Raw genomic sequence first — 72089 nt, 5'->3', positions numbered from 1 at the left:
TATAAGGTCCATTTTCCCCATCTTTCTCCTGCAAAGAAGCTAGGAAGTGTGTGGGCTTCAGTCCTTCTTTCACGTACATTACAATTTTGTCTCGGCAAATTTAGAAATCACATTTAAATGTTTACAGGTTCTTTCCTGTGGGATCTTCAGAAGGCATCTCTGAATTTTGTTAAACTGTGCCTTCAGCATAAGTATTGCAAATTTGTTCCAGTATATGGGAAGCGAGAGATATCACTCATCAGCTTAACAAGATTTAGAATTTCATTTCTCCTACTCTGTAGAAGACCATCAAAACCAGCAGCCTCGATGATCAACCTGTGTCCTGCTTCCAGGTCTATATATTGTTTCATGTTATGGTTCTGTAAGTCATTGCCTCCCGCAGCACAATGTAGAGACTTTCAATTGCAATCAAGATGCTGTTGTCTCAAATGTTCTTCTTACAAGTGTCAAAAGGGTACAACAGGTCACTAAAGAGTCAAAGCTGCAATGGTTCAAGCACCTATTGTGTGTGAAAAAGGTCAGCAATTTTTTGTTGACTGCATTAAGTCAGGAATGTTCAAAAGCTGCAGATTTAGGGTCAGCAGCTGGAACTTTAAAGCATGTGTCTGTGTAACTGTTTTAAGTTTGACCAGAATGGAGCTTTCAAAGGGAATATCCTAATCATCCCCATTTACAAATCAAATCCCCTTTGATTCACAGTGCAGAGCAGTCTCAGAGTGTCTGAACTCCCCTTCCACAGAAAATGTTTTGCCTGGAATGTTTTTAGAGATCTCGTAAGCTTCCATACTGATGTGATCAACTGTGCTCTGTCACAGCCTTTCCCACTCTTAAATGGTTTGTTCTCACTTGAGTTTCGCTACTTGTCTAAAGAGGGACTTCTCAATACACGGCAGGATGGACAACGTGTATATAGATGTTCTTTGCAAGACAACCTCTCTGTGTTTTATCTTTAAAACTCTAGAAAAGAAGGTACAATTTGAGGATCAAGTCGTATTTTGGAGTGTGGGTAATGATTAAAAAAAAATTAAAACAGTCAAAACCTAAGAAAAACAGGCTTAGGGCATGTTCTTTAGAAGACAAAGCCCACACCAAGGAATTCTGGGCTTGCCAGAGGACTGTGTCTGCTCCTTTCCTTTTTCCCAGAAGACGAATCCCATGCAAATTAGCTTTTGATGATGTATGACATTAGGGGAGAAAAGTATACAGTTAAGATTATAAAACCGTCTCTCTAAACTGATCTTTTGTTCTGCTGGCTAACTAACTCCCTACTTTTAGTACAACTATTTGGTTGCATACTCTGGAAGGAGAGGAATGTAGCTGAACTGGCTCAGTTCCATAATAAGGAGTTAACAGAAGTGGGATTGTATCTGGGTCCCAATCTGGGAGGGACAGAAGTGCTTTTGTTTCCTTGCAGTGGAATCCTGCAGGACAGTTAAACAGCAGGGAGAAAACTCAGCAGAGAAGTGGTAATATGACATAGGCTACAACCTGCGCAATGCACAAAGTTGTACATACATACCATGGAGATTATGGACACTCCCCAATTGTAGGCACCTAATTTAACCGCCTGATGTCACTTACAGCCAACAGGAAGAGCAAGATAGCTTTTTCCAAGGGGAAAGAAAAAGATATTCCTTGATCTAAACTGCCTCTGGAGCTGACTCCCCCTTGCTCACTTCCTGCACTAATCATAGAAGAAAAAGTGCAGAGAACAGCCAACTACCCTAAATACTGAGAAATTCACTGATGTAAGCATCCACCTGTGCACCTTTCCCAATCTCACAGGTACTGAGGGTTTCGCAGTCCAGGGGTCTGTTCTATACACTACTCAAGGTAATCATTCCTCTGCTGGCTTGTCAGATAAGCCAGTCCTCTGAAGTTTTATAGAACTGAGTTATTTTGAAGGTTAGGATCACCCCCAAAATGAAGAGACTGAAGGCTTTTAGGAATGCTGTTTTATTTCTCCTTTTTCTAAAAGAGACTGTACACAGTTTCTTGAGGAAAAACACTTTTATTTAGGAAAAGGTTTTGAACTCTTTGGTTGCAACAGCTTCCATCACAGACTGCATACAGTTTTAAGAGAATGGTACTTACAGCAGAATGATTAATTCAGAATTCAATTGAGATAACTTGGCTGTTTTGTAATTGCCTACGAACAAACTGATCTTCCTCATGTTTTTTGGGATTCAAAGGAAGTATTTACAGTGATTACAAAAAGTGATATGGTAGAATTACTGAAAGATTGAAATATTTGTGGAAGTTTTGCAATATTCGTTCAGCTGTGATGGAAAACTCACCTCCAAACTTTTCTAAGGTTGCAATTCACTGCACAGTATTAAATTAAGTAATTGCGTGTAATACTAGTGCATACAGGGAATTCCCAATAATCTGGATTTCAACTACTCCACAGTAAAGACTTAGTCACACTGAACCCAGATAATCATTCAAGAACTCAGATAAGCATTTCACAATGAAGAACCTAAATGTATGCTAGCAATGACACTAGCTTCAAAAAGACATTGCATTCTAGAGACTGAATAAAATACCTAGCGACTGTAGTCTTGTATAATGTCTGCTTATATATCAAGATGCCTCCTTAAAATAAGAGCTCTTTAGACTGATTATGCAACACATATAGTAATAAATGACTTTGCTGTACTTGCAGAAAAGAGCCTGAGCTACTGTTATGGCCTACTACATGCATTCACAAATTTCTTCTGAATTTCTTAAATATGTATTTATCGATTGTACCAAAACAAATTCTTCTAAGCTGAATCAGCTTCATACATTATGAAAAGTAGAAATGTCAAACATGCCACCAGTGCACTTCATCAAGTTATCTGTATCAGAGAAATGATCATCCCGTTGCTTCAGGCCAAGCTGTGCAGTAGACAGTGATGGGTTAGTATGACTACAGAGAAAGCCCAGTCCTAATTAACTGTACCTCATTCTCTGGAAAAAAAAAAAAAATCTAAACATTTTATTTTTTTCAAAGCAGGAGAATTTCATAGAAGCATCAGGAATAGAGTTGGAGAGATACGTCAAAACAGGCTGTGGCAGATCCAGCTCAGTTCCCTGGACTGCCCAAGTGAGGAGCCAAGACTTTAAAACCAAACCCAGCCTGCCCACGCACGCACGCACACACACACACATTACGTTATGTACTTAACGTTGCAGTATGCATCAGTCTCAAGTGATAACTACGTTATTACTAAATATATGTAATAGATATTGTACTAGTGTATTTGCCTGTATTTCCCAAGTGCAAGTTTGAAACCCAAATTGTGAAATTTGTAAGGAAAGTAAAAAGAGCATTTTACCTAACCGACTGATGCCTATGAGCAATCTCTGAAGTAAAATATTATTTTTCAGTATAAAAATTTTGTCAACTGCTTCCTTCTCAATGAGGCACACAGCCATGAAGTTCATCACGTATTGCCCTGTATTGAAACACGCAAGATTCACAAGCCACCTGGCCTGTATATCCCCCTTATCTACCCATGGTTCATCCACTACACTACCTACTGACACAAGAATTCATGCAGTGGTTCCATCGGGCACCCCTGCGACCCTGCTCCCATCCAGGGCTCAGTGGCAGCAGCCGCAGCAGAGCCCCCTCGCAGCCAGCGAGCGCGTGGTAGCCCCCGCTGCGCTTCCCCGGGGCCAGCCCGCCGGCTGCGAGGCAGTGCCGCTCCCCAGCTCCCAACAAACACCAGAGGCAACAACCTCCTTCCCAACCTATGAGCCTCGCATCTACCACTACCAGCCAGATTTACAATATTTTCCCTTCAGGGGACTTTTTAGCATTAGATGTGCCAGGAATTTCATTAAAATGCAACATTGACTTCACAGCTCAAGTCTCTGGCGGTTTTCCCCAGGAAAAACTGGCAGGGTCGATCCCCGTCTGCTCTTCCTGTTACACAACGTCATGGTGCTTCCTACACACACCACTGAGTTATGAGGATGCTTTAAACTTACATTATTCTTCCCACTTAAACAAGATGTTGGTTTTATTGCCTGCTAATAGTACAGAAGTATTTTGATGGTTCAGAGTGTGGCGGCTGACCCACAACTCACTTTGTGCTATTGGATTCAATGTAAATTGCCGGAGAGGACAAAAGCCTTGTGAATGTGAGCTTTGAATTGGAAGAAAAGGCTTCCTTCTGGGAAACGTTTAAGCTAGGAAAAAGCCTACTTGAATTTATTTTTTCTAATGAGTGTTTTGTTAATAAATATTTCCATTGTCAAGGCAACAGGAAAACTGGTGGGTCCCTTGGGGTCAGGCAGTGGGAGCGGGAGGGCTCCCCAGGAGCCGCAGCTGGGCAGGGCCTGGCAGCCAGGGCCTGCCTCACCCCACCCAGGAGCAGGGAAGGTGGTGGCAGCCCCAGTCCCGGCCATCAGGCACCTCCCTAGGGACAGGCCGAGGCTGGGCCGCAACATGGGCCTGTGGGTGGGCCCGGCTGGGGAGCTGGAGATCAGCTCTGCTGCGGCATCCCTGTGGCAGAGGCTGACGGGGGACCTGGGCTGTGGGCCGTGTTGGGGGAGCCCCAAGGGCCAAAATGGAGCCCTGGGCCGCAGGCAGGGCAGTGCGTGGATGTAAGTGCTCGCGGGAGGGAAAAAAGAGGAATCAGCCCTTCAAGACTACACAGCAACGCAAATACCTTTAGCAAGTTTACCCCAAAATTGCTGCCAGTTATGATTATCTGGCTGCCCAGAGTTTCCATTGTGTAAATATCAGATAACAGCAACTATGGACTTGCGGAATACAGAACTGTAACACATAACACATTGAAATTGGAAGCATTGGGCAGGAACCTGAATTTTGCATGGAAAAGAAACATATCCAGATTTGGAGTTGTATTATATGTGTACACTTAATTGATTCAACAGACTCTGTTTTTAAATGGACATAAGTCTTCCACACAGTGTTGACATTTGCTCTCCCAGGGTGCCTCTGAAAACATGCAGCTTCCCTGAACCCCCCTCCTAAAACAAAAAAAAGAAAAAAAGAAAAAAGGGACATGCTGATGGAGAGCTGAGCTTTTTTTTTTTTTTTTCTCTTTTCTGCTTATAAGCCAGATAGTAAATAGTTCAGAGCAAGTATTTTGTAGACTGGAAGAATATTTCATTACTGCCTAATCCAAACAGATTCATCAAGAACCTTTCAACTTACAGGTCAAACTTGTGAGTGAATGTAAGCTTTATTTGTTTCACTGAGATTTCGACTTCTCCCTTCCTACCTCCAGTGCAGTTACTATCTCACACAGCTTAAAATGGGAAACAAGAGGTCGTCTTCTGCTCCCCAGCACTAGTTTCTTCCCAAGCCCCACATCTTCCTTTGGGTTCCCCAGCATGATTCCTCTTCTTCCTATAGCGGTGGTTGTGCTGTTGAGGACGGGGCTACCCCACGCATCTCTGCTAGCCCTAGGGCAGGTGTACCTGACACTACCATTCCTCAGGCCTTCCTGCTGCTTTTGCCTGGGGAGATATGTAGGTCCCAGACAGTTCTCCATTCTCACTTTTCAGATCTGCAACTGTGAGAAAGATGAAATAAGAAAGAAGGAAGTAACAGCAGCTTAATTTCAACTTTTTTTTTTTTGTCTTGATAGCATGGGAACTGATTTTCACTAGGTTCTGGACCCTTTCAGTTCATTTCCCCGTTCTCCTCAGAGAAACAAAGACATTCCTTATTTCTTTTATTTCTTTCTTGTTCCTCTTTTTAAGGGGTTGGAGACAACAGAAGGTCCCTCCTGACTATCTGTTTTCCTCCTGGTATCAGGGAAGTGCAGAAAGCAGCCAACTAGTTCTTGGGACTTTTCAGTCCTGTCTGAGTAACAGTAGCACCCAGCCCATCAAAGCTTCGTTTGCAAGAGCATTACCCATCTATAAAATGTTCCGTGAACTTTCAGAAACATTTCCCAAGTCTTGAACAGACTTGAACCCTCAGGTTAAAAAAAAAAAAAAAAAGAGGGGTGGGGGTTATGGGGTTATGGGGCTTGAACAGAGTACATCAGCAACATTGTACCGTATACATTTGTAGCAAATGTGTCACTGTTTCAAATGACTAAAAATATTGAAGGGAGTTTCCCAATACTTTTTTTAAATGGACTAGAAAGCCTGCTGTGATGGAAGACAGTGTTTCCTCAGCTAAGACACATATTTTGCGGTCTCTCAGCTCTTAAGTTCTTAGTGTCTGTCGTTGACAAACCCCATGCAATGACATGAAAATTGAACTCTGCCATCAATTAAGATTCAGAATAGATAATCATATGCCCTGGTAAATATTATTAATATAAAGAAAATCTTAAAAATAATCATGTGCACTCAAAAGGAAAGCATAAACATCAATCCAGACATTTAGAGCTTGAAAGTTTGTCTACATAAAAATTATGATACTGATTTTAAGAAAAATGGAGTTATTAGTTTCAGGAAGGGTCAATTTAAAATTGAAATACTTTTCCTTCTCTTAAAACTTAGTGAACAATGTGACATAAAATATGATATGTTCTTTTATTGTCTTTCCCTGAAATAGAACGGTAAGAGAGAGGAAGACATTAGCATCTATATAAAATATAAACCATTGACTGTAAACTGAGAAACAGATTAAAAATGCGTAGACAGTAGGAATCAGAGACTACTCACTGTTAAGCTGAATACAGTATGTGATTCACAGAAATGGATGCAGATCTAGGGGGAAAAATAAATTTCGGATTTCTGTTCACCCAGTTGGAAAAGTGGAGCACAATATTCACATTTAGGATCCACATTTCTCTTTCACCTTTAGTAAAACCTGAAAACTTGATCCCATTTTACCATAGATCACAACTATCCAAAGCCAATACATGTGAAGGGGAAGATGGGATTCTGCAATTCCTTCCCTAGCAATGTCTTTGAATCAGTTTTGTTTACTCAATTTTTTACTGCAGAATTTCTTAGTCAAGAACAATCTCTATGTCAGTTATGCAGACCTTCACAGACCTAATCAGGTATTTTAAGCTAGCAAGGGGTATCCCCATTTGAAATTTATTTATCAGAGTTTTGCCATGTCTGCAGAAAACATGTTTCAAAACAGTGAGAATATCACACTGCCATCCACAAATCCGACCATTCATAACAGCAGCAAATCTTTAGCCAAATACATCTCCAAGTGTTTTCGGTTAACCAGGGCCATGCATCCCAACAACATATATATTCACAGCAAAAACACAGATATTTTTGCTTTAGAATTATTTTTACTGCTTAAATGTAAAAAGAAAATGTTCCATTATAAATACAAGCAGTTAGACACAGCATCTATTTGATCAAATAATTTTCTCTTTACTAACAATATAAAACAGTCATCCTCTTTAGTCAATACATCTTGTCTAGTCTAAAAACTTCCAAAAAATACAAATATTTCTGAGAAACAGGCACACAGAGTCTTTATTAGCAAGATTTATTTACAACAGAATGGAATCCGTGCAGATCAAACCTACAGTTCATCTTAAAGTATTTGGACAAACTATTGCCAAGATATTCCACATAATTGTCTCATTTATTTTAGTTCATTCTTCTAAGCTCAATACATGTGAAATAACCCATAACCTTACATTCCTAGCGACCACTGGAATGACTTCAAAAAATGTCATCAATATAAACCATATGGAATAAAAGACTAAGCATATCTCAATTCTGTATTAAAAGAGAAGAGGAAATGCACTTTCAAACATTTCTGCTTTGACATTCTGGCCTACCAGCCATTTAGCCTATAAATGAGCGGATTTAGTCTTTTATAGACTCTATTCTTTCTTTCAAAAATTGACTGATTCATCATTATTATTATCAAACCCACTCTGTTAATTTGCTATGAGTGTCTTTCTGCAGGGACACATCAACATTAAAAAAAAAAACAAAAAAAAAACCACCCCAGCCAAACAAGCAGACCATTAAAATCACCAAATCACATGTAGAAGTGTAACACTAATTTTAGTTGAATCAGTGTTGAGTTTGAGGGGAGGTGTGAGGGGGAAAGAAAGAGGAACTAATTAAATATGCTTCAAAATATTAGGTATTAGAAAACATAATCTTTTTAGTACTTGTTATAAAATAGTAAGCCACTTCTGAATGCTGTCTCTTAAAGGCAACAAAAATTTGGCTTCCATTGCCAAAGCCACTTGGGACACTTTGTAGTGATTTTAGGGACATGACAATGAAATGTAAAACCATAACCTAAAGATTCAATTATTTTTTCATTTTGCATGAAAAAGAGACTGAAGTGCTTTTATTCTCTATGTTAGGAGCAATTCCAATATAATAATAAATTCAATATAGATATCTTTCCAGAGTTGATTTGATATATCCCAGGTAAGATTTTCAGTGAGACTCCCAAAAAAGAGACTCAGTGAGCTCTTAAAAAAAACCCCAAACAAATCCAGATTTTATTAGAATAGACGACACATTTAACTTTTTAATTGACAAAAATCAAATGGGCAATGCAAGTTAGTTCACAACCCAAGTTTATTCTAGTTGTCTCTTGTCCATTGTAAGCCTGCTCGATTGGTTTCAATCAGCTCAGTAGCTTTCTTGGTTGCAGCAGACATTGCACAAGCTTTTTCCAAAGTGAAGGGATTTTTTTGTTTGGGTATTTTACTGTGCAGGTGTCTTTTGGGGTTTTTTTTTGGGGGTGTTTGTGTGTGTGTGTTTTAAATTGTTTTGGGTTTTTTGTTGTTCAATATTCTTACTATCAATTTTGTTGCTTGCTTCTAGAAGTGATTAGATTGAGACATGTTAATGATACGGTGTTAAGGATGCATTTGCTTCCTATATTCAAAGAACTTTCTGTAACCTCCTGTTCTCAGAGGTTATCTCAGAGATACATGGTGTGGAGTAAAGCAACTCTTCTGTAGTGCTTTGAATTCAGAATTCTACTGCAGTCCTTCCACTAGCTTAGCATCATGTTCAGGAAAACTTGCTTGTGTTGTCAGCTGTTCAAGTAGGTACAAAAGAACTTGTTTTTAATATGCAAATATTTTCTTGTTTTCTAAATGGTCTTTTTCCCCCTCTGACTCTCTTTATGTTCTTTGAATGTAAATGTGACTTTCTAAAATACAGGATGAAAGAAAACAGACAAGGAAAGTTCTTAGAATTGCATTTCACAGACCTTGCATATTTTGTTGCTGGTGGTGTTGTCTCTTTTAAAACTGAAGTTTGTCTTTACTTACAAGTCTCCTGAAATTGCTTCAGTTTCATTCATATTTCAGTTAATAAATTAAGCATCCCTGCTCTCTCCACCTATCTCTTATGACATTCTCCACATATAGCTTCTCAGAATATTCAATAGCAGTGCAAGCAATTTTGATGTCCTCTACCGTTTGCTAAATGTATTCAGTGTTCAAATTCATATTGAGGTTTTCTGTGTACAGTTGTGGTCAAATCTATGATAAATTATCTTTTCATCAGTGTTATTAAATGTAGCACTCAGACTATTTATCAATTAACATGCTGTAATCCTGGAGGAATTTGTATGAAACTGGATTACACTTGCATAAAGAATTCCTATAGTTTCTTCAGAATCTGGCAAATTACATGTAGGATTAATCTTCTTTCCTTTCCACTTCTTCCCCATCCCCCCAACAACTTTTTTCCTTTCCCCTCCTCTGTTGATATACTCATTATTTTCTGAATAAATGCCAACACCATAGCAGATTTTTCAAAGACTCTCATTGTAGCAGACATTTTGAGCTGTGGCTTTGACAGATTGCACATTTTGAAAGTGCGATACTGTAGCAAGCTTTTTAGTAAATTTGGCAGACTACATACTGTCTTGAAATCCACTGATGAAAAGTGAAAAATCTATTAGATGTAGGTTGGCAGGATACATGTGACCTGCTGACAGGCTGTGCACATATTTTATTCGATTCCAGGAGCAAGGAATCCAATTCTCAGGGGTTTATGAAGAATTGCAGTAAATGTCACTTACAGAATGAAAAAAAGACAGTCATGGAAGAATTAGATTGTAGGAGATGACTGAAAAAGGAATTATAAAAGTCATTGTCTTACGTATAGGGGTTTTACTGAAATTATGATTGGTAGGGCATATATAGGAACCATGATAGTAGTGTGTGTTATACTGCTAAAGAGCTGCTTTGATTATCACCCCTTCTTAGAGAAAAAGAATTTCAAGTAGAGGAAACTTTCATTTTCCAGTGCTCAAAATACAGGCTTACACTTGTGATTTTGACTCTTCATTTTCAGTGCTAAGTCTGGGACACTCAGCATCCCATGATTGTTCTGCAGGAAAGAGCTCAGCTTCCAAAAGCAGACAGGGTTTTACAACAGTTTACTTGCAGGCAGAATGCTGCTCTGAGTTTTCCTTGTGGCTTTAAAATCTGTTAACTTGCTTGGTGATTCCTCAAAAAGCATGTCTGTTACACACAGGCTTGTACGAGAGGGTATCAAACCTAATACTCGGTGTGTATGGACACAAGAAGCACCCTGTGTGTGTCTGTGGCTAACCTGCAGTGTTATGAGCTTAGTTTGAATACTCAGGCCATGATACTTCCCAAAGGGGTGACAGGACCCTCCTCCATCCTTGATTACGTATTTTCACCTCCACATTTGTATTGGAATTGGCTTTTGGCACCCTATGGTTATTTGAATCAAGCTGCTGATCTAACAGAAAACTTATTATAACACAAAAGAAAAAAAAAAAAAAGTTCACAGCTGGATCAGGAGGCTTGATGGATGTATGAGTACTAGTGCTGATGCAAGGAGAGAAGGAAATATACCGTTAGGGCAGGTAAAGGACAGAACTACATATTGGTAGTGACTTCACTTTGCAGTTTTTTTAATGCAGTGATGTGTACTCATCAAAGAAATAAATGGCTTACCTAATTCTCTCCAAAACTGTGGTTAGACTTCGAATGCTTTTCAAACAATCACATGTAAAACTAGAAGTATCTACATTGCACCTCACTGCAGTATAAGTGAATCTTAGCAGTTTCTTCTTTCACTCCCTTCATAAAATTCATATATGAGATAGTAATAGTGGAATGTTATAACAGATCTTACCAAACCAGACAAATTGACTATCAGATTTTCTGTCTTTTATGGAAGCATACTTCATGACATGTTCATGCTTATTTTCATTCCTCAAGATAAGTGGTTGTACTACTTGTGTGTTTGGAAATTTCAGTGTTTGCATGGCAAAAAGAATACGCTGTTCTGATTTTTTAATATCCTGTATCTTCCTTCAAGACATGTAGCCTTAGCACTGACCATGTTGTGATGTACTAGTGAAAAAACACATTAAAAACATTACTTATTACTTTCTAATTAATATTTGCACAGGCAGGCCAAAGCAGGTCGTATCATATATTTTCCATGTCTATGCCTTTCTTTGTAAGTTTTAGGGACATTAAACAGGTGGGAGAAAAGATAAAGAATGAGAAAGACGAAACAAAGACACTTTCACAAGAGAAAGAAATATAAAAAATTAAAAAAAAATCAAAACTACAGAGTTTGGAGTCTGTAACTTTGGATTTTAATATTTGAAACTAGTTCCTACTTCTAACACTACTTTTGTGTCTCAGAACATGAAATAATGAAAATGTTTCTCACATGAGAAACAGGATGTAGGGATTATGATCCGCAGTGAGGTCTCTAAGTGAAAGCCTTGGGTTCTTCCATTTTAGACTTGGCTGAGAGACCTTAGACTGTTTCAGGGAGACCTATTCTGTTTAAGAGGGACCCACACTGGCACTGGAGACAGAATGCAACTTAGTATGTCACAGGAGATAGCAGATAGAAGTGTCCTAAGGGGTTAGAGGCATTTATAGTTTTTGTGAGTGGGTTGAGATGTAAAGGAGAGAAATTACAGGCTCGTAAAGCTGCTTATAAAGACTTTCATACTGATCTTTGCATATCAGACATGGCCAGCTGCTGATATGCAATGTGGATCTGTTCTGAGGCACTTTTACATAGCAGCTAGAAATCCAAGAGAAGGGTTGCACAATTTGTAGCCTGATGAACAATTCTTTTGGCCATGAGGAAAGGAACTTAGGATGCAAGGAAAAATATGTGATATGGAAAAGTAGTCAGATTGCCCAGTTGGTCACTGACATGTGAAGTCCTCTTGCCAGAGCACATGTCCTCCATCTTGCCCCACCCCTGTATCAGAGACTGCTTAACAAGCATGAGCCAGACAGCATGGCACTGATGTCTGAAAAGACCGGAGAAGGAAAATTAAAAATAGGTGATATAGAAATAGAGGGGATATAGGCAAGGGGGTGGATGTTGGGAAATAAAGGTAAGGAGGGAGATAAAGGTGCTAGGAGGGAAGTTAGAAACACTGAAGTAAAGTGAAAGGGGTATGTGTGGAGGGAAGAGTGGAGGAGGAGGTATATAGGTTTTGGCACCCTTGACCTTGAAATACAGCCGTCTCTGAGTTGTGGATAACTGTGCTGATGTTACAGAGAGACTGAAGCAGTCAGATTCATAAAATTAGGTCTCACAGGGTAAATAGTAATACACAATCAATTATAAATATCACAATGGCATTGGCTTGTATGATTTGTGTTATAAAGGAGGTATTTATAAAGAGCTAAGATGATATTTCATGTGTTTTCTATAAATAGCATAGTACTTTTCTCTGAACTTCCAGTATATGCTATTGTGATGGGCACTGTATCAGATGAAGTACGTTTTTTGTTTTGCTCCACTATGTCAGCTCCCAGTTTAAGTATTAATTTAGAATAACGTACCACCCATCAATCACAACTTCCATATCTTCATACTTTCCTTTGTTGTCATCTTCAGTCTTGAACTGGCATGTTCCAAATATGTGTCAGTCTTTAATCGGTGTAGCCAGAATGGCATCCAACCTTTTGCAAGTTTTAGTGTACTGTTTCTGAGCTGACATCTGATCTGTCAAATTCACACCTCTTGAAAATGTGAAGATGTAGGCAACAGGGTTAGTATAAGAATTATGTAGTTGCGAGACAACATGTATAAATGCTTTTCAGTATATTTTTTTTTAGCAACATATAGAGGAATATTGTTGTTCTGTCATTTGTATTAAATGTGTGTCTTTTTTTTAAAAAAAAAGTTCCCACAATTCAAATTATTCTCCCAGTATAAATACATGAAATCATCACCCTTGGAACTGAGGCACGATCTTCAGGGAAAATATAATTCAATTTATTGCAGTTTATTGCTTCTAAGAAGCAATATAATTGTGAACAGCAAGGATTGACCTCCAAAAGGAGAAAAAAAGAGAATCCTCCACAGATTTCATAACAGTGATACTTTTTGCCTTTTTTTTTTACTTTTGTTTTCACTTTGAATGCACAATTTAATGTGTTTTACTGAGCTATGAAACTACTTTCTTCAGGTTACTGGAGAGGAATTGATATTCTTGCAGATGCATGTGACCTAGCTGCTTAGTTATAGAAAGAAGAATTGAAAATGCCTTGCTAGTTGCATGCATTTTTATTAAAAGGTCAAATGTACAATATCTTTGGACTAATCACTTTTGCACCTGTCTGACATATAGAAACACTTTCACAGAAACCACTAAACAGAAGCACTTGTGCAGACAGACAGACTGCTCTAAAATGTGTTAGGAACTGAGATGAGAGAGGCACCCACAAGTGACAGGGCTAAAGTAACCATGTGGACTGTTCACTTGCTTTCATGTCACTGTTCAGGAATATGAAGTCCCCACCCAAGATCTGATGTACCACAGAGGCAGGAAGAGAAATGTGTAAACTATATGTAAGTCCTTGGAAGGGCCTGGTTCATCAAGCAAATGAATTGCACACCAAGAATGATGAGTTCAGTTCATAGTAAAGAAACAGTGACCAGCTCTTTCGAGTGACATAATGGCCAGCGCAGTTACTCAGCAGTGGAAAACCTAGGACTGAATTAACAACTTTTGTTAAAGAGACAAGCATCTTGAACTCCCACCTCACAAAAGAGTGCCATGGACATCAGGGTACAAGCAAATCTAAGCTGACAAGGGTGAACAATTTCACCTGTGACAATATTAGTGCCTCTGTGCAGAAAGGAGCACTGGAATCACAGGATAGAGACACCACAGAAAAGCAAGTAGAAACCCAAGAATGGACTTTTACATGGATGTTACTGGAGGAAAAGGGATGCTCTTGGGGTTGCCTATGTGTTTTGTGTTAAGGACTTATTGGAAAGTACATCAGCAACGCTGGAAAGCAGGAACACACCCCAGAAGAGCAAATCCACAAAGGAATGATTTGATTTTCTTACCAGTATAAAAACACCACTTGAAACATTTACTTACTCATTTACATGGCTCTTCTAATCAGAAGCTCTCTGAATTTGATGAGCTTTTCCACTGATTTTGATAGTGTAGGTTTAGGCTGCAAATTTAAAATTGCCTGCACCTCTGTCAAAGAAGTGTTGTATTACATTTCAAAAAATGTTTACCACTGATGATATGACTTGTCATTTTGATTACAAAAAGAGGCTCTGCAGGGAGTTGCTAATATAGCTCTAATAAACAGTCAGACCATAAAAGGCCAGAAGGACTCAATATAAATTATAATTGTGCTTTAATTTACACTTGTTGTCTCACAAAATGTTCTCTAAGGAATCTTTCCAAAAGAAGTCATCCATACAGCTGTTCTTAAAGGAAAAAGGGCTCTGTGGCAGGATGAAGCATTGTGTTTTACCTGCGGACAGTAAAAAATGTTCAAATAATCTTGTTTTTGTAATACAGTGCAAAATAAAATATTTGAATGACAAATAAGACATTCAGAATTTGAGAGTTTGTAGGGACTATGTGTAATTCTCTTTATCAGCAAAACATGGTCTCTTCCCTTACCGCATCTGGGAGCAATATCATGTTAACCCCAGGCAGCATCAACCATAAAGTTAAAGTGACAGGACATCTGAAGGGAGGATGTGAAGTTGCTTATTACATTTGCGTCAAAGATCAAAGCACAATTTGGGGTGGGTCCTGATTGAATGTATAACATTTAAAGGATATTTAAAGCTCATAGCTCTAATTAGTTGCTTACCAGACTGCTTTAATGGCGGGATAGGAATTTCATATAGCATAACATAAAGAAGGGAGCTCTGGAGCTGAAACTAAATGAAAATCTGAATTCAGGCAAAAATCTACCTGTGAAACTAGTTTTATTTTTTTGTTTGCTACTTTTTGCTTTCTACGATGGAATAAGATTAAAACCAAGATTTTTTTTTTTTGGACAATATATAACACTTCTCACGTTTCAAAACAGTAAGAGAGTAAGAGCAACTTAAGACTATAAAAGTAATTTTCAGAGTGTGCCAATGAGCCATATGCATTATCAGATAAGGGATAATTTGTCATTAATTTAGTCCTCTTCCTTTCTGTACGGCAGGAATGGGCAAATCAAATCTTGTCCACAGCTCATTAATAGTGGTCCTACTCCCTGGGTGCTGAACACCAGGAGTGCTTGCTGCACTCTGTCATCCTGACTTCTCTCTTTCTCTTTTTACACTAGGACAGTAAACACAGAGGTATCAACATTTAGACTGCAATCAAAAGATCATGCTGTTTTAAATAATCCTATTTCATATTTATTTCTTCTTGTCTTTCTTTCCTGCGGTGAATATAACGATCTGCTATTTTATGTAATTTCTTACATAAAGCGTCAATTTTAGAGGTTCTACAACTAGAAGTAAAACACTTAAAAACCTCACACAGTAGAATGGACAAAATGACCCTTTGTTCCCATCTGTTGCTTACACAAGTTAAAATGATGTACATTGAAAGTAAGGCTATTTAATACGTTGCAAATTTTCACAGAAGATTGATGCAAAGAGATATTACATTTTTCCTGTAATTGTAATGCATAAAGAAAAAATGAGAGTTCAATGACTTCTTTGTTTTTGCTGCAGATTAAAATTTGTCTTTTAAAATGCAAAAAAAAAAAAAAAAAAAAAAAGGGCTTAGAGAAGTGAGCAGAAAAGGATTTAGTCATGACCACAGTGTAAGAACTGTAACATAATATATCTAAAAACTTGTTTATGACTTTCTCTATTGGCTTTCCTAGCCTCTGAGCTCAAGCCAGGTAATACTTTGGGGATGGACAGATATGCCTAGAAAGTCAACCTGATACCAGATGGCCTTGGGGATGTTGTGAAATGAGTATATGTTTCAAAAGAGAAGCCACAAATACAAGGAAAAAGTGCATATTTAGCATTGGCCTTTGAGTTGGCATAGCAGGACTGGCAGAGCTGAGCCACTTAGGCATTTTGAAGGTGAACATATGAAATTACAGATGCCATGAGCTGGGATTCTTGGTCTGGAACGTTTCCTAATACCTCTTGAAACAAATGGGATATCTTCCATATCCAATCAACTGAAATAATCTGGATTTGTTTAATTTTCCGTGTAGAAACAATGATCCCATGGTAAAATAAGGGATTGGTGTGGAGTGACAGCAGTACATAGCAATCTCTTCCTGATTTTAATACCCTGTAAAGGGGTTGTTCTGGAAGACTTGGGATGTCCAACAGAGCAGTCCTCATTTCTAGCCATTTCTCTGCATTTCTATAACAGGTTATTTCCATATCTCAGCCTAGTCTATGCAAAAATTTGTAGCAGGTTTTGAGGCTTGTGCTTCAGTGGTTGCTAAATTTTCTTATTAACACTGAAAATACGACCACAGAAAATAATAGTTTTTTGGATCTCTCTTGCTCGCCTCATTAAAAGCTGTACAGATATTGGAACATTGCTCTTATGGGAAATCTGAAGGTGTGCATTATTTTTTTAATTAATAATTTAAAAGAAAAGTTATTCTCTTTGTGCATATGAACTTATTCTTAACAGTGTGATCAAAATGAAATGCAAGGGACACACAAAAAAAAGCAGGTCTGTAATAGCTGGCACAAGATGTTATAACTGTGGTTAGATTTCAGACATTTTCCGTATGCAATTAAAAATCATTATATCTTTGTACAAGAGCATATTTAGGAAGTCTGACATGGAGAAAGTATTTTAGTGATTTGATTTACCATGTTCTTATGCATACAGTAATCTTTGAAAGGTTTCCATTAGACTGAGTGTTCAGAATTAACAATAGTTTTGCCTTTAATTTCCAGCTGTAGCAGTAATAATACAATCGAAAGTATTTTTAAGACAATTCTAAGCATTTAAAAAAACCCCTCTATTCAGCTCTTTGACTTCTTAAAATATGAACGTTATTTTTTAAATATTGCCTTTATAAAGAATGTCAGAAAATAAAGTGTTGTTGTAAAACTTGGGAACAGTGCTTCACTGTTTATTTATTGATGTGGGATGTTCCAAATTTTCTTAAAAACAAATGGCTCTTTCCTCCTATTCATATCTTGGATTTCCAGACACAGTTATTGTTTAGGAATGAACCAACCACCCATTTTCCTGAGTGTAATTTTTCCTTTTACCCTTTCACACTTTATTAGCTGTTTCCAGACACAGATGAGGCAGGAGCAGAGGGAAACATGGAGGGGAGAAGAGTATTAGCAAGCCTGTAAATATCTAGGCCACAAGCACAAATTGATATGTTACTACATGTTAACTGGTTGATAAATTTTAGGGAATGTCAGTAGTTAATTTCATCCAGTTAATACACTTTAAGGGTCATGGCCATGAAAATCAAGATGGTAATGCTTTTCTCCACACTGAGTACATTTAGTCACACGAAATAAAAAATATTTCTAATCAGAACCACATAAAGACTATGTTAAGTACATCTACTGAAGGTATCTTGCTTAGTTGTAGCAGCTGTCATGGATTTTTCAGCTAAGATAGTGACTGTGGAGAGCTTAATGTATCACAGTTCCTTCCTCTTTTCCTTCTCCCTACTCCCCCTCAAAGTGGACAAATTTTTTATTAAGAAAAAAAGAAGTAATAAGGAGGACCTGCCTTAGCACAAGAAATATGGGCCAAAATGTGGTAGGGCCTAGATCATTATTTTAAGTAAAGTACTCTGTTTTGGTTCTGAAAACACTTACAACTAAGAATTGGCCTCTGCGTGAGGTAGAAGAGCCCTGCTGATACTGCATTGATGCTCTCGATAAGAATGTGATCTGCAGAGTTTGGGCCACAAAAGCAGCTGCCATTATGATTTGGTGGTTGGTTTTTATTTTTCTTTCCTTTTTTTTTTTTTCTCCCTCTCTGTGTGTATGTGTGTCTCAAGAGCACAGCTGCTAAATTAGAAGCTGAGATTTGTATTCAAAGTGGAGGTGGAAGAATATCTACTAACTTTCAATATAATTGCTTATGTTGCTGAGTGGGTTGTGTCTGAGGTGTTTGTAGCATTGCAGAGTGATGGCTCTGCAGCAGACTGACAGAAGACTGCTTGTACCAATTAGGCACTGCTTCTTTAGCTCAGAAGGGGAAAGCTGAATGTATTGATTTCTTCCAACGTTTAGGACACAATGAATGAAAACCATACCTTCTGCGTTCTGGGATCTACGCCTGAACTGAGCAGACTGGAGAAAACTAACAAATGCAAGAACAAAGCAGCCTGTTAAGGATTCAGTTTTAAAAAGGAGTTGAAATATCTTTTTATCAGCTGACAGAAGTTTCTGAACACTTAATGATATCATATGTGATGTAACGTAGAAGAGTTATCTTACGAACAGCCAGGAGCTTAGTTTGCTGTTGTTTACTCTTGGCTTTCTTGACTTCTAAGGAACACACGGGCAAATGGAGGAACTGGACCTATTTGAAGAGCTGAATCTATTAAAATTGGTAGAATGGAGAGTTGTCTTACTAGAAATATATTTATAACTCTACTTCAAAGAGAAAAGATGAGAAAATTCTTAAAAAATGAAAATGAGGACTTAAGGTGGTATAATCGTGTTCCTGTATAGTTGCTCCATGTATAGCTGGAGCAGGACCCGGCACTGTTGACTGTCATTCAGTTGATCCTAGTCTGTATATCTCACTGTCTTAGGTGCATAAAAGCATTTATATGATGTGAGCAATTGAAATGATGTCCAAGAATACATCATTTTAGATTTAGGGGTGTTTTATGTTATATATTTTCACTCTTCATGGAAATGAGACAGGAAAAACTCCTATCTCTGTTTTGCTCATCAGACTGAATTGGGCAATAACCTGAAATCCATCTGTAAATTAATTCTGCTGATTTTCACAGTCTGTGAATTCAGTAGAGGAAGACACTGAATGCAAGGCTTCTAGTGGTGCTTCCACACAGAAGTATGCATATGGCTTACCCTACAGGTAGAAATGGATCTCTGTGTTAATCACATGATTCATGAAATGGAGGCAAACACTGGAGAAAAAACTACAGCACTTTTTTACTGGCCCTTTTAAATGGATGTCCTTTCGGTCCTCCCCAGAGATTTGTAAGCATGTGCCAGAAATAAACAGCTGACCTAAGGAAGAGAATTCTCCCCTGTGCATCTGCTTGGGTTATAGGTTTATGGCAGTAATGAGCTGCGGAAATCAATCTTTTGTAATCTCTGCCCTTTATGCTTTACTCAAAGGGCTGCTGTCACATCTATAAATATTCCATTTGTGGATCTGTTTGAAGATAAAAAAGGTCGGCATGCAAAATCTTTGCTGTGCTCTCCAGTTGCTTATCCACAAATATGCAAAACCTGGGGTGTTTTGGGTTCACTCTATTGATTTAGATGTTCCTTTCTACAAAATCCTGCTAATGAAGTTTGCATTTTCAAGACAGGACTTACAGCACAGGCAAGACTTAAAAATTTATATTGCCTATAAAATTCTAACAGAATAAACCTGTTCAATTCTATCTTGTAAACAAGAACCTGGTGAATAGCGGCAACACAAATGAACTGTAACAACTTACAGGTATAGCTGTTTATGCGTGTGTACTATATTTCCTCAAAGCTGTGCAGGACAAAGGAAGAAGGAAGGGTGGAAACACTGTTATAATTACTATATCATTCTTAAAGTTTGATACAGCTCATTTTTCCAGCTTCATCCATGTTGACTAATTGAAAACTAGCAATCCTAAATTGGAAAAAGAAAAAAAAAAAATCTTTTAACACTGATCCCTTTCCAGAAATTCTTACATTATATGATGAGTTCATTATCTTTTTTACATTAACAGCACATATTTTGAAGTCTGTTGTTCATTTGCCCCGTTGTGCTCTCTTCTCCTTGTGCTCCAGTGGCAAAGTCACTTTCCCTTAGCAGTGGCCTATCCAGTGAAAAAATAATACGTAATAAAACAGGTTTCGTAGGTGGGACTGCTTCTCCCTTGCTGCCTTTGCCGTGTTCTCCTGGGAGAGCAGAAGTTTTCCATATGTATCTTGGCAACAAGCCATGGATGGAGAATATTATTTATGATTTAGCTGCTTTTTATTCTCCCTTATCTTTAGGGACAAGAGTATCCTATAGTCAGACCTCCTTGTCTTTGCAGTGAACCACAGAAAGCTGAAGAGCCTTATATCTGGGTATGGAGTGGGGGGAAAGACTATTAGACTCCAGAATTACAGCTCTCCCCATCTAGGTGGTGAAAGGCAGGGAAGCCTTTATTCTCACTGTTGGTTGAACTGACCTTCTGATGAGTCTGTGTTTCCCCTTGTGCTGTTTTCATTATTCTGTCCACTCCGGATGTCCGTGGAGACAGTATTTGCCATTTTACTGAGGTGATTGGGACTTCCAACGATGTAGAAATCCAACTGATCTCAACCATTTCCTTTGAGACTCTCAGCTTGCCTGTTTGATTATCCTCAAATGCCTTGTGTTATCATTTCCTGACTTAGATCACTTAGGAAGACATCCTGAAAGCTATGCTAATATAGGCTATCTGATTTTATTATAGGTTACTTCTGTGAGGTATGAACTTGTATTTAAAACCAAAAGCAACAAAATTGACAATGGAGCTGCTAAATGCACCTCTTCCATTAGTGGGTAAGGTCTGGAAACACCACATAATGAAAGGCTGATGGCTTCTGTGAGTCACAGCAGAGAAGAGACTGAGTTTGAGCCACAAATGCTGCTGTTAGGTACCACCTCCTGTTTTCAACTTGGTTCTTATCTGCAGTTTTGGATACCACTCTTGTTCTCAGCACAGTTAAGATCAGCACTTTTGATTAAGTGGATCTCCTCAAGTTTCACTGACTTCTGAGATTGGGGGAGTTTAATTTTTGGGAGGATCTTCTAGAAATGGAGTGATTGGTGTAGCAACAAGGACAGAAAATTCTTTACTGGATGAGAAAGAAAAAAAGAAACAGGTATGCCTTTAAGGCTGACACAATGAAAAATATCATGTGGAAAAATGGTTAGTACAGTGCTGACTACCGTAAGGATCCAAATTATTCAGGCTGATAAACCAGCTTAAACTACACTCTGTGCTCTGTGAAAGTGTATTGAAAGCATGCATTTGTTTCTATTATCCTAAGTCCTAATGAGAGCTCCATAGAAGTAATTGGATTTGCCATTGTTAGGATGGCAGCAGCACTAGCTACCACCCTGCATAACTATTGTGTTTAGTTAATGTTGTGTTGTGATTACCATCTTGTGAGGGTGGTCTTTCTTCACTCACAGCATTCTTCACAGCAGGCAACTTCAACCAAGTCTGATTTCAGCTTTCATTCCAGTTGGATTCATGCCCCTCTTTAACCTTGTCAAAGTCAAACCAGAGTGCCTGACATACTGCACGGGTGGTTGCCTTCCAGCGAAGAGTATTGCAGATGCATTCCAGACTTGGACAAAGCATTCCTGTTTGAGGAGAGGTCTGAAAATTAAAAATAAATCTTGCAGAATTTTAAAGAAACTTTTAGGAGTTATGGTTTAAATTTTTTTGCTTTATTTCCTTACTTGTGGACTTGTTCCTTTTAACATTCTCAGGAAACATGAGAATAGCCACTGGTCACACGACTCACCTGTAGAAAACACTCTGATGTGCTGAACTGTGCAATAGCAGTGAAAAAAAACCCATTAGTGTCCTCCCCCAAACCAGGAATTGTATCTGATTGGAGCAGCTGAAACAGTAATGAAACAGCTGAGAGAAACTGGGTAGTGCAGAAGGAATTTACAAAGAATGCACTCTCCGCATCTTCCTTTGGTACAATGAATTGAAGGCCAACGTTAACACCAGAAGCGACTCCATATTGTAGAAACTGTCTGCGAGTCTATTTGTGTGCAAGCATGAAACTGATAAGCAGGCAAACATCTGCTAAAATTGAACTATTTGTAGGAGCTACAAAATGCCTTCATAAAACTTCCTCCCCCTGATTAACCAGTTATCATCCTTCCTTGCTGAGTATGTATGGGTGGCTGTTCTAGGTTTGCTAGCTTTACAGATATTTAAATATCAAACGTCTCCCAAATGCTGGAATTAGCGGGTTCTGCTAACCACAGTTCTGTATAAAGCTGTCAGGAAGCTTGATATCGACTTGAGCAAAATTGGAACTTCAATCCTAGTTTTCAGCCACAACAAGAAAGATGTTATTGCTATATTAGGATAAACTGCAGATACGAAGTGCCTTGAAGTATTTGGTGTTGATTTATAACTGATACTCCCAAACCCTGTGGAAGTTCATCTAGCTTTTGCCTTGACCTTTCTGAATATTTAGTGTAGTTATTGGTTTTAATGGCACACACACTCGAAATAACTGTTTAGAGACCTCATTCTTCAGACACTGTATAATACTAATAGTACAATAGCATCTGGAAATAGAAGACAACTGTAAAGGCTTTAGACAAATGTGTCTTGCTTTACTGTTGACTTAATGAAGAGAGACATATGGATCTTCATGTTCCTAAAGGAATGTGTTGGACTGCAAATAGAAATGCAAAATGGAGAAATCCAAGCAGTTAATTTCCATACTACATTATGAGATTAGAAATATGCTGATCTGAATAGGAACTGTAAAAATGCATAATGCCTTTTGACAGAGATCATAAATCATGGGCTTTTCAAGGCTATTAAAACAAATTCCATCCACATTGGTAGAGCTGTTTTTAAAATACTTGTGTTAACTAATGGCTTGTGCTATGTTTTGAAAAATATGGCCTCCCTTCCCAAGTTATTCAAGTTATTTCAAGAACTTAATTTCATTCTCAAATGTATAAAGCCCCCCCTCAATTTTCTGATGTAGTGGTTCTAAATTTATTGATACATAAAATATAATGCTTTTAAAATCAGGATGAAATACTGAAGGTAAAACCTGTGTATGCAATGATATTGTGATAGTATCCACAAGGCAGTAAAACAGAGATGTAAAAACAAGTATTTATGTGGGTTTTTTTTTCCTTCTGGAATTAATAATGTGCATTGTTTTGATTTTGTTTATGTCTAGATTTAAAAATATTTTCAGATAACTTATCCTGGAAAGGCTACATAAAAAGTTTGGGATATATTAGTTTTACTTGTTCAGAATCTTCTGTTTAGTAATACTTTCCCCTGAAACCTATTAGTTAAGTATTAGCCAGTACTAAGAGTATCAAACTTTTCTCCAATAACTGCATAGAACATCTTGCATGACTGAAGATTGTTTACATGAGAAAAAGGCTTGCAATGTTTAATTCCTTTTTCAGGAAATTGCAAAGAGCTCTGGGTAGCCTGAAAGCCTACTGAAAGGTTCTACAGTATTCAGCCTTTTTTCCCCTCATCAATGAAAAATTTAAAAAGTTTTAATGTAGGTTGTAGGAAAGGAGACAAAGTTTCTTAAAATGATAATCTGGGTTTTTTTGGGGAGTTCATGTGTGTAATAATAAAGACTTCATTGTAAAAATGAAACTTTGCTAACAAAACAAGAATAAACCTCGTATGTTTAGGGGTAAAAAAAAAGGAAGGAAAGTATGTTTTGGTTGGATATCTATATATATGAAGACAGCATTTACAGAGTTGGATTTCTTTTCTTAGAAACATCAAAGCATTTTACAAAAGCTTGTTCAACATAAGCTTGCAAATAAACTTCGAAAACCATTTGTGTATTAGTATCTCTGCTTCACAGGAAAATGAGAGAATAACAAAGCAGACACTGATTTTCCTGGTATCACGCACAAGGTCACTGGCAGAGTAGTGAAAATAACCAAAACAGTGCATTGCTTGTCCTTAGTTTTAGGCATGGAACCACAGCTTCTCCAGTGTGATTGAAATCTGAGGTTAAAAGTGGCAAGTGACAGACAAGGTGAAGAAGTAAATGTTATTTGTATTTCAAGAGGATGAAGTCTTACATAAGGGAAAATTTGTGTTGAAAAGTTGTATTTTGTGATTGGAGTAGGCTTTCTAGCATGGCTCTTGGGGCCCTGAATTTGTGACACTGTTCAAAAGAGTTGCTGAGTTCTTGAAGGCTGCTCTACATAAAATATTCCATAAGATTATTTGGGAATAAAATAGTGTAGAAGACTATCCTGTAGTTGAGATACAGATTTATAAGACCATATCTGTTTTTCTAAACAAAAGGAGTCAAACTGCAACAAAACTATCTGCTGGCTAGAAAGAAAGAAATGCTTCAGCTGGCAGGGTTTATAAAGTTGGTGACATACGTCCACAGTTTTATGTCCTCTCTTAGCCTGCAACGAAGTTTATAAACGCGCTTAGCTGAAGGACAGGATCTTAGAAAAAGCAGTCAGCAAATGCTGTATTGGTGGGATGGGCAGGGACCAGAGCAGCTGAGAGTCTCTGCTGCACTTACCTTTCTTGCATGATCCAGATCAAAGTGTGCCTGTATTTCTAGGAAAAAGAGGAAGGAGGACAAATGACAAAGCCCTCTGCTTTCCTTCCTCCCTTATACTTCTGTTTGTGGGGAATTTCATGAGGAAGGTTAAGCCCAGGAGAAATTTCTTGGTTAATCCAAGTGGCTGGTGTGGCACATAGCAATGCAAATCCATGGATTTCAACCACCTGGTGACTGGAAACCTGGTGCCTACAATCCTCAGACTGAGCTACTATGAGAAATCTTATTGTCACTTTCAGATATATAACTTAATTTCTATCTTTGCTCATAGATACCACCTACATTACATTTGTGGTTGTTTACATTTTCCCCACTCTCCTTAGCCATCAAGTCGTTTGCATTATTTTTTAACAACTCTTTTTCAGCAACTACATCTTAAAAGCCTGCCCTGGTACCTAAATACATATGGCACAGATCCCAGTGTGCCTCAGGAGGAAATATCACCCTGCTTTTTTCATGTGAAAAGAGAAAATTGCTTGAGTGTCATGAAGCAGCTGGAGCTCACAAGAAAATGTTTTCAGCAAGGCCAGAGCTATCCTGCTGTCCTGGGTCAGATTAATACCCAAAATACCTCCTGTCAGAATAATCAACAAGAACTGCAAAGTCTGAGAGTCAACACCTGAACCCCCCCAATCCAAATGATCTTCCCTACTTCATCCGGGGTAAGTGCTACTGCTAGTTGCTACAGACTGGTTGCTCTTTTTCAGCTGCCTCCTCCAGACTGGTGAGCTGCCTTCATCTCCAGTTTGATTTAGTGGATACTAAGGCACTTTCAGGCCTTAGGGTTTTTCACCTGTTTGGCAGTTACTGCATGCACAATCTTTGACTTCTTCAGGGAGACTTCTGAAAGGGTTAAAGATCCAAGGAAGTGGAGGTTTAGAGGTTTTGTATCACTAAGCTAAACTTCAGTGCAGCATGCATGCTGTTTAATTGATTATATTACTGTCTATATGTTTCCTAATATGTTCTGTCTTATTTTTTAATACCTCACGATGTATTTATTACAGTCTTGATAACTGAAAATATTCTTAGATTTAAGGTTTAAAAATTACATTTAAATAAGAATATAAATTGTTTAGGGGGAGAGAGTTTTCTCTGATATTCTGTGATTGTAGTTTATGACTTCTTTACCTCTAAAGCTGATTTTAATATTTTTCATTAAATCTAGTATATTCTTTCTTCCCAAGAGCCCTGCCTCTTCATTATAACCATTTCCATCAATGACAAGATCAGAGAGCATTTTTAATGTTAAATAGGATAGAAGGGTAGAAATTAGTACTTAAAGGGTGAAACCATTAGTATTTCTGAGTGCTTCTATGTATTCATCACTGCCTGATACAGATCAGTATTAATAATGGGAGCAGCCAGACATAATCCATCTGCTGGATATTCCTTTTCTCTCTATGCAGTGACTGCCTTGTCTTCTTTCTCAGACACAGCCTGCTCTGGTCTCCAGACAGGAAATCCAGACATAGCCATTCATCAATGCTGCTATAATCTGTCTGATTTTATTAGCTTTTGAATTTTATCACCAAAATGAAAAGGAAGGTGGGGGGTGGGGGAAGAAGAACCCAGCAGTATGATTCTCCCATATCTATGAATTCTCCTCAGTACAGCAGATTGGGACTAGGCAAAAATTAAGAAGTGAAAAGGTACCTGGCAAATTGATACACACCCCGCCACCCACCCCCCCCCCCTTTTATTTTTAAGAGCTTGATCTATTTTGTTTTTTCTTCAACAAATACATGTGGTGTGCTATAGTCAGGGTTTCTGGTTGATTGATCTTTTCCCTTCATTTAAGATTTCATGGATACATATTGAATATTCCATTTTACTGTGAGATCCCATCTATGACTGCATCTTGTTTTGGAGAGCAGACCCAACAACAGTTTGAAATTGAGTTGTTTGAAGGTGCCGTATGAAGCATTCCAGTGCCAGTTGTCCCAGTTGATTAAATCCCAGCTGGAATAGCTGGTTGAGGCAAGGAATGTTAGACTACATAGAGACCACCCCTCTGACAAATGGAGAGAAAGCAGGAGCAGGCTAAAGCCTTTGATCTTTTCTGGCAAGATGACACAAACCATTTTAACCCAGGGCATCACAACGGGAAATCACTGATGGGGTTTGCATATTTTGGTTCCATTTGCCCCCTGTACCTAGTTCCTGGTAAGGCAGAGAGAGTAACTTTTAGGTTGTGAGAAAGCATCTACCTTGGAGCTGTGTGGAAAAGATTTTCTCAAGGAGAGTAAGTTCTTTGCAGACTCCTGTGGATATTCTGCTGTGGCAATCTAGCTGGAAGATGCATGGACTCATAGAAGTGTGGTGTGTGCATGCAATGAAGGAATTCCCTACTCAGTGCCTTTTGCAGGACGGGACAGAAGTGGAGTAGTTGCCTGAGTTGTTCTTGTTGTATCTTGTACTAGGCAGGAGAATAAATATAAGCACTTCATGCTCCTGCATGATTTTCCTACTGGATTTTTAACACTTATGAGCCATTCAGTGAGCTGTCTCTCTCAGTGTAAACATCAGAAGGAAATGGCCCAGAGGTGCTATGATACTTCTTCTTTGACATGCTGAGTTGCTGCTAGGTTGAACATGTGCATGGTAAAACTTCAGTCTTGTGTTCTGTTCATTGGCCTAGTCTTCTCACCTGTGTGAAAAATGTTGCTTAATATATACTATTGTATATCTTTGAAATATTATTTTTATTTCATTTTATATTAGGTTTTACATCACCCTTTTCATCCAACAATGTTAACCAGGTATGTGGATATACAAATAAATGGAGTGTTGAAATTCAGTTCATAAAGGATTCCTCAGTACCAAAAATATTAGTACAAGCTTAACACATTTTATGGAATTTACCCTTCACTTAATATTTGACCAAGGCCATATTTTCTTCAGGTAGCCTAGATAACAGTTTCTTCTTTGCTTTCCGACGAGAGAGTCACATAAATAGGCCAGTAACGTATCAATAATTTTTATTATTCAACCTAATCTTTAGGATTTCATGCATGTTAATTTTCTAAGCAATTCACAATAGTTTAAATAAGATCTATATGTATTACTTCAAGATGGCAATTTAAACTGCTGCCTCCCAAGTTGCTTGAGCTACATCTAACTACAATTAACTATCATTAAGGCTATTAACACTTCATTATCTCACAGGTTTTCATGTGTGTCGTAGATTTTAGGGCAGAGGTTTTGCTGTATTTTTGACGGCTTGCACAAATGGTTTTAGGTTCAGAAGCTCATACAAATCATAATTTGGGATTTGGCAGAGTAGAGTGTATGTACCAGGTAGCAGAGATCTAAACCTTTCGTTTTGCTATAGAAAAATGTTATGCCGTTCTAGATGAAGGTGGATTTAAATGCTAGTCTGTTTTTCAGGTATATGTAACTTTTAAAGAGTGGTTATACTTTTGGAAGAATCTGGAGCTTTTTCTTAGTTCCCAAGCTCCATTTAAAGTATTTTCAGTAAATTTATATGCTATTTGCCTGAGAGAGAAAAGGTGTTTTTAGCATTTTTAGTGAGCTGCGCATTGAAACAAATATAATTGTCTTTATTTCTTTGCATATGGAGACATATGGATGCATCTAGATAAATACAGCTGAATAATTAGGCACTTCAATACATGTAAATAATAAAGGAAATTGGATATTTTGATATTATGTGACCTGTATGTACAATGTAATCAACAAAGCAATATTTACCTTATTTTTCACTCAGAAAACAAAGCATGAGGCTGTACATATTAAATATAAATTCTTGGTCGACTTTTAGTATTTAAAGGTAGTTTGACTGCTTATAAATGCTCCCAAAATTCTGTACTGTCACTTATTTGTATGGCATTTAATAGATAACACATTTAGCTGAATGAACGCTGCTTTGTAGAGTAAACTGTAAAGCAAGGGACATTCCTCTGGAAAATGTTTACTCTGTGGAGTTGTCCATCTGTTTTGCCTGTCAAGATGCTCACTCAAAATCTTGACCTTTAGAAGCAACATAAGAGTAATACATTAGCTTTCAAGAACATATTTATTCAGTTGTCCCTCTATAGGGTATTTGAACACCAGCCCAGTACACATCTGCTCTCTTACGTGGAGATTAGAAATGTGAACGTTATGAAACAGAATCTGGAAAAGGCATCAAACTGATGTCTTTGAAAAGAGGCCGATTAATTTTGGAACTTCCTTGATTTCATTATGAAATTATAGCATTCAAAAGTGGAATGATGTTAGTGGTGTTTTTCCAGAATGCTATACAGCAGTCTGTAGTAGCAGCATTGCTATGTGGTTTGCTGGTTTTTTTTTAATAAATTCACTTTGTATTATAGTGTTAAATGCCATTACTGTGGCTTTACAGATTTTGCACTTTAGTGTGGTATGTGGAGCAGAGCAGTAAGTATTCTATCAGTGGAGATCAAAGCAGCTTTTTCAGTACTTGATGTGTCTGGCATCTTGGTATGTCTGTAAATCTGTAGAAAAATGTGTGCTGAAGCATCAGTAGAGTCTAAAGTTTTGTATTGGTATAACATAAATCTACAGGGAGTGGAATTGTATATTTATATAAGCCTTGCATAAAATGGAGCCTATCAGAGAGAATTCTTTCTGTATTTCCAATTCCTCATTCTTTGAAATGCAAGAGCTGCTCCACTGCAGTTTACCAGAACTGGAAATACAGCAATTACAGTTATTTGGAGTACAAATCCCCATCAAGAGAATGAGGATTTCTTTCAGAAATCATACAGTTCAAAACTCTGTCTTTTTATGTTCATAACATAGCCACCAATGATCTGTGGGGTAGAACCTTTTTATACAATTACTTTTTTATACAATGACAAAATACCCATGCAGAAAGCGGGAAACTCGTATTTGATCTTTTTGTCCTAAAGTGTTCAAAAAGCTACTCTCCTGTCTTTCAGGAGTCAACTCTGAATATCATGCTGCAATCTGTTCTCTGAAGCTTGCAGAAAGTGTTTGAATAAAAGAAGGTAAGATTCATGGGAAAGGAAGAAGAGAAGAGGAAGAAAGTGAGTGCTTGTGCAAAAGAGCACCTGATTTTTAATTTGGTTGTCAGCAAAGCCCTCTATGGTTGAAGAGCAGTAGGTCACAGATCTTGCTCCAAGGACTGCTCCTTATAACTGAAGTAGCATCGCTGCTTTAGCAGCTTTATTTTGAAAAAGAACAGTGTTTTCTAAGAAACTGAATCTATCCAGGATGTGAGAAGTGTGCTCTGAAAATGCCTACCTGTTATTCTGAGTTCAGTAATTGGATAAAAGAGTAATTGTGTTACTGGAAAAGCTTTTAGAACTATAAAAATACATTACGGGATTACTAAAGGCTATTTGAAGTAGTTACTGCTTAAATGTTGGTTTTAAGCTGTAAGCAAAGAGAGATGAAAGATCAAGGTATTACAGTGCACACTTTTTAAAAATAAAAGATTGTAATTTCCATTGTTTTTGTTTTACACTAATTTAAAAAGGCATTGAAGTCCCTTTATGAGAAAAGGTATTTGAAGCAATAGGAACCTCTAATCAAAGTAGATGGACATTGTCATATATGAGGGAGCGTGTAGGGCCGATTAATAATTTGAATTACTTAGGCAGAGGGTTTCTCAAGGTATTGTTTTGATTTAAGAAACTGCCTGGTTGTAGTGGTTTGACCTTGGCTGGCTTCCAGATGCCCACCCAGTTGCTCTCTCATTCCCCTTCTTCAAAAGGACAGAGGGAGAAAATAAGATGGAAGAGCTTGTGCGTTGAGATAAAGACAATGAAATCACTTACCAATTACTCTCACAGAAAAACAGACTTGGGGAAAATCAATTTAATTTATTGCTATTTAAAATAATTTAGATGCTGACAGACAGAAATGAAAACACCTTCCCTCCCCTCTCATTTTTTTCCCAGGCTCAACTTCACTCCTTTGTTCCTGACTCCTTGACCTTCTCCCTGCCTTGAGTGGCACAGGGTGGATGGGGAATGGGAGTTACGGTCAATCTATACCAGATTCTCTCTGCTGCTTCTTCTCTCTCACACTTTTCCCTGCTTTAGCATGGGTCCTCTCCACAGGCTGCAGTCCTTCAGCAAGTAGCCACCTTCTCCAGCATGGGATCCTCCATGCTCTGCAGTGTGGATACCTGCTCCACCATGGTCTCTTCACGGGAAGCAGGGGAATACCTGCCCCACTGCAGCCTTCTCCACAGCTGCTGGGGAATCTCTGCCCCAGCACCTGGAGCTCCACCTCTCCCCCGCCCTCCTCCTCCTCTGACTTCGATGTCGCAGGGCTGTTTCTTACAATTTTTTTTTCCTCACACCTTGCTGCCATGCAGTGTTTTGTCCTTAGCTTTGTTTTCTGAGAGGCGCTGCTGCCGTGGCTGCAGTGCCCAGCGGTAGGTGGGATGAAGCCGGCTGGAACCGGCTGGAACTGGCCGTGCCCGGCCTGGCTGCGCCTCACAGAGGCTGCCCCAGCACCGGCACCCAATGCACTGGTGATCAAGAAGGAATAGCGAAGGTAAGTCACAGAAACAAGAAACTGAGGCCAAAGCTATATAAGAATACTTTTTTACAGAATCATAGATTCACAGTTTCACTGGGGCTGTCAGGCAGAATTATTATTATTTTTTTTTTACAATGTCCTTGGTGACATGAAGTTGGAGTGAGGTCTTCCACCAGCAATTTAACCTGCAGCAATTCAACAAAAGATCTAGGTTTAGAAATGAGTAGGTATGAAAATGAGTCTGTGATATGCCCATCTGGTAATTTCTATTGTATATACTTTGTGTTTTGGCGTAGAATATCAAGCACCCACCATTTTGTCTCCTGGAAAGGTGAAGACATGCACCATCTAAAGCACCCCACTTCCAGTGTGGAGGTAAGGTCCTCCACAGAGTGGTTAGCTCTTTGCCCGTGCATGGTGTTCATCTAGGATCAACAACTGGAGTAAACTTTCCTGGTTAATATGCAGTGTAGTTATAAGGGCCTAGAACCAGTGGATAACTGCAAATCAGCCTCCAAACCTACCTTCTTTGCACCACTCCAAATGCTGGGTCTGGCATTTCTTAGTGAAATCCTGTTGCTAAACAAAGAGTGAACATGGAATTCTCTTTCTGCTGAGTCAGTAAAAACAAAGCGAAAGCAATTATTTTTAGTCAGAAATCTCAATTCCAACATGGAGCTCTGAATCATGATACTTTATTTCTATCCTTTCCCAACCTCATTCCAGGAAATTACTGTCTAGCTTTTCTTGGGTTTTCTTCCTACATGTATAATCAGTGTCCTCATCTCCTTTTTAGGTCCGTCTTTAGGAAATTTTCCAGCTTGAACGGCTTATTTTTGCTTAAGGCTACACAACAGGGAGGTGGCTTCCCTTGTTTCAAGCTAACTTGCTTAACAAAGGAATATAATTGCTGTGACCTACATACACGCCAGTCAGAGATTAGACAGATAAGAAATTCTGACTGAGAAGAAGAAGTCAGCAGAGAGTAACTCAGGCTGATTTAAAGTAAGAGGGATAGAAAGGAAATACATACAAATGGCTGCTTCACTTTCTTGAAACAAGATCATTTACTTGTGTCAAACTGCAAGAAAATATGATTCTTATCTTGAGGACAGAGAAAAAACATATAGCAAAGAATTTTGTCTATATTCCAGCTGCAGATTCCTCTAGCTGGCTTTTAGTTACCATCTTCATACCTATCCAAGTGATATCTACAGGGCCATGACAGCGGACTTGAATAATCCCATATACTCCCAAAATGCAACAAAATACATCAAGGGGAACATAAACATATTGTAGCTGTATTGTTTCAGGAGAAAAATTTAAGTAGGTATCTGCTTCATCCCCTCTTATACACAATTTCGCTTCACTAATTTCATACCTTATGATAATTATAAGCAGGAATTAATCGAAAAAATTATTCTATTTCCCTAGCAGAGCTAGTACAAACGATGTTTTACAAACTTTCCTTATCATGGAATCATAGAATATTTTGGGTTGGAAACGACCTTCAAAGATCATAGTCCAACCCCATTGCCACCCCTGCCAGAGGCATTTTTCACTAGATCAGGTTGCTCAAAGCGTCACCCAACTTGACCTTGAACACTTCCAGGGATTAGGCATCCACAGCTTCCCTGGGAAACCTGTTCCAGTGACTCACCACCCTCATTGTAAAAAATTTCTTCCTAATATCTAGTCTAAACATGCCATCTCTCAGTTTAAAACCATTTCCCCTTGTCCTGTCCCTATAGACCCTGGTAAAAAGTCTTTGTTTTTCTCATAGACCCCTTTATATACTGGAAGGCTGCAGTAAGGTGTCTTACAAACCAGTCTCTGACTGGCATGTATGTAGGTCACAACTTCTCCAGGTTGAACAACCCCAGCTCTCTCAGCCTTTCTTCACAGGAGAGGTGCTCTGGCCCTCTGATCATCTTCATGGCCCTCTAGAAATGCTCTAACAGGGACCCCAGATCTGGAAGCAGTACTGCAAGTGGGGTCTCACAAGAGGAGAGTAGAGGGTGAGAATCACCTCCCTCAACGTGCTGGCCATGCTTCTTTTCATGCAGCCCAGGATATGGTTGGCTTTCTGGGCTGTAAGCGTACCTTGCTGGCTCATATCCAATTTCATTCATCAGTATCCCCAAGTCCTTCTCTGTAGGAATGCTCTCAATCCATTCATCCCTCAATTGTATTGACACTGGGGATTGCCCCAGCCCAGGTGCAGGACCTTGTACTTGGCCTTGTTGAAGTTCATGGGGTTCACCTGGGCCTGCTCCTCAAGCCTTTCGAGGTCACTTTGGATAACATCCCTTCCCTCAAGTGAATTGACTACACCACTCAGCTTGGTGTCATCTGCAGACTTGCTGAGGGTGCACTGAATCCCACTGTCTATGTCATTGATGAAGATATTAAGTAGTATTGATCCCACTATGGACCCTTGAAGGACACCATTTATTACAGCTTTCCGCTTGGACACTGAGCCATTGGCTGTAACTCTTTGGATGTGGCCATCAACCTAATTCCTCACCCATCTAACAGTCCATCTGTCAAATCCATATCTCTCTAATTTAGCATCAAGAATATTGTGAGGGACTGTATCAAAGGCCTTACAGCAGTCCTGGTAGATGACATCCATAGCTCTTCCCTTGTCCTCTGATGCAGTCACTCCATTATATAAGGCCACTACTAAATAAGTCAGGCACCCCACCTGATCTATTCTACCTAGCCACTGGGTAATGTCAATTTATTCTGACATTTTTTTGATCCTTGTATGGGTAAAACTAAGTGTTAAAATACAGGATTACCTGTAGGTTGTAATTTTCCATGTCTAAGAGACAGAAATAGTTGCCACAGTATCTGTGAAGAAATTTGTGTGTGTGTGCTTATCTGAGGTGAAAAGCTCACCTCTAGACTTCAGGCAAGTCTTTAGAACAAACAGAGGTATAATTATACGACAGGAAAAAACCCTGCTTTGAGTTTAATCTCATCAGCATAAGTGATTATGTGGTATCTTGCCTGGGATGTAGGCCATCGACCAGCAAGGGTATCTCTGTTGCTGAAGCCTGTGGTAGCAACTTTTCATTACTGTTATCTTGTACTAGTAAACTTAAACTTGGAGTGGATATGTCTTCTTATATTCAAATGCAGCCTCATCTGCAATGCAGATAAACCTTTGCAGGGAGACGTTAGTTTTTCCTAACGTGCTCTCTGAGAGTTAGCTCTCATCTATGCTTGTTGCCTCAGCTCCTTCAGTAGTTAGTGGAGATGTAACTGGAATCTCCCCGGGGTTATTCACTCTACTGGGCTGAGATGTCCAACCTAGTAAGGTGCAAAGCACTCTCCAGAGGGATCAGTCACTCTCTCAAACCTTTATAATGGTATTGAGAGACTTCCACCTTTGATATCAATAGACTAATCTTACTGAAACTGTTTTTTTTTTGTTTTTTTTTTATTTTTTAGATTTCACTAAACATTAAGGAAGCTTTCTGACTGTATGAACAAGTGTGCTTTATGCCCTTAATCAGCTTTCATTGCCATTTTTAGTGAACCGAGGGTACCTTTGTGTCAGTTTTACCTGTATATTTCACTTAGCACCAGTCTTTCTTTGCTTTGGTCCTTTTCAGAGACAAGGAGTTCTTGTTATTACAAACCTTTTACCCTTTAGTTAACAGCCTAGACCTGTTTAAAATGAAGTGTATAGATTGAAATTTGTATTAACTACCATAAGTCTTTGTAATTTTTTTTTCTCAGTAATTTTGAGACTTATTAAAATGTAGATGACAGTATTGGAAATGAATCATGCCTAATGCATTTTATTATTACTGTGCACTCTAAAACAGTGAAAAAAACGGTAATCCAAGAAATCAACATACAGACAGAGCTGCTTATTATATATACATACCTGAGTAGTCTAAGCATGGATTAACTAGTTCACATTGGCTATAATGACTCACTTTTGTGAGTCCTTGTTTCTAATAAGGAAATAATTGTAAATAAATTGAACTTTCCATGGTTGATATCTTATTTCAAAGCAGCTTTCAGTTGCAGATGAGACTGGACAACAGGCAAGCAAAATTAAGGAGTTAGATTCATGAATGTTCACAAAGGGAAAGTATTATTAATGACCTTAAGTCATGGTCAATTAGTTTTTTGTTTCAGTAATTATTATAGGAATAATCACCTTCATAAATTTGACAATGCCTGTTTTTAGAGAATAAATTATATGAATCATTTTTCAGAACACGCTATATGGAAAAAAAATAAACTAAGGTAATTTGGATCTATTATGAGTCCAATCAGCAAGACAAAAAGACTTACACTAGTATAAATAGGTATTGTGTTCATTTCTGGAAAGCATTTAAAAATATTTTTGCTACCTGGCTGTCACAATATGGTACTATGCTTAGTCTTTTTAAATTGTCAAAATGTGCGTTAGTAAGTTAGTCTTAAAAGGATTCTTCATGTAAACATGCTAAATCTCTTATTGAGTATGGCCTTCATTAAGCATTTGGTAATAAAGCAGCTCATTTTCTGTTGACATCTCTTCACTGAATTCCGTAGCTTAGTAACTATAGTTATGTAAAAGTCAACAGCAGTTTAAATCATGCTTTGCCTTCATGTCACTATTTATACAGTAGATGAGACTTTCTCAGCAAATAAAGACTTAATGTGAACTTTAGTTGAAGAAAAAAACCAAAACTCTTACTGACTTCAGTGGGGATCAGAATTTTGTTTTTGCCTTTTTCTAGAGGCTCCTGTCATTTAAGTACCTGAGCCTTTGGATACTGAGTTTCAGATCACTCTGAGATTAACATGAGCAAACAGCATTGTGCACTTAGTAGAGCCAGTCCCCAGCTACCAAAAAACCATGTGGAAACAGCTATCACAAAACATTGCTTTGTGCTACATTTATCTGAAATGAAATGCAGAATTTCCAACAGATTATAGGAAGGTGCTGTTGGAGACAAAAGGGGAGGCAAACCAAAGAGTATTTTAGTTTTTACCCATATTAGAACATATTGAATGGCAATGCGAGGTTAAGTGGTCATCAGCTGAGCAAAATTAGTGGGGAAAGCAAACTAGAGAAGGAAAAATTAAGGAAAATAGAAGTGTTTTGTTGAATGAGAGAGAGGTGATTGCAAGAACAGAGGGGAAATGGAGTGAGGAAATCAGTAGCTCATATTGTGTATTGAAAATAAAAAATGATGTAGTAGTAACTGAAGTGGAAAGACAGTCTGTTAGCAGCTGTCAGAGCTGTTTCATGATCACTTGCACCAAAACTAAGTTGTAATTCATTTGGCAATGACACACAACTACTTTGTATTTTGTTAGCAAGCCCATATACTGATACAATCACTGAAAAATTTAATCTCAAAAGGAAATTACCTTGCCTTGTTCATTATGTATCACATCAGGTCAGCACGTTCTTCCTGAAAATCTCCAGTGTTCTGTACTTCTTCCTCAACTGTAATTTCCAGACCAAGGTAAACAAACACTAGGGAATGCTCCTACTTTTCAGGAATAACCTTGGTCTGAAGACATAGAGTCTAGATTGACAGGTTGGTAAATTCATAAAAAAACAAGTAAAACATAAAGCTGCTTTTTAGGTGATGGAAACTGAGCCAAAATTTTATTGCTCTTTAAACAGAAAAATTAGGTAACAAATTGGAGTAAAAGTTAGTTTATAGTTCATATGAATATCTGTTCCTTTGTTAATGATGATTACCTCTTCACTGTAGTCTTAAAAGGTCAGGGTTGAAAAAGGGCAAGATGGTAAGGTCATCACATCTTCCAGCAGATGAAATATGCATAGCTTGGCTGGCCTTTGCCCTGCAAATATAGAGAAGTTTAAAAAATGTCAACATTAAGTATGACAAATGCTGCTGAATTTTCTTGTTAGATGAACCATCTGCCTTTTTGATGCTAGGATGAATTACGACTACTGCTTGTCAGTAGCAGTGGTGGTATTTGGGCTTTTTCCTTCTGATGCCTGAAAATTTGTCCTCACTGAAGGTTTGCATTCCTGCAGCACTAGAGGTTTCTGTAGCCTTGTGGCATGGACAAACCATCTGGCTTTGCTGGTGATAAAGGTTACTGCCCTCAGCTCCTTGTTTCACTGTCAAAGTTGATTGCCCTCAGATCTGCCTGCACACTGTTCATGTGAGCACTCCCTAACCTTTTCAAAGAAAAATGAACTAGGATAATTTAAATAGTTTAAAATAATAGCTCTGCTGGTCTGTCTTCTTCTTTGACGAGTGACTGCAACCTTTTAGAATCATAGAATTGTTTAGGTTTGAAAAGACCTTTAGGATCATCAAGTGCAACCATTAACCTAGCATTGCCAAGTCCACACTAAACCATGTCCCTAAGTGCCACATGTACACATCTTTTTAATAACTTCAGGGATGGTGACTCAATCATTCCCTGGGCAGCCTGTTCCAATGCTTGAGAACCCTTTTGGTGAAGAAATTTTTTCCTAATATGCAATCTAAACCTCCCCTGGTGCAACTTGAGGCTGTTCCCTCTCATCCTATCACTTGTTATTTTGGAGAAAAGACTGACACCCACCTCACTACAGTATCCTTTCACATAGTTGTAGAGAGTGATAAGGTCTTCCCTGATCCTCCTTTTCTCCAGGCTAAACAACCCCAGTTCCCTCAGTTGCTCCTCATAAGACTTGTTCTCTAGATCCTTCACCAGCTTTGTTGCCTTTCTCTGGACACGCTCCAGCACCTCAACGTCTTTCTTATAGCAAGGGGCCCAAAAGTGAACAGAATATTTGACATGTGGCCTCACCAGTGCCAAGTACAGGGGACAATTATTTCCCTAGTCCTGCTGGCCACACTATTACTGATACAAGCCAGGATGCTGTTGGCCTTCTTGGCCACCTGGGCACACTACTGGCTCATGTTCACCGGCTGTTGACTGACACTCCCAGGTCCTTTTCTATGGGTGAGTTTTCCAGCCACTCTGCCCCAAGCCTGTAGCGCTGCGTGGGGTTGTTGTGACCCAGGCACAGGACCCGGCGCTGAGCCTTGTTCAGGCTTGTGCACCTGGCCTCAGTCCATCAATGCAGCCTGTCCCGATCCCTCTGCAGAGCCTTTCTACGCTCAAGCAGACCAATACTCCCTCCCTCAACTTGGTGTTGTCTGCAGTCTTACTGCGGGTGCCCTCAGTCCCCTCGTCCAGATCATTGATAAAGATATTAAAGAGAACTTGTCCCAATACTGAGCCCTGGGGAACAGCACTTGTGACCAGCCACCAGCTGGATTTAACCCCATTCACCACCACTCTTGGCTCTGCCATTCAGCCGGTCTTTTACCCAGCAAAGCGTACACAGGTCTAAGCCATAAGCAGCCAGTTTCTCCAGGAGAATGCTGTGGGAAATGGTGCCAAAGGCTTTACTAAAGTCCAGGTAGACAACATCCACTGCCTTTCCCTCATCCTGAGTGGGTCACCTTGTCCTAGAAGGAGATCAGGTTAGTCAAGCAGGACCTGCGTTTCGTAAACCCATGTTGGCTGGGCCTCATCACCTGATTGTCCTGTATGTGCTGGATGATGGCACTCAAGATGATTGGCTCCTCCCTGGCACTGAGGCCAGCCTGACAGGCCTGTAGCTCCCTGGATCCTCCATCAAGCCTTTCTGTAGATGGGATGTCACATTTGCTGACCTCTCTGGTTAGAGAGAACTGCTGATAAATGACTGAAAGTGGCTTGGTGAGGACTTCTGCCAGCTCTCTCAGTACCCCTGGCTGGATCCCATCTTGCCCCTAGACTTGAGGGTGTCTAAGTGGTGTAACAGGTCCCTGTTTCCCCTTGGATTATGGGGGCTTCATTCTGCTCCCTATCCTGTCTTCCAGCTCACGGGACTGGGTACCCAGAGAAAACATATTAAAGACTGAGGCAAAGAAGGCATTAAGTACCTCAGCCTTTTCCTCACCCTTTGTCACTGTGTTTCCCTCTGTGTCTGCTAGAGGATGGGGATCCTTCCTAGCCCTCCTTTTGTTGCTGATTTAGTTTTAGAAACATTTTTTATTGTCTTTTTTGGCAATAGCCAGATTAAGTTCTAGCTGGGCTTTGGTCCTTCTAATTTTCTCCCTGCATAACCTCCTGACATCCTTGTAGTCCTCCAGAGTTGCCTGCCCTTTCTTCCAAAGGTCATAAGCTCTCTCCCTTTTTTCCTGAGTTCCAGCCAAAGCTGTCTGTTCAGTCAGATGAATGTTTTTTGAAAGACAGCAGCTCTCTGTATTCTTGTGAAAGGGGACAGCTACAGGCATAGTTTACTCTTCACCCAGAATTTAACTAACTCGTTTCTTATTGAAAAGAGTATGTCAATATAGCTTCTGGCAACGTCCTTTATCTCTGCTATAGTGTTTTGCAATCTCTCCCTTAGAAAAAGATGCACTGACACACCTACAGCTCTGCTGTAACTTTGGTAAAGTATAAGCTGCCTTTTGAAGTACATGGGCTTTATGCATTCAGAACACTGCAACATGATTTATAACATTGAATTACTGTAACTTGCTCAACATCAGTTTGTTGTAGACAGATCGTTTGCTACCTCTTATTAGCACAGTGGTCAGTATTGTCATAACAAAATAGTCTGGGTGCATATAATTATGCCACAGTGGTATAATGAATATAGCAAACATAAATAGAGAATTTGATCAAATAAGCACTTTATGGAAATTTTTTTAAAACAATTTCCAGACTGCTGTGAGGAATTAAATTTTTCTGCCTTACTTGGCTTAGAGAAATTGTCATACTACTCGTACTTTCCCACTGCTCTCTAATAAAGTATTGAAGTGAAAAAGTGAACTGTCATAGTTCTTGGAGCCCTTCTGCATTTGGGATACACCAGGGTGTTTAGACAATCTCTCTGAAGTCAAGGACTAGGCTACTGATGGACTGCTCTTACAATTATAATTTTCTATTTATCTCAATATTATAACTGTACGTTTAACCAAGCTATGAGTCAATGCTACGTTTGCTGTACACTTGTTGGCTCAGGCATTCTTAATGTTTTATAGCACATTGAAAAATAATGTTAATTGTTGCAGAATTTTATTATTTATAATGAATGTAATAATTTTAAGGAAGAACTATTTCATTGAAATAACTCAAACGATTTGAAATACTTCCTCTTCTGTCAAATTCCTTCTTTCTGTCTGAACACCAATTCCCTATCACACCAGGCTCTTGAATTGAAACTTTTGCCTTTGACTAGGTTTATGTGAAGTCTCGGAGAAATGTAAAGGGAAAGAACTTTACTGGAAAAACTTCACAATGCCTGAAAAGAATGATAACTGTTTTTTCACTTTAAGCCTACAGTATGAATGTCTATATCAATCTTTTTCCAGCTAATGACCTTTGGCTTCATAATATCCTTTTCTTCTTAAGAGAATTGGTTTAAAAAACTCTCTTTAATCCATTTTCATAAAGCAATTTCATTGGAGGTACTATCATATTACTGCAATGAAAAGTCATCAGCCCACTACGTTCCTATATTCTCTCATGCACCTGTGGTTGTTATAAAGTGTGGGGGTTTTTTTTCTTTTCTTTTTTTTTTATTTCCCCTACTAGTATTGGATGACTCAAAAAGAGGAGACTTGCATGTTTAATTGTGCTAAGATGATACAGGTATTATCAATCAATATATGACATTAACATAAGTTTGTCTTTGATGGGTTATTTTGAACAAAGAAAAAAACCAGGAAAAGTGAGTTGTCTCATAGATCAGGAGAAACTCACAAGAAATCATATTTATGTCATGGGGGTTTAAAAGGAGTACTCTGAAGTGATTGACACAATACAGTGGTGGAGTAGAAATGAAATTATATTGGTTAGCTGTGCAATGCTTCCACGTCCATCAGGAGATGGCTGTAATTATTTTCCAATAGTGAACCCCCTCCAACTCATAGAAAGAGATAAATAAAAAATTTTCTGCAATAAATGGAAAATTATTTTTGTAAGCCACAATAGAATACCCCTTCTAAATGTCCCAGCCCCAATTTTTTCTAAGTAATGCTTGAGATAAAAGTATTGTTGTCATGAATGAAAGTACAAATGTCAGCTGAATTACTGTTTCACATGTCAGTTGACAACAAACCAGTGTCCACTCAGGAGTCGCTTTTTATTAGATTAAAAAGAAAAGATAGCAATATGTGAGCAAACTTTTACAATCCTTTGTTATGTATTTTTTGTGATTTTTTCTTACGTATACTTCCCGAAGAACTTCTCTAAGTAGAGGTACCTGAGACCAGAGTAGTTTTAAAATCTTGAATTCTACTGAGACATTTTACAGGTTTTCATATTTAGCAATGCCTATGCAAGTATATAAAAAGCAGCTGAGGGGCCCAGACCCTGAGATTCTGGTTCAGTGGCAGTGTAGGACGTTCTTGGACCAAGGGCTGGCTCTGAAACATTGTGCTTAGTGACAGCTGCTAGCACTGTCTTCTTTCAGTTTCTTCAGTGATGGGGAGACCCCTTGTATTTTTCAGCCATCGTGTGGCAAAGGGTTCAAAAATTTAACTATGTTCCATGTGGAAGAAATACATATCCTTTATTGTATGTCTCAGTCCAAGAAACAGTATCAGTTTTGCTTTCCTTGAAACCAGAATCATACATCTTACGTTCGTGCATTCAGTGCTAAGAAAGCACTGGGTCAGAATTTACATAGCAGTTTATACAAGCCTTTCTAATATCTTTTTCTGAAAAGTATAGTTTGTATTTTTACACTCTACCCAAGAGGATTGGGTTATGTACTGTGTATGCTGGCTCTTACATATTACCTGAAATCTCAGTCTGGTGGATCTTGAGAAGCATTGCCTACCTGATTTTGACATGCTCCAGTTGCTGGCATCAGAAAAGCTGCCAACTGCCATTTCATTCACGCTTTTGCAGACCATTACATCTTTGATTTAGACTCAAGTTTGGATGCTCTGACTGGAAAAACAGTTTTACAATGTTATTTTTTTTTTTAACACCAGCTCCCTCACCATCTTCCATCATGAGATCACTGCTCTAAGTGTAACTGTGAGTGGAGGTTTGTACAGCTGCACAACAGAGAAATGCAGATTCTTAGATTTTTCCATTCTCACTGAGCTTCTGTGACAGGGACTCCACACATGTACTCCTCATTTTGCTGCTACCTTTGAAATCCTGATAGTGGCTCCAGGAACTCAGGCAGCCATCTGCTTTAGGGAGTGCTGCCCTGTGGAGTCCAGGGCCAGTGAGGGGACATGTCAAAGGATATATGCAAGTGCTCCAAGGCTTGTCAATATGTGCCGTTTCCACTGTGGTTCTAGGTTTCTAGCGAATGGGTGGAGTATGCCCATTGTTCTGTCAGTCCTCTGTCCTTCATTGATCCCAACCGATACACAGAAGTGATCACATCACATGGCCATGAGCAGCAGAGTTTATGTCAGATACACAGACATCCTTCTTTCTGCTCGCCACTAAAAGCAGGAGAGGCAAGTAAGCAAACAGAAAGTTGCTCACTGAGACATCTGTTAAAGAAGTGGGAGCGCAGTGGGAAATCTATTTTAGTCAGCTGAGTGATATTCACCTCTCAGCAATGCCTATTAGGACCACACGAATCTGCTAGCTGAAGATGGTTTTAAGACTAAGAGAACCAATGAACCGGGAGCAAACTTTGTTCCAGGCAAAATCATTGTGATTTGTTTACTAATTTCTGTTCTAAATGACACTGAAAATGTAGATGCAACATATTTAGATTTTCTTAAATAATTTTGAAGCGTGTGCCTGGGTAGTCCCCTTACTCATATGACAAATTGAAGTGCCTTCCTATTAAAGTGGCATTTTGATGTACTTTGTCAGGACTCTTTATTGGTTGTTAGCAATCTTCTTTGACATTTTGAAAATATTAGCTTTTACTGTTATTATATATCGCTAAATATAACATTTTATGTTTAAAAGGGCTAAGGTTAACAGATTTCACTTTCACACTTTGCTGAAGTTATTAGAAACCAACTTGCTAGAACTCAACATCTCTTTGTTATGCCAGAAACACATCAACAATTATTTTGTCTGCTTTTGAGTCTGACTTGAAGGAATCATAACTTTAACACAAAGGTTCCATTTTTTCACTGAACAATTTTGTTTAATAATATTTTGTCATTGTTATAATATAGTGTTGTATAATTGATGTTTACAATTCTGTCAGGAAGCCACACTATTTTCCTAATGAATTTGTTATGTATTTTAATAGTTAGGCAAAAGTAGCTATAGAGCTCAATTAGTGTGCTATAATGCAATCCTAAACACTGTAACTTCCTGTAATACTTGCAGTGCCTGTGCTACCCTAAAAGCTGAAAGATTTTAAGTGATCTAAGTCTTTTAATACAGATTCTAGTAGCAGTTCAAGTCAGGATGTGATTATATTTTAAGGTAGTCTTTTAAGTGAGGTGATGATTCATGGTCATGTATGATGGTGATAAAAAGTCAATGATTACAGAATTTGTCATCTGTGAATTAAAATATCTTTGGAACAGTAGTGGCATTGTGGTTGCACATAGCTCAGGTCCAAAACAAAGACACCTTTCCAGACCTTGCTCATCTTATGGAAACACAATAGACTGATACATATAGGCTTCTAAATGACCATTTCCAAACAGAAAGGGAGTTGAAACAGAGATCCTTTTGATTTAGCCCTAAAAAAGAATTCAAAAAAGTCAGACACCTGGCATTTTGAGATTCAGCTCTGGAACTTTATATCTCATCCCTAACTTTATCTTAACTTTAAGTAATACATTTACTAATAATTTTAAAGTATCTCAAGAACAGGTTGTTCTAGTTATTCTGTCATCATTCATTTCTTTCACCCCTTGCTGTGAGTGTCACATGGGTATTTCACAAAAGAGTGATTTCCTTTTTTTCTTCCCTTTCTCTTCATCAGCCTTTTGGAGAAACAGCTTGACTAGTTCCCATCTCTCTTGCTACTTGCTTGTGGATTTGTTCAGCATACACATGAAAAGATTCTAAGGGAATATTAATTTTAAAAATTACTTTTTTTTGTGTGATTGTGGTCTCAGACAGGAACCACTTCACAAATTTTCCTCTGGAGGCCTTCAAGGGCTCTGCTCTGCCTGCTCCCTACTGACTGCATTGAAAATGTAAGCATTTGCTCTAGGAGTACCACCTCATTGAAATTCCCTTGCCACTAATGGATTCTATAAATAAATGAATCTATCTGTAGATCTGTAAATAATAAATAAATACAGTGGTTTCTCTGATAAAGACATTTGTTAAATATGGAAAAGGTGGTAGGATGGCTTGTTTGGATGCTTGATTTGGAACAGGGCGTTGCAATTGCTTTCCTGATTAGAACTTGAGCACATGCCTGCAGCCTTTTAACAAGTGCCTTTTTAGTAACTAGAACGGAATGTAAAAGCAAATGCCTGAAGAATAAAGAGAAGTTGCTTGCTTTTTTATAAACATAGCTCTTTGAGATCTTCTGTCTACACAGGTTCAACAACCCTCTGTCCTTTTTGGTGCTGTAGTCAAGTCTGTTATCATCACCTCTTTGGGTGTGAGGGGACACAGGATTGTGTTGGTTTTTTACCCCTTCCTTTACACGCTTTGTAAAGGAAGTACATTATGTGCTGTAAATAATTACGTGCAGACAGGTGAATAACTTTTTTCTCTCTGTTTATATGTGAATACAGTAACCAAACTAGTCCTCCTTCTGCACATACATTGGACACAATTACAAGAGTAGCACAGCAAGAATATTACTTGTTTGAGTAGAAAGAGAGTCAAATGGCTACTTTGCACCAAAATACAGCATCTATAGATGTATGTATAATGATTATAATGTGAGTAATGTGTGAGGCATAAATGGGGCTGTATTGCGCTTGTAATGACAGTCTGATCTGATATGTAGAAAGGGCCAAATAATGAGTGAGCCATATAATCATGTCTGTTAAAGCCTTGCTAGCCCTGCCTTGGTTTCTGTGAAGAAAGTAGTTACTCAGTTTTGGGTCCACAGGGGCTTAGTGTATGCAAATTACCCTGGCTGCATTTAGGTTTCCCATATCAAAGAACCACTGTATGCAGACTCTGTTTCAAAATGATATTTGAATTTACTTAAAAATTTATAGTAACTGGAAACTAAAGTAAACCTTAGTTCGGACAAAGCTCCTTGGATCAACTAACATAAATTACCCCATCCCTGCTTGCTAGGTTGTGTGATTAAAGGCTCATCTTCACGAACACAAAGGAGCCCAGAGGAACAATTATATGCAGGGAAACCCCAAGAACTTCATCAGAAGCCCCTGATGTGGCTCTTCCCAGGACTACCCTGGGAGGATGATCAACCCCATGGTCCAGAGGTGACACTCACCAACTCAGGTTAATGGGAAAGGTTTTCCCTGGGAAAACTTCATAGACAATGATATCAATTTTGCTAAACAGCTTTGTATGAATTGTCAGGAAAAGTTCGCTACACAATGAGCAATGTAGGGTATCATCCTTTGCTCTGTAGGTAGTTTTAAGGGACTAGGGTGAACGGGACCATTGTTGAAGGTGTTTAGGTGTTCTTATGCAACAGCAAGAGACCGTGGGCACTGAATATCTTATGATCTTATAAATTAATTCCCCAAATGCCAAGGAAACTAAGTAAAATCTACCCAAAGATTTTTCAAGCAGATGGACTATTGTGTTCTCCACTCTCAGTCTCCTAAGAGTTGAATAATATCACTGAATCCTGTTATGTGTCTGCCAAGAACCATGTCACAGCAGGCCTTGTTAGGTGAGAGAATTTATTAATATAGAAAAAGGCCTTTTAAAATACTATAGACTTGTTTGAGGTCAAAGGTGCTATACATAAAAATCACTATTGTTAATTGCAGCGATTTTGTCATAAATTCCTTTGGTGTTGCTCTTGGGGGGTGGTGTGGTGTGGGGGGGGTGTGTGTATGTGTGCACGCGCGTGTGTGTGTGTTTTGGGGAGCAGAGGGAAAAGAGAGGCAGAGAGAGAAGAAGAAAGAGAGAAGGGAAATGGCTTCCCTTAAAACGGCTGAGACTATTTGCTGTAGAGAAAATGTATTAGCAGCTGGTGAAAGGTACATTTACTGAAAAAATGATGCTGTCCTCTTTTCTACAAGTTTTTTAGTAGGGGAGAATGGCTTTAGTATTTGGTGACTAGTTTTAGAATAATGTTGAGAGGCTGTAATCTTGCATAAAATACAGCTACTTTGAATGGACAGACATGTGGAATAAATGGCTTATAGATAATCCCCTGTGAATAGACGTGGCATGTCTAAGGCTGGTTATGGATCTGCTATGTTAATTGGTGAGAATGAAGTCGAGTTCTCCAGGAATAAATCAGAGCTGTCAAACAGTATCTAAAATGATAGTCATTTCCTGGTTGGCACAGATAATAATGCTAATGGTTGTCAGTGGAATCTTTGTACAAAAGATATTACATTTCCCTACTATTTTATCTTACTAATGTCCTTATTTTCTTTTCACTGGTTACAATCTTGAAAGATGCACACTATTAAGCCTCAGCTATTCACAATGGAATCCTCTACCAGAATCCACTAGTTGGCTGTGAATAAAGCAGTGACTCCTCCTAGACTGGTTTCTTTGTGAACAGTTTAAGAACATGTATTGTGAAGTGGAGTTAGGCTGAGCCAGTTTAAGACCAACATATGCTTCTCAGCTCTTGAAAGCTGTTTTCCCAAGCCATTTCTTCGCTTTTTGGAAGTGAGTTTTAAAGACCTCCGGCCTGCAGCATGCAGTAGGTGTACCTTGCACTTTCCTAAAGTCCTGAAAACGATTGGATATTTGATTCATCTCCGAGACAAGGCAACGGCATCTAAAACTGAAGTGGGAAAGGACAGATCATTCCTGTCAATGTGGCACAAAGTTATAGTTTAAGTGAAACATAAACTCCATAGAAACATAGAAAAGTGTAAGTGAGCTTACGTTTTATTCAGGATTCTTGCAGATGTAAACCTATGCATTTTATTTTGTCCATTACAATTCATTACTCAAAACTTCAGGTTCTGGTTTTCCTTATTTCATGATGTTTTGCTAACATGGCATTTTCTAATGTGAGTTCTTCACAGCCTTCACATTTATTTCTTCATTTGGTTGTCTTGAACTTCTGCGCAAGTTGTGAATAGAAATTTGTGTCTATTTACTGCAACCCTGGGTAGACAATCAGAAAAAACTCCAAAGGATTGAGGAAGAAAGTTCTCATGGATTTCAGTGAGACGTCGCCTCCTAAAACTTTACAGACTTTCCCAAATCCCTTTTTGCCTCTTGTAATACGTCCAAGACCCTGGATTTCTTTCACTTTATCAACTACTGTAACTTGACCTATGCTATCTCATGATTACTAGCAGTCATGCAGGCTTGGGCTAATAAAACCAGATTTGGCAAAAGCTTCACCTAAGCATTCAGAAATGATTTTGCTTTACTGATTTTTACTTAATTTTTACTGATTTTTACTCAATTGCCTCAAATTAGAGAAAAATTCAGACATTGATATTTTAAATATATCTGAAATGCAGCCATATAAAATTTGAAAATGTCTTCAGCAGTCTAAAAATATGTCAGCTCATTGGGAAAGAAGGAAAATAGAGTGAACCTTCACCTCATTTGTGTAAGGCCTCCATACTAGTCTGGATTAAATAGAAATAATGTGATTTAGATAACCAGTTGCTCAATATGAATAGGAGATAACACAGTTACAGATTAAAAGTTTGATTTAGGATATCTCCATTTTTAGACTCCCTTAATTTCCAGACAATAAAAATTCCGCAGCTTCTTCAACAAGCAAATTTAAAGAAAAAACTTTTGACCAAGGACAGCAATTTGCTAGCCGTTTGCGTATGGAAATGTGCCCCAAACCTACTTAGGATAGAGGGGTTGCAATTAAGATGCCACATGTGTACCTGTAGGAGGAGCCTGTGTGTGACCAAGGTGTTAAAATTCTCATTACAGTCAATGGAGACCAGATCCCAGGTGCTTACTGCCATATGAACCGTCTAAAACGTGTTCAGATGTTACATGAGGGAAGCTGCACTCTTGGGGAGTGGCTGCTAGAGGCCAAGTAAAATAACTTAGACCGTCTTGATGGGACTATGGTCCTATATCTGGGTAACTGAATTAAGCTTGTAGTCAGTATGGTGGAAGAGGAGGCTGCAAATGGCTCAGCTCACCCTAAAATAGATCTGTGTTTGTATAGCATCTAGTAAAAGGGAGTTGCTGTCCACCACTGGGGATGCTACATACTAGTAATACTGATAATGTATTAAGACCATTTTGAATGCAGTGCTTTGTAGACTAGTGTGTTATGATTATAAATGTGTATTAAAAGACTGTGACTCGCTCTGCTACTATTTGTAATGGAGACTACACAAATACCTAAGTGAAGCAGATCTGCAAAAATCAGCTTGTTCATGAACAAAAAGGAGCTACATTAGCTGAATAAATAATTTGCTGAAAATAGTTCCCTTGGCTCTTATACCAAAATTGATTTACACAAATAATAGAGCATATTGTAAGAAGATGTTGTTCTGTTCTGCCACTTACCCAGGAAAGCATCAGAAAAATATTTAGAAATTAAATACTTTTCATACAGAATGTCTGACTTCACTCTAGTAACTGCAATGTGATTTATTTGAAGTTCCATTTAATAGAGGCATTGCCTTAGCATAGGAAGATGAAACAAATATTTTGAGAATCTCTCCAGGCTGTTTACTTCTGACCCTTCTGGGTGTGCACCATGAGTCTTTGCTCCTCCGTAATTAAGGTCTTGTTTCTGATAAAGAAAGCCTGTATTACTCTCTGAATACTGAGTGTTGTGTGACTATGGATTCTTTTTTTCCATATCAATACTGGAAGCAAATTTTTGCTTCCTCAAAGGCTAGTGGGATAGTGGGATAGTAGTGCAGCTGGGCTTCAGCAGCAGTGTCCTGTTATTCACTCAGCTGTAGACAGAGCTCACAGGTAAAATGGCATATGAGACAGTATTATCCTTAACATGTCACAGACTGATAGCACCATTTTTGCAGCAGTGTTTTACTGAAAAATTTGAATTCAAGCCTCTAGACTTCACTGTAGGAATTGTGTGCTGAACTTGTCACACATTAGAGGTACAGGATTGCTTGGACTGCTATGAAGAGTGTAAGCATCTTAAACACTGGGAAAAGCTGTAATTCCACTGAAGTCTGAATTCAGCCAGGGTAGAGCTGAATGAGATTGGAAATGGTTTCTTTGTGATAGTATTGGTACCTCTTGTGTTAGATGGATGTTTTGTAAGATGATCTCTTTATGACTACACCAATGCAATTATAGAGGCTCAGGGTATTCCAGTGCTTTGCATATAGATACTTACGGTTGATTATCCAAACACAGCAGATCCTATTTGGGTTTTCACCACTTTACCACCCCTTTTTATGGAAAACCAGCTAAAAGGTCCTATAACATTTAATTTTATTTCTTTTCAGGCTAAGAATTTCAGAGTTGAAGAAAAGAAAGATTTCAAAACATACAGAAAATCAAAGACATAAATACCAAAATTCATAAACCTGACAAAATCCATTATAGTTATAGTTTATAACTTTCTAATATGACATATGTGAAATATGAGCTTGATTTTAACATTAATTTATTTCTAAAGAGGTTATGGAAGTTTTATTCAGACAAAATCTGGTCTTATTTACAACTGTCATATACATACTTGTAACTATCACATACCTATTCGTTCATTAAAACATTTTTTCCTCACAAAGATTTTTAATTAAGAGTTGGGATTTTTCCTTTGAATTTTATAATGATTATCATATAAATATACATACATTTAGAATGAACACAATTTGGAAATATGTTCTTAATTTCACTGTAGTATGAATTACTGACTTCAATAAGGTTCTGCTATAGCAGATTGCTGATGATATGCCTTTATTCATTTTGGCAGACAAAATGCTATTTTTGATATTTGACTTGACAAATTTTTTGCTTGAATGCCTTCATGCAGTTTTCAATCAAAAGCTACCCTGTGCTGTGCAAATTGCAACAATTTGAAAAGATAACACACTCCATCAGGAATGTACTGTAATACACCCAATACTCTTGAAGTGAAGCCATGAAAATGAAATGTCATTAACCCTAAATCTGTTCAGTTAGATAGAATTCTCATTTGAAGAAAAGAAGTTATCATAATCTAACATTATTAAACATATATTCTTATGTTACCTTCTGTGTAGATATTTTATGTGTGTGTGCACATCTATATGCATGCATATTGTATTTCCAGATGTAGCTTGTAAAGCTGGAATTCAATATTAGAATATTTGTTGGAAACTTTAGTGTATAAACATTGTAAGAGAGCTGTAATGACTCCAGAAGGGAATCTTATTACTACAAGAAATTCAGAGCATAAAATCTAAATATCTGAAAGGTGGAAACAGGGATATTTATGATGCTGGTGGCAGCAGGATTCATCCCTGTCAGACCTTTATAAACCTGTAACAGAGCCTGAGCCTTAGTTCCTTGCTGTGTGAAGTGTGATGGTGCGCTATAGCAACACCCAGCCAGTCACCGTGGCATGGGAAATACGCTGCAGCTACACTGTAGCCCACTGTGTGGGCATTCACCCCAGCATTAACCACCACTGAGCAGATGGGTGCGGGCAAAGAACACAAAGTCTGTAACACCTATTATGTAGAGGTGGTCCTTTTAGTTAAAACGAGCATGTTTTAAAAACTTGTTTCAAGTTTCCCTTGGAACGTCACTGAAGTTTGAGCAACATAATGTATAGGGTCACAGGTGGATTTTGTTGACTTGAACCACTTGCATACCTCATACATGCCTTTATTGCTTTCAAATATGGTATCATAAACCATAAGATGAGCAGTTAATGTAAATCCTTGGACAGCCATGCATACTTTAAATTAATGCATTCCTAGATCTATGATTCAAATATGGTACTATTGTATTGTTCATTTTCTTAAAATGAGTAATAAATTTGCAACTGTAATTTCTATAACTATGCAAATATATTAATGCACTTCTGGAAGACAAAGGTATAAAATTATTTTCAAATACTAAGCATTTATATATCACTGATTAGAAGTTTTGTACATGATTAAGACCATATAATGAATTGCTTAATTATAAAAATGGCTTTAAATCCATGTATATTAGATGCCTAAATACCTATATAGTAGAACTCAAGAACTTCATTTCAAACCATACCCAGTTTCTTTTAGTCCTGTTTCTGGAAATACTTATGTATACCTTGTAAATCCCACGTCTTACTATGTACTCAAAATACTGAAAGATAGCTGTTATTTATGTTTTTATTATTCAAGACAAAAATGAAGTTATATAGACATACATTATGTTTTCAGATTCATGTATAAACCTTTAAGATTACAGAACATAACTGAAAGTGTCAAATTCTCCAGTTCAGAAAGAAAATTTAATCGCTATACTTTATAAAGAGATGAGTTGAACTAAGGACTAAAAATAGCTCTTAATGTTGAGACATTTTTTGCTAACAGATATTAGCTAAAGATATTAATTAAACGGAAGTGAAAGCTGCAGTAACTTCCCCAAAAGATGATTTCTAGTAGAAATATGAATGCATAGAGAAGAAAGGGACTTTTGCAGCTGACCATTTTTTAGTAATGCTCTGTTTCAAAGGTTGCATAGATTGTGCTAAGGTTATGTCGGTGAGTTTTCATATGAATTAAAACATTATTTTTTTTCTGCATAGATAACTAATATTGAACTAAAAATAATGAAAGTGCTTCATGTAACTGTTCCACTTAATTATCTGTAACAGTTGTGAAATTTACACAGAAGTGAGATGAAAATTGAGTGATGACTTCACATCACCAATTTTTAACCAGATTTCAGATTTTAAAATTTTCTGGAAACTCAGAATCAGCTTTTCAGCTATGAAAAGTAGATTATGACATAACTCCACCTGCATTGTGTATTTCTTAGTTAAGTTATTATGCAGTAGGATTTGGAAGGGAGTATATTGCTGTGTTTTAAGGTCTAGAAGTGAGATCAAAGCAATCTGAATTCTATCTGTAGCTCTGCCTCACGTTTGTGTGAAATAGGACTCTGTTTCCCTATTTTTAAATACCTTACCAAAAATATTGTAAGGCTATATTAACTAACATGGGAAGTTCACTAAAATCCTGAGAGCCAGTAGCATATAACAACTACTTTTATGATACTTTTATGCCCAATAGTTTACCAATGTTAACAGCTGCACATGCGATATTGTATGACTTGGAAGTTTTGGGCTGGTAATCCACTCACAGGCTGTCACCTGCATTTAGAATTATACATGCATTTGTCTGTAAATTGACTCCTTCAACTTCCACTTAATTCAAGGGAGATGTAGGGCCAAATTAAATTTCCCATTCCTTGATATCTGAAACCATTTGAGATAACCTAGTGCATCTGCTTAACCTCTAGCTTCTGCTATAGAAGGATGAAGATCATTTACAGGTCCCATTTCATATCTGCCAACTCACTGTGGATCCCCAAAGGCATTTCAAAGGCACTAGTTAACGACTGACCAACTCGAGCGAATTCAGTGTGGAGCCACCACAACGGCTGGTGGATGAAGCACTTGTTCTGTGAGGACAGGCTGAGGGAGATGGGGTTGTTCAGCCTGGAGCAGAGGTGGCTTTGGGGTGCCTGAACAGCATCCTCCAGTGCCTAAGGGGAGGCCATCTGTAGGAGAGAGGCAGGCTTTTCACTGTGGGGCATGGATGAAAGACAGCAGGCATGAGCTGAAACAAAAAGCGGTTCAGATCATATACAAGGAGAAAATTTTTCATGACAGGAGTTAAGCATTCAAAGAAGCTGCACAGAGGGGCTATGCAGTCTCTCTTCATCCTGGGAGGGAAGTTTAAGATCACAGTGGACAAAGTCCTGAGCAACCTTGTCTGATCTCCTGAGGTGCCTTCCAACCTACACAGCCTTTGACATTGTGGTCAGAAGAGCTGAGAGCTATTCAGATCACCAGATAGGTGGGCCTGGGACTCATATAATCTACTTTGCATACCTTACAAGATACAGTACCTATGAGGATGCTTACATCTTTTGGTTGAATAGGAAACTAAGGGTGATTTGCTTAGATGTCTAGCTTAAGTGTCTCCTTTTTAGTTATATAATGGTAGCTGAAATAAAGTCGACGTATAGTTTCTTAGTTGTAATTTTATTTTAAAGAAAATATAGAATAAACTCAACTCATTGCCCTCGGTTTATTTACATAATATGTTGCCATTTTAATGATACAAATGAAGAAAGATGGAAATAAGATGAAGAGAAATCTAGAACATTGGAAGAACAACACCGAATAAATTGGCCGTTAAAGTATTTCAGAGTTCTCATAGCTGCCTAAAATGGATGCTGCGAATAAACTATTTGGTAAGAAAGAAATTAAAGTTGTGTAGAACAAAACAGAAATATCAAAACAGTCACCTTCCTGGAATAATTCAGTTTGATAAGTGACTTAGAGAATTTGTTGCTATTTATAAACATAAATACTTAGAGTATTTAGAGAAACAGAAATGTAACTGTCTTGTTTGCCATAAAAGAAAATACGATCTGAAATGAACTCATTAATTTTACTGTAATATCTGAGATTATTTGTTTAATTGCAGAGTAATGCTGATTAATTATTTAGTTGCCATGAAGGAGACTCCTGTATACAGAGCCCAAGAAAAGTTTGCAGCCCCATTTAAACTCATTAAAATGCTATTGTGTAGACACTTTTGAATGAACCTCTGGAGACAGCACAGAGAAACAGAATCAAGGTTTTCACCTCCATAGACTCCAGTTCAGGTCTGTGTCCACGATGTCCTCTGGAGCTCAGCAGGAAAAGCCACCAATGGCTATATTCTTGGCTTTGGTATTTCCTAGTTTATGCCAGTGCAAGTATAACATGCGAAGGGCAGGATACTGCTCCAGACAAAGGCATGAAATAATAGGAGTCTGCTTGGCATTTACACATGGGCTGGGTATCTGAGCTCTCACTGTAATCTATGGCAATCTATGACAATCGATGACAGCTAATCAATGGACCCTAGAAAGAGATTCAGGTCATGCTAAAATAGACACTTGGTACTGCATTGCTTTCCCCCACAAACAGATGTATAGAGTAGCTTGGGATTCCTTCGGGTACCTTGCCTGGCTTCCAGTTGCCACTCCTGAAAGATCCAGAAGACTTTCTGCAGATCCCATGTCTATCCCATCCATATCTGCTAGTTTCATGTTGCCTGGTGTTACTCAGTGCCTTGTGGTACCCTAGCTGCCTTGTCACGTTCAAATTTGTAATGTTATTTGTGAAAAAAAGAGCATAGCCTGTATGTGGATGCAAGAATTCATTGCCAGTCCAAGTAAAATAGGACCACAGCAGGGGCTAGTCCAGTTAAAGGACACATTTCTGCCAGTATGTCCTAGTTTTGGCTGGGATGCAGTGCTGTGTTTTGAATTTGGTGTGAGAATAATGCTGATAAACTCACTGACGTTTTTAGTTGTTGCTAAGTAGTATTTATACTAAGTCAAGGACTTTTCAGATTCTCAGGCTCTGCTAGTCAGAAGGCTGGAGGGGTACTGGAGATGAGGAGGGGACGCAGCCAGGACAGCTGACCCTGACTGGCCAAAGGGATATTCTATACCTTATGGCGTCATGCTCAGTAGATAAAGTGGGGGGAGTTGGCCAGGGCCTGCTGATCACTGCTGGGGGACTGGCTGGGCATCGGTCAGCAGGTGCTGAGCAATTGTGTTGTACATCACTTGTTTTTTTCTTTTGGGTTTTATTCCTCTGTCCCTCTCATTTTCATTACAATTATTATTATTGATGTTTTAATTATTATTAATATAATATTTTATGTCTCTTATTAAATTGTTCTTAACTCACAAGTTGTACCTTTTTTCCTATTCTTCTACCCATCGTGCTGAGGAGGTGAAGGAGTGAGTGATCAGCTGCGTGGTACTTAGATGTTGGCTGGGGTTAAAACACAACACAATAATATAAACTGTTACATTTAAATAATTTAATCTTTGGGGATGAAGTTAATAATGCAGTTAAGACATACAGGCTGTATCTGTTGAGGAGCAGCAGGGCCAGAGCAGCTCTGTGAGGGGGTACAATCCAGGTGCCACAGGTAAGCCCATCTCTGGCTGTGCCCTCACTGACGGGTGCCATCCTGTAGCACCTGAGCAGGGTGAGTGGAGCTGGGGTGGTGACAACAGAGTCCAGACTGTAGTAACTTTGCAACTAGAAGAAGCAGAACAAACAACTTCTTGCAGTGTATGAGCTGTTGCAGTACCATGTTTCCTGGTGGTAGGACTATGTGTGGGCAGCAAAATAAAGCTCTGTATCTCAACTGACAGCACCTCGTGTAGACTCCTAGATTTGGGAGTCTTTATTTAAAGACTTCTCCACCCAGTGTTTCCATGTGATGGTTGAAAACTCTCACCCAGCAGTAGGACTGAGATAATTACTAATACTAGTAAATCTGACATAATATAAGCAAAGTTAGGAATATTTAGCAAACGTCTTGAGCGGGCCTTTGAATGAATTTTCTTAAACTTCTCTTGCCACCAGTGATTAAGTGGAAAAAGAATTTTTACATCAGATCTAAGAATGGAGATCAAATACTTGAAAATGTATGGCCTATTCAATTTACTAATAGTCATAAATCTTCAGTGTAATTTGAAAGGCAGTCCCATTTCCTTGGAAAGACATTCCAAATTCTAGATGAATTAATGGTCTGGACAGAAACGTGTGATTCTGTAAAACAGTGTAATTATACAGAATGTGAAATTCAAGAGCTCTTAATTCATGGAACAATTGTATTTTACTTCAATACGTGGTTGTTTGATAAACACACAGCATGTGCATAGAAAAGGAATGTGTGAGATGTATATGTATTTGCATTATGAATATTGTGTCACACATTCAGGGAATACAGTTAACAAAAAAATAAAATTGCTGTGCCAACATTTTTCCTGCCCTCCCAGACTTAGCCAGGCATGTATTTTTATAGTTTAACAAGCTTTCCTATTAGATTTTGAAAAATGAATCTAGTTATTGACATACTTGAAGCATATTCAATTAGTCTTGATTTGGTATATTTGATTTAAAGGGTTTTGATTATTTGTTCCATGTTCTAACTTGACAACTTAGAAATGGAATGAAATTAACCTGTCAGGAAGGATTAATGAACTGATTTTTTTCACTAGTTTAGATGATTTACATGAATTCCACTGCAGCTGATCTTGCCACTGAACCAATATTCATTTCTGAAAACAGATTAAAGGTTGGTGTTATGATATCCTATACTTTCATATACTAATTAACATTCATTTACCAGAAGAGTGAAAAGAAAATATGTATAGCAATTAACTGCTCTGGAGTTTAATTAAACCCATATTGTTTCCTGTGTTAAAGAATGAACATATTCCTAGATTATCATATATGTTAAATACTGATAAGCATAATTGATGGATAAAATAATGAATTGAGTGTTAGTTAAACCTATTTTTATTACATTAGATATCCTGTAAACCTACTCCTTACATGCAGTACAGAATTATTGATCGACAAGGTGTGTTTCACTGAGAGGCTTAATGAGCCATTATTAATATAAAAAAGCACATCAATATGCAGCAGAAGATACTTCTGTGGTCTGCTGGTAAGCTATGAATGATTTCTTAATTCTGAATGTTCAAAATTTTTCAAATTCAGCTCTCTTAGCTTTGGAAATCTAATAGCATTAGTTGGAAGGACCATGTTTGGGTGTGGCTGAAAAATGCCGTCATTCTTCCTCATCTCAGGCTCCAGCTGACAGGGAATGGGGGGAAGGCGTAGGCTGTGCAGTTCCTTTTGTTATAAGACACATTTGCTCAGATTGCCAAGGAGGAAGAGCTTTAAGTTCTAACTTCACTTGCAATATTTTTCTTCCACCATAGCATATGTAAATGTGGATAATAATAGAGCAGAAAATATTTATAATAAATTTAATCTTCTGTAAAAAGGCATTAAAGTACTTCGGTTAAATATTAAAAAGTGAATTTTCTGCCTGTTCATATGAAATATGCAACATCTGGCCTCTATATGCAAATAATATGCTCCTGTTTATCTATCTAAAATCTAGCGATTGCATGAAATTTGTTTTGCAGTCTGATTTTGATTAAGGTAACTGACTGGCTTGACTGAGATGCTGCCCCAGTGATTTGGAATTGATTAATGTGAAATAAGTATGTTATTTCTGTGCTAGAATGAGTTGACTAGAGAGGTCTGCTTTCGCTGGATGGACACAATCAACCGGTTACATGGGTTGGCTATTAATGCCAGGACTGAGGCATAGATTTTATTAGGGGCTCCATTGATTTGGTTGTGGTGTGGAATCAGGTACAACTGCGGTATAGAAAGGTGAGGAAAAGAGGGTGGAACTGGGGTGAAGAAATTGTTTGGGAAGCAAAACGGTGGACTGGGACTAATGCTAGAAAACAAAAGAAAATGGAGAATAACAGCTGAACTGTGAGATCTGGCTGAGAAGCCAACAGGGAGACATTTTACCAAATAAAGGCTATTTACTGCTGTTTCTCATTACAGCTGTAGTATTGCAATTACTTTGATTTTAACAGAAATTATTATTTTGGCATTTATTATTGTGACACAGCCATTGCCTGAACTGTGAAAATGCAAGCAGATTTAATTGTCATAATTTCTAAGTAATGTAGAATTTTACCTAAGACAGAGATCAAATTTGCATCCATTTAAAGTGAAAGGCTTGTACTGGTTCTCTAGCTTTTAAAAGTACCAAGCAGATATTTTTCAATACTTTAGAAAGCACCGTGTGTACAGTGACTCTGTTTAGATAATATTTTTTGTTTTCACTGTTGTAGGGTAGTATATCCTCACCCTTAACTTGTTCTATACAGTATGTTTTTGCTTTTTCAAACCATTGCTGTAAATTGTTAACAAGCTGCATGTCAAAGGTGATGTTAACTTTCTTTTAATCAACACAAGAGTGAATGTAATTTTGTATGCAGTGCATTACATTTTGTATTGGAGTAATATTTTTTTAAAAAAAGTTCATTAAGTAACGCCAGTTTATTGACAAATAGGCAGGATTAAAGTCCACCAAAACAATGGCTCTTCAGTGTATTGTTCCCACCACAATACATTTTAGTATTAACAGGACAAGTCTAGTTCTCTAATTAGGGTAATTTTTAGATGTAGTGATTTCTCCAGGACTCTACATCTTGTGAATATATCTTCACTGGCAAGATCTTGAAAGTTTAAAAATATAAATTATCTTGGTTATTTAATTGAAAGACAAAGTAACATTAATAATACTGGGAAAGAAAACGCTTACATCTAGTGTATCTCTGCACACTTTCCTTATGGAGAAGACTTTACCTTTAGCCAAGACAGATTCTGTGACTTTTCTTTAATAAAGTGTAAATAGAAGAGGCAGGAACTCAGTAAGACTTGACCAGCAATTTGCACATAAGATTATGAGTGTACTTACATTATAGGCACTTTAATGCTAGTGTTTTATCTTGAGTAACCGCAGGCTGCTAAATGTTGTTGGACAAGGGCAAAAATAAGCTCCTTAGAGCCTATCTACTTTGCAACATAACGATTTCATTTTTTATTGAATTAATAGAAACCTTTTCTAATCCTGGTGTGTTAACCCCCTGTGTGTAATCCTTTATCCTACAAATGATCCAGGTTCCCCTGGTCTCTCCGGTTACTTGTGTTGTCATATGGCCAAGCAGCTTCATCTTTTCTCATGTCCTTTTAAGTGTCTGCTGAATAAACAGCAAGTGCAGAGCACGGATGTGTGCACTGGTAACCCTGGATCAAGCTTAGGCAGTCAGGGAGACCCGAGGAAGAGCTTCAGTTTATCATTTTCCTCTGTAAGCCACTCTGGGATTGTTATCTACAATTTAACTGCAATTCTGTGTACCTTCAGGTACCTTCATTAATCACAGTGGATCTTGCATGTATGTATTTCTGAACCAGAAACTCCTTTCAGTTCCCTTTTTTCCTGTACTGCCTTTGCTAGCATTGTTACTATTACTTATTCCCATTGTGGTAGTCCAGTAGTGCCCTAAAGGGAAGTTTATGCTAAATATATGGACACACAACATCATGTTAGTGCTCCCTGAAGCAAGGCCTGGACAATCCCTTCTTCCATTTGCCATCTTACCTTCTAATTGACCTATATTTTTTTCCACTCAATAGAAAATTTATACACCTTAAAGTGTTTCTTATTTGCACTGACCACTTCTGAAATGGTGGAATAATTTGTATTGGATAACAAGGCTCAAGTTAAAAATGTGTGGGTGATTGATTTTGTGCTTATTCTAGTACAAAGAGATGGTTTTGAAGTTCATCAGATTTCTATTTATAGAAAATTAATGATTTCAATGTGATTTTACTCTGGAACTAATCAGAAGTGTAAAGTTAGATATGTCTGAAAGTGTCTTTCATAATCAAGGCCTTGCTCTGATTTTTTTTTTTTTTGTTTTTTAATTTCACTCATTTCTACCTTTTCCTACCTTAAAGCTCACTTAGCATCAGGATTATGAAAATGAGGGTCATGGCCATATGCAGGCAGCACTAGCAAGGGCTATATTACACAGCTTGACTTTCAGCGTTTGTAATTCATAAAACAGCAACCAAAAGAGCATTTCAATAGTGTGATCTTTTTGCAAAGGGAAATAATCAAAGTGTTTACTGTTCCTTAATTTTTCTTCTTTGGGATCTGTAAGAAGACAATGCAAGAACATAGGTAGATAGATAAAGCTTCTTCATTAAAATTGCAGAGGTTCCTGGGGCCAGGAAAGCAGTTTGGAAAGCACAGAGGTAAACATTTTGTACAAAGGAAATTAATAAAATGTTCCCGTATGGTTCTGAAACAGGGTTGCTAAAATACTTTCCTCACTGTGCAGGGGATAATGAGGTCACCATAGCAGAGCTGCACACTTGGACCACAACAGCACAATGGTTCAGGGCTTTCAGCAGCTTTCAGCAGCTTTTTGCACCTCTTCCCAGGGCTAGAGTGGCCTTCAGAATGACTGTCCCGAGCCCCAGGCCTTTCCCATGAGGACGCTGCCGTAGTTACAATCATAGGAACTGGGAGCTTCCTTCCATGGGTACGCACCACCAGAGTTTTACACCTGGGAGCCAAAGGTATTACTTGCATCTAGGCTGCAGTGGGGAAAATGTCTGTCAGGCTTCTTATTCCTGCCACTCCAGGTATCAGTATATTTTCTTCCATTATCTGCTTACGTACATGTGCAAGATGAATCGTGCATTCTTCTAAACAGATGCTCGCCAAAATATTCACGACAGCCCAACCAAGCAAAATATGACCACCTGTATAAAATTCAGCTGGTAGTAAATTTTAAAGAAAAATTGTGGAATAACAAAAACCCATGTAAAAATATAAGAAATTTCAGGGTAAAATAGCTTTAGTCCTACTTGCTTGCTGTCAAAAGCTTTCACAACATGTATGTTGAGAATTGAGGTTGCTCAAATACATTACTTGTCAGTATAGGTGCTAATAAATGAAGAAACTTAAAAGACTGGTTTTAAATTTAAATCTTACCTTCTAACACAATTATGCCACAATTGATGTTCTTTTTTGCAGAAGGTGAGTAAAGACAAAATTTGTATTGTCTTAAATTTCACACATTAACATGTGCTTAATATTGCATACATAGAAAGAGAAAAGGTTATTTTCCTATTAAAAAGTGCAGTGTTGTTATTACTTTAAAATTATTATACTGTAAGTAGGCTACTGCTAGCTGGGGAATAGAAAAGGGAGAAAGATGGATGGAAACTTGTAAATTGGATGAAAAGTCGACTTCTCCTTTAGAGAAAAATGATATAAAAAGGAAAATAGAAGAAAACTGCTAAGTGGAAAAAAAAGAAAGTAAAAGGGGTGTGTGTGTAAAAATGGAGACAATGAAAGATCTGTTAAACAGAAAATTTGGAATACACGAGCATGAAAGCTTTGATTGTTTCTAACTTGCTGTGGAACCAGTCTGCTGGAGATCAGGATTTAGCGCTCTGCAGTCTCCCTTTAGGTTTTACTGAGTCTGCTTGGACAAGCTCAGAATGCTTTACGAGTCCAAGCTTTCTCTGCAGTCATGTTCACTGGAATAATTAGTAAATCACATCTCAGAATTCCAAAGCAGTAACAAGTGACTTCTTTATTCAGTATCCTTTTCTATGGACATGCTAAAAATTGTGCAGAGGACTTTCAGTTTTTTCTAGAAGTGAGAAATTTGGCTAGAAATTGTTGAAATGTTTACCCAATCATCTCTCTTTTTGCTTGCCTAGCTGCTGGCCAAATCAGTGTTAAAAGGCCTCTTTGAAAACTGTAAAAAAATTTTAAATCTGTTCCTGTTCTACCAAGAGGACACTGAAATGTGAAGATTGTCAAGAGTATGCCTCCCTTAATATAGAATGCTTGATTATCTTCTTGTATTTTTACTTACTTCAAAGAAAAACTATTGCAACCTTAATTGTGATTCCAGTGGGTGTGAGGTGAGAAGATGTTCAATACTACAAATCTATTACGAGGCAGCTGTGACATTGCTGTGGAACATGATAGCACAGTACATATTTCTAATCAAAATGTTTGGTTAACAAGAGGGTCAAAGCAGCAATTAGTGGCAGAATATAGTTCTATCATGTGCCGCGTACTATTTGGCTACAATACAAACTGACACCAGGGCGATTGCTGCTATTGGAATCACAGAGGTGACCTAGGGCACTCTATCAAGCTTAGTTTGACCCTGACAGCTTTTGACCAGCTATTTGTTGTCATATCTTTCTGACTGAACAAGATGACAAATATACACAAGACCTCATGCTCAAATGCTGCATTCTGTGAAGTGAGACAGATTTTGACCTTTAATTGGTAGAGGTCCCTGGGTCTTGTGACTCCACATCTGCTATCTTCATTGTCTTGTAGTGGACAGAAATTCTGTTAACTACTGTAGCAGTATGTGCTCCTAGAATGGGAAAAATGTAGTTGCAGTTAAATGGCATCAGAAGATGTTATTCCACAAGACAGTCCTTTTTAAAAAAACACAGAGATTGCTCTGACTTTATAGAAGGAGAGGTTTTGCTCTGAGTAATAAGTCTGTAATGCTTCATGTTATTCAGTACTGATGCAGGGGCCTAATGTGACAAAACAAAAGAAAGGATTTGGGCTGAGTTTGAAAACAAATGAATAAATAAATAGGAACTTTGACCAGAGCTAGAATATTTGAATAAATATATATGAACACATTTTGATGAAGTAGAAGTCTATGAGCAGTTTCAGAATTCAGTCTTTCAAAAAAGGAGAAAGAAACTATTGATAATTTTTTTGTGGCAATAACCAAACTGAGAACACTTTTTTTTTTTTTTCAAAGGATTAGAATTTTTCTGTTGACCTTTAGGAGATGTAGATTGCACAGGGAAAATCCTTTATCACAGATGTTTTCATTTACCATGAAATAAAAGTTTTCTAAGCCTTGAAATATAATTTCTTTACTTGATTTACCTCTGTTTTGTGCTTGCTTACATATTTCCATGCACATCAGATTGATAACCTGAGTATGTTCAGTTTTTTGTGGACTACTATTCTGCCTTTCTGAATCCTACCAGTCTGTAAACGACAAACGGAGAAAAACTGCCTTAGAGGAATTAAGAAATGTAGAAAGGCTTTTCACTGGAGAGCTGACAGGTGGAAAGAGGGTAAAAAATCAGTGAGCAAGGCAACAATAGAGGACAGTTTATACATTAGCACATAGAGTATCAATAACAGTCCTCTGTGGCTTCTTGCTGCTCTTGGCCTGCTTTTGTGAAGCCTTTAATGGTGACGTGGCTAGATGAATGTCCTGTGATCTCAGTTCCTTTTGTCTTAGCCCTTCCACAGGGAACTCCAGGAAGGTGTGAAGAGGGTGAATTCATGGGTCCCTGTTTAAAGGCACCAGACATTTTCACGGTAACACTCAGCTGCTCTTCAGTACCAGAGTTCCTGGCCTCCTGCTCATACCAGATCCTTTTGCCTGTAAAGGCCATCATCGATAAGTATTATTTGACTCTTTCCTCTGCTTGCTCTTCGCCAATTTTGCTGTTCAGCTGCCAGCTTTTATTGGTCCTGCTTGCAGCTACCTGCTGCCTGTTTCCCTTTCCAAAGGCTATTCCTTCAGCATCTGTGGGTAGCTTAGAGGCTCATCTTACACTCATTCCCATGTTTTTTTTTCCCCCCTGAAAATCTCCATCACTGGGTTGCTATTTCTTCCCTGGATCAGCAAGCATAGCCTAGAATGATGCTTCTGTCCTATATATTCCATTTAGAGAGGATGACAGGACTACCAGTATATTAACATGTGTATTACAATGCATGTGGAAGTATTTAGACTTATATGATGTGAAAATGTAGCTGCATTATTTAGGCTGTGGTGAATCATTTAAGAAGTTCTCATAAAACACTCCTTCTGACGTTAATAGAGATCAAGACAGATTTTAACATCTTCACATTACTTCTTATTTCAAGCTATTTTAAAATAAAATATGTAATGATTAATGGCAATGACTTACGATGGGGGAATGTCTAGTGGGTACCATGTAGTCAGCACTATTTTTCACTTAGGAGGATGTAGATCCTCTACAGAGTCTTTCATCATACAGTTGATTTTAGCAGGCATATACATGAGGACTATTGTTTAGCAAGGATTTTCAGGTCCAGGCCGGTTTTTAACAAAGTTGTTAATGATATAAGGAGGATATAAAATCCTTTGACAGTAAAACTAAGTATCAGTATGAGAGGCATTACAAAAATTAGTGTCAGCCAGGTAATACAGAGAGATCTGCAGAGAAAGATACTCGAAATAAAGAAGAAAACTGTAGTGTGAGACTGAATGAATGCAAGCAGAAAGTAGCCTATAAAGCAAATGTTTAGCAGAATGTACAAACCCAGAAAGCAGAAAATAAGGCATTTGTTTGCAGCATGATAAGGACTTGAAACTAGATTTGTGTCATTAGAAATACTACAGTTCAATCTCTTATTCCAAGTGAAAGCTGTGCTAAAAGTCTTGATGAAGTGTATGCTGATGAACAGTCTGTAAATAGTAACAATTTGTAATTATTGCTGGTAGTTGGAGTTTGTGTCATTCTGGTTTATGACTGTACTTGGTTCAGGAATGATGTGAAAGGAATCTTCTATTCCAGCAGTTTGGCTCCTTGTCCCAGTTAAAGCTCCATGGAAATAATTAAACTCCTCAAACTTTTTACAGCTAAAAAATGTGATTTGGATGATTTTATTTTTTGAAAAATGAAATCCAAGCAATTAGGCCATTCTCTTTTCTGAATACACTACCTGCCTGTGGTTGAACACTAGGGATTTTTGTTCTGAAATATTCAGGGCTTTATTCAATTGTCTAATGATAGATTTCTATTTAAGATATCCTGTCTTAGCCACATGGGGCTGGTGGATGCCGTAAGACCGGTGGGTTACCTGTGCCCCTCTGAAAAGGCAGCTAGAGTACTTCATATGGTGCAGTGTCTGTATTAGGCAAATAAGTTGTTTGATCAGAAACGTTGAATGTGGAAACAATCACATCAACGATGTTTCTTCAAGCATAATTAAGAATATTTTTTTATACATTCTGATTTTGCTTTCTATTAAAATGCACAAACTAACACAAAGGACCTACAGGAGTAAGGATTCCTTGTGTAGGTGTGGAAGTGTATATGGAAGCATGCAAGTCATGTGGTGGAGCAATCTCAAAAGATGAGTCCAAGTTTGGCTTTTGCCAGAACACTTTATAAGAGTCCATTTTCAAATTGCCCAGAAGAAATGGACTATTGAGAACAGACTTCATGGCTAATTGATGACCTATTTCCCAACCAATCTCCTCAAAGCAAAAATATTTCTGTACAGATGCTGTGGGCAGCTGATATAACACCTGCCCAGGGGTCTTGCAAATAACTGGGTCTACAGTGCCTGGGCAAGTAGAACCCGCTGTGATGGAATGGGAATAATGTGGTCTCCGCAACAGTAAAAAACCAGGTCACGTGTTTTGGTAAGGCAATAAATCTGAGTCCAGCACATCTACTTGAAATTATTGGCCCAAATATTCTCATTGGCACAGCACAAACAGTGCCACATTTCAAAAGCTGTGTTTTTACACCGTTGTCACTGAGATGTTCATATTTACATAAGGTACAAAGCAATGACAAATTGCACTTCTAGAACATATCAGGACAACTCCTTACCTTCTAGTTGTGCTCAGATTCATACTGAAGTACATCACTATCTGCCGTTTTGTGCTTTCTTCTGGGTCATTGTTAGGTTTCCTGCTATATGTTAAGTACAGAATTTTAGCAATTGCTACAGTTCTAGTTCACACAAGAGTCCTAGGACAAATTTGCCATCTGCTGTTCAACATTTTAGGTGCAAATCTATGTTTTGTTGATTTTGTATTATACACCTGATTATAGCAAGTTCACCTAGATCCCAGGAATAATAATTCTTTCTGAAGATATTAAACTGAACAAACAAATTTGCTGTCCTTTGGTAATGTTAACAGAAATACAGGCACCTTCCCCACCCCCTTCACCTCCTGCTTTTACCTTTCTGTTGGATGTAATTTCCCGGTCCTGTTATACCATGTGCCAGGCCCTGCATACTCTGCTCTTTAGACTGATTCCCCCTCCAATAAAAACACGGAAAACAAATAATTCTGCCTTGATGGTTCTCAAGAGCAGATGGGTTTACGACTTAATATTCCAAAATGTACTTTAAAAATGTATTTTTCTGAGACACCACTGTTAACTCTTTCATTTCCCTTTATATTCTTAACATTACTGTTCTGTTTCATTTAACCCATGAAAATGAGTTGCAATAAGAGAGGCTGCCCTTTGACTTATGACTTGCTCCTGCTGCTTATTCCATTTTGTCTCACATTTTACTTAGATTCAGCAGAAATCAGTTTAGCAGCCCCAAATGGTTTTGATTTAAGAACAGCATTCAGAATAGAAGTGCAGAAACAAATGACAAGTATATTCCCAAACACTTAATGCCTTTTCTTTCTGCTACAAGAAGTAAAATGTCGCTTCTTGGCATTCCCCACCAACTAGCATTTTACAACTAAGCAAGAAGTGAGCAGAAATGTTGCAATGTTACTTGCAGTCAACATATGTAAAATCAGATTCTGGCTAGTCAGGTTTAGACAGCGCAATAGACACCCCTTTTGGCTGTGACTGATACTCAAAGATTATGCAGTTTCGTATTTATCTTGTTTCTTTTGCTTCGTGCTCCAGCTTCTGCTCTTTCCCACTTGCTCAGATGTTTCCAAAGCAAGAAAGCACTATATTTCACTCCAAGAGTGATGTTACTTACCATGATAAAGGAAGTTTACAATGGTTAAAATATTTGGAATTTCCTCAGTAAATGTTTTCAGCTCATGGTGTAGGATTTTGGGAGCTTAGGGCCTGGCTCTGCTTGCCCTGCCCATGGGCAGGACTGCCCTTAGGGTGGGGAGTGGGCGCTGCTGGGTGCAAGCCCCTGGCCTTCCCCAGAACGGCTCTCTGGTCTCCCAGAGGAAGGCTCAGGGGGCATCAGAAGAATGCATATTGCTCTTTAAATGCTATGCGCAATCACATGTATATGTATGATTTATTTGGGATTCAGAGCCTCTTAGGCAGAACTGAAGTGGCAAATAAAGACAGGAAAAACAGATGCTTTACTCACTCTTTAATACTACTCTCAATCTCTGGCTAATCAAAATCCCTCAATAAACAAGACCAATTTGATGCATACATCTGTTCCATATCCAGCCTATATTGTCAGTGGTGTCTTGTTGAATTCTTTGAGTCTCAGAGCCTTCACCACCTGCAAGATCAGATCCTTGACTGTAACCAGATGGTGGCATTGTAGCATTACAGCAGTTTTCTAAAGTTGCCATAATTTCACTTGGGGTAATCCACAAAGCTATGAAAAGCAGAGACTACATTTCAAAATGGAATAGCTGGAGAATTTTGCACACTAAAAATGATGCTGGTGCATCTAGAGCTGAAAGAGGATGCACAAGCAGAGGATTCTTTTAATCACCACCAATAATACATAAAATGTTACCTTTAAAGAATAATCAAAGTGTAGGAAAATCCAGGCAAGCAGTGATATTTATTTTGTTCATGGACATCTTCAGTATTTAGGAATCCTTATGAGCTATTGGTTGAAAATGAAATTTAAGAAAATGGGGGAAGGGAATTACACTGCAAATGCCTAAAAATGCGTTACATCTGAAAATGTCAAATTACAGACATAATGTAATTTTATTATACCTCTCATAATATTCTCAAAACCAGCCTTTCTTTTTTACTGTGCTTTAACTTTGATGAGAACTGAAAACATGCTACAAACCTCAAAACCCTGTCTGCAGAGAGAAAGCCATTTTTTCCAGGTCTGAGAGTGCACATGGGTGTAAACCCAGCAAAGCGACACAGCAGGCTGTGGGCTAGGCACTTATGTCACCACTTGGGTAGAGTGGTGTCTTTCCTAAGATAATTTTCTTTGAATGTTTTCTAAACAATAATTAAACTGTAGCTATACTGTGTGAAGAAGTCACGGTTGCCAGCTCACAGGGGTTTTGTGAATGGTGGGATTTTACACAGGGGCTTGATAAGAGAAGGAACTTTATCTCTCCCACTCAGCTACAGCCCTACCCATCCTCTCATCTGCTGCCTGCATCACTTGCCTCTTTCATGGCAGTGGAGCACCTAATCAAGGATGCACCAAATCAGGTAGTACACTGGAGGGAGAGAAGGAAAATGCATGAGGGAAGTACTAGAAAGAGCCCAGTAGTTCTGAGCAGCTCAACCCGCTGTTACTCTCTTTACAAGGTGCACAGAGGCTAAGGAAAAGATGGGGAAATCTTGGTTGCCAGCCTCTGAAAGCTGGAGAAGAACAATCATGGAGGAGTGGGACTGAACTGAGAAAAGGAAATAGCTGAGATGCAGGCTAAAGGGACAGGGCTAATTCTGAGCTTGTGATGTCCTATAATGAAGGGCAAGACATGCTGCAGCACCAGGGACTCAGATCTGCTGTCTTAATAAGTCTGTGAGAGGGGACAATGAAAGTTTTTACTTGCTTACATGGGTACAGGCAGGGTGGACAGGAACAAAAGGAAAAAAGAGGAAATGCAAAACTTTATGAGGTGAGATGAACTTCTAACTGAGGCTACTGAATCTGGAAAGGACCATCTCATCAACACCACTTTTCCTTGCGCTTATTTGTCCAGAAGTTGAATGTAGTTGTTATGTGTACCTTTACTATAGCTAACTTGAATTACAAATGAATAGTTCCTCTTAAAGAAAATTAGAGTGAAAACAGTGTCAGTGTGAAATACCACCAATCTTCATACTGGGAATACAGCCACTAGTGTATGGAGCCTCTGAGATCTGCAGGGTAAATCCCACAGCTTTTTTCAGATGCCATATGCTGATTTGCTCTATAGGTTACTTCCCCGTGCCCCGTGGCTCTGACTTGCGCAGCCAATCTGAATTTGCATGGTGAGTGTGGGGTTTCAACTAAAAATTAATCAGGCAGAAATAACCTCTTAAAGATCTGCCATGTTAGTGTGATTTTTAATCCACATCCTCTGTAGAGAATGAGCTTATGTTAAACACGTTACCTCACCAAGCTAAAACATTTACTGTGTGGAAGAAACTTGATACAGGGACTACTATAATTCAAGATAACTTTGAATCAAAGACAGTCCTCAGTAATGGTGATTTTGGCTAGGATCACGTTGTAAGGAATTGTGGCAGACCTGGCTAGAAAAACTGGTAGATTTGGCCCTGGCTTCTTGCTTTAACTGGAATGCGACATCATTCTCTCATAAATCATTCTAAAAAAAAAAAAAGACGTGAAAAAAAAGTGGTAGTTTTTCTGTCACTTTAGCAAAAGAAGGAGTTAGCATATGGCTTGAGTTTTGCCATTGATTTCAACAGCAGCCCATTGAGCCTATGGAGCTGAAGGCTCACCACTCGTTCAGCTTTTTGTTTCTTGTGTTGTCGGTGCAGGACAGTGTTATGTGATGTGAAGGCATAGACGGGGACCCAGGTGTTGCTTCTGACTAAAAGCCTCTCTGCTGGAACTTCCTGACTCATTTCCCTGATTACGAAGACAGCAGGTGTCAAACACATCAGAAAAAAGAACAAAGGACATTATCTATCCATACTTAATTAAAGGCAGAAATGCACTCAAGCCTGGCTGGCTGAACCAGAAGGCCATGAGGGTGATACTGTTTTAATTTATTTTAACTGTGCAGGAAGAAATTTAAGATGATTGCTGAGGACAATGTAATTAAAGTAGAGAATTATTTTCCCAGTTTTTGTTTGCTCCTGTTTTGATTTTTTAGAAAAGAATTATATTTGAATTTCCTTACAGTTACAGTATTTTCATAAGTACTTTTTGTGAATATAGCACATGACATACATTTAAAATATACAAGGTAGCCTGATAAATATGCAGTCTTATATCATCTTAGCTTCATTTTAAATGTCATTGAAGGAACAGGCTTTCAACTCCATCATCTTCAGCAGTAACATTATTGGATTTTTTTAGCGGTTTAAATTTTCTATTACATGAATCTTATCTATTCATCAACCGAAAATGTGGCTCACATATCTTATGTTTCACCTTGCTACTATATGTTCTACACGAATTCAGTCACCCTTTTGGTTTTGCAAAGATTTTCAGTATAAAGGATTAGGAAAAGATATGTAATCTCTGTTTATAAAAGGCACTTGGATACATTCCAATGAAAATGACTGTCATGTGTTAGTTGCTTAACCATATAATAGTTGCAGTGGAATATTAGTGATTTTCATATCTAGCTTATAAAATTTATAAAAATTATCTTACAACAGAACCAGAACTATGCCTGAGCTAGAAACATTCTGGAACTTATATAGATGTACTATATTCATACTATTTTCTTGTATTGGTGTCATTAAAAGAATTAAGATTGCTGTGTATTGTGGTGTATGCCATTTCCCAGTAAATAATTCAGCACCCTTTATATTAGAGAGTGTTTTTATAATGTTAAGTAAAATATAAAGGATCTCCTAAACACCAGGGGTTTAGTGGGGGAGCAAAAGGAGATACTGTTGCAATAAGGGTAGCTAAATAGCATGAACTGACTAATCAAGGGCATAGAACGAACTGAGGTTTCAGGATGCTTTGAAAATGACAATTAGCTTACAAATGAAACTGCTTAGCCTTTAGATACATTACTTTACTAGGCTGTAATAATCCCATAAAGTCTTAGATTCTGCTTCCTGTATTTAACTTAAATAGTTCTTATTTCTATGAAGCCCTCTCTGAATATTTAGTTTCTTCATGATTTTTAGTATGCTAAAGAGTTTAGTACCAGTACAAGTCACAGACCAATATCCTGATTTAACCTTCAGTGACCATGTGGGAAGGGACCTTGACTGGCTTTGAATCAAATTCCAATGTTATAAATTAATGATATAAATTAATGAAAATATTTCAAGTGTATCCTTAAAAACGTGCTTGTATTAGATCCTAGTAATTTATATGGGCCTCAAACACTTGCTGAGCTTATTTTCCAGGATTAAACCTTAACTCACAGTTATCCCAAGTGATATTTTATGGCATCCTCAATGAAAACTTTGCAGTTAGGTTTGGCTACCACTGGTTAACATGCAAAGCCTGAAGCTTTCAAAGAGTTGGTATAGATGTCATTTAACTGGGCTAAGTTTAATATGCAGTTGTAGTTATGATGCATCCGAAATATTTTTGGTTGCACCTCACCACCACTTATGGGAATAACTAGCATGAAAAAAAATAAACTTGTCACTGAAGTAGTTAAGTGAGACATAGACAATACTGTTAAAGAGTCTGTTTTACATGTAATAGAGAATGCTACGCTTAAAGTGTTGGGGTTTTTTTGGGTTTTTTTGAGATGGCAACAACACTAATACCCCTGAAGTCTGTTTTTCAGCAAATTTAAACAGCTGGGCTATTTCTTGATATTGAACATTTACAAAAACCCCACTGGATTTCTAGAAGGTGTGCCTGAAGTAGAAAAATTTAATGTAGGCTACATAGGATTGTTCTTGTGTAGATGAATGTCTCTAATAATAAAATTTCTGATTTTGTATTTTCTGCCCCCTTTTAATAATGTCACTATTTAGGGTTCTTGATCCAGGGCTTAAAACACATAAATGGTGATGCACACTTCTTTTTTGAGTTTGTCATGATGTTGAATGCAAAGTGGGCAAGTAAATAACAGCAACAGATTGCCCTAATAATTGAATGCTACTGGTATCCATATTATAATAATCAAATAATAGTAACCTACATGTCAAAATAGCAGCACAGATTGCCTAGAGAAAGAAGGTGAATGCTGTTCCTCAGAGATGGATGAGGAAAGCAAATCAAAGTGTTCTACTTGTATTCAGAATAGGAAAGCTGTGTGAAACTACAATGGAGAAAATGGTTGAGTTGCCCCTCACTTGGAATAAATTTCATTCCTCTGATACTTTGGCTGATGGCACAAAGTGACCACAGTTATTAAAAAGAAAACACAAACCCCACCAGATTCACAAAATATAGTTCTAAAAGAACAGTGTGAGATCAGCAAGGCAATAAACAACATGCATTAAGCTATACCAAGATAAAGGTTATGACTAAATTTTGTCACTGGGGTGCCTGTGGTTGGCCAGCTGAAAACATATTTAAGTTAATCTCTCAGGCTACAGTTCAGGGAAGCTCTTCAGTACATGCTGAATCAATTCCTATTCAGGAAGACCCTATGCACAAGACAAAATTTAAGCATGCATTTGAATCCCG

This window comes from Falco rusticolus, chromosome 5 (genome assembly GCF_015220075.1).
Source record: "Falco rusticolus isolate bFalRus1 chromosome 5, bFalRus1.pri, whole genome shotgun sequence".
In the NCBI taxonomy this organism is placed as follows: Eukaryota; Metazoa; Chordata; class Aves; order Falconiformes; family Falconidae; genus Falco; species Falco rusticolus.
This window is presented reverse-complemented; position numbering follows the sequence as displayed.